Source organism: Aulostomus chinensis, chromosome 1 (genome assembly GCF_037954235.1).
Source record: "Aulostomus chinensis isolate RoL2024-O1b breed Wild chromosome 1, RoL_Achi_v1.0, whole genome shotgun sequence".
NCBI classification, from domain to species: Eukaryota; Metazoa; Chordata; class Actinopteri; order Syngnathiformes; family Aulostomidae; genus Aulostomus; species Aulostomus chinensis.
Window position 1 is genome coordinate 32,214,223 of NC_141320.1, and position 72,089 is coordinate 32,286,311.

Consider the following 72,089-nt stretch of genomic DNA (forward strand, 5'->3'; position numbering starts at 1 on the left):
ATAATGCGACAGTAATGTAGTAAAAGTTGCTACGAACCTCACACGATTGCGACAGTGATGTCGGAAGAACTGCTAATGAACTCAAGATGATGCTAACAGTAATGGAGTGAAACTTTCGAATAACCTCAAAGTGATGCTGACAGTCAGGTAGTAAGTGTTGCTACGAACCTCAAAATAATGCGACAGTAATGTAGTAAAAATTGCTACGAACCTCAAAATATTGCGTCAGGGATGTCGGAAGAATTGCGAATGAACTCAAGATGATGCTAACAGTAATGTAGTGATAGTTGCTAATCAACTCAGTGATGCTTACAGTAATGTAGTAAGTGTTTCGAATAACCTCAAAGTGATGGTGACAGTCATGTAGGAAGAGTTGCTACGAACCTCAAAATAATGCGACAGTGATGTCGGAAGAATTGCTGATGATCTCAAAATGATGCGACAGTGATGTCGGAAGAATTGCTAATGAACTCAAGATGATGCTAACAGTAATGGAGTTAAACTTTCGAATAACCTCAAAGTGATGCTGACAGTCATGTAGTAAGTGTTGCTACGAACCTCAAAATAATGCGACAGTAATGTAGTAAAAGTTGCTACGAACCTCAAAATATTGCAACAGTGATGTCGGAAGAATTGCTAATGAACTTAAAATGATGCTAACAGTAATGTAGTGGTAGTTGCTAATCAAGTCAGTGATGCTTACAGTAATGTAGTAAGTGTTTCGAACAACCTCAAAGTGATGCTGACAGTCATGTAGTAAGAGTTGCTACGAACCTCAAAATAATGCGACAGTGATGTCGGAAGAATTGCTAATAAACTTAAAATGATGCTAACAGTAATGTAGTGATAGTTGCTAAGAAACTCAGTGATGCTTACAGTAATGTAGTAAGAGTTTTTAATAACCTCAAAGTTATGCTGACAGTCATTTAGTAAGAGTTGCTAATGAACTCAATTCAATGCAACAGTGATGTCGTGAGAATTGCTCATAAACTCAAAATGATGCTAACAGTAATGTAGTGATAGTTGCTAATGAACTCAAAGTAATGCTGACAGTAATGTATTAAGAGTTGCTACGAACCTCAAAAAAATGCAACAATAATGTAGTAAGAGTTGCTACAAACCTCAAAATAATGTGACAGTGATGTCAGAAGAATTGCGAAAGATCTCAAAATGATGCGACAGTGATGTCAGAAGAATTGCTAATGAACTCAAGATGATGCTAACAGTAATGGAGTTAAACTTTCGAATAACCTCAAAGTGATGCTGACAGTCATGTAGTAAGTGTTGCTACGAACCTCAAAATAATGCGACAGTAATGTAGTAAAAGTTGCTACGAACCTCAAATTATTGCAACAGTGATGTCGGAAGAATTGCTAATGAACTTAAAATGATGCTAACAGTAATGTAGTGATAGTTGCTAATCAAGTCAGTGATGCTTACAGTAATGTAGTAAGTGTTTCGAACAACCTCAAAGTGATGCTGACAGTCATGTCGTAAGAGTTGCTACGAACCTCAAAATAATGCGACAGTGATGTCGGAAGAATTGCTAATAAACTCAAAATGATGCTAACAGTAATGTAGTGATAGTTGCTAAGAAACTCAGTGATGCTTAAAGTAATGTAGTAAGAGTTTCGAATAACCTCAAAGTTATGCTGACAGTCATTTAGTAAGAGTTGCAAATGAACTCAATTCAATGCTACAGTGATGTCGTGAGAATTGCTCATAAACTCAAAATGATGCTAACAGTAATGTAGTGATAGTTGCTAATGAACTCAAAGTAATGCTGACAGTAATGTATTAAGAGTTGCTACAAACCTCAAAAAAATGCAACAATAATGTAGTAAGAGTTGCTACAAACCTCAAAATAATGTGACAGTGATGTCAGAAGAATTGCTAAAGATCTCAAAATGATGCGACAGTGATGTCAGAAGAATTGCTAATGAACTCAAGATGATGCTAACAGTAATGCAGTGAAACTTTCAAATAACCTCAAAGTGATTCTTACAGTCATGTAGTAAGAGTTGCTACGAACCTCAAAATAATGCGAAAGTAATGCAGTAAAAGTTGCTACGAACCTCAAAATATTGCGACAGTAATGTCGGAAGAATTGCTAATGAACTCAAGATGATGCTAACAGTAATGTAGTGGTAGTTGCTAATCAAGTCAGTGATGCTTACAGTAATGTAGTAAGAGTTTCGAACAACCTCAAAATGATGCTGACAGTCATGTAGTAAGAGTTGCTACGAACCTCAAAATAATGGGACAGTGATGTCGGAAGAATTGCTAATAAACTCAAAATGATGCTAACAGTAATGTAGTGATAGTTGCTAAGAAACTAAGTGATGCTTACAGTAATGTAGTAAGAGTTTCGAACAACCTCAAAGTGATGCTGACAGTCATTTAGTAAGAGTTGCAAATGAACTCAATTCAATGCAACAGTGATGTCGTGAGAATTGCTCATAAACTCAAAATAATGCGAACAGTAATGTAGTGATAGTTGCTAATTAACTCAAAGTGATGCTGACAGTAATGTAGTAAGAGTTTCTACGAACCTTAAAATAATGCAAAAATAATGTAGTAAGAGTTGCTACGAACCTCAAAATAATGTGACAGTGATGTCAGAAGAATTGCTAATGATCTCAAAATGATGCGACAGTGATTTAGTAAGAATTGCGAATGAACTCAAAATGATGCTAAAAGTAATGGAGTGAACGTTTCGAATAACCTCAAAGTGATGCTGACAGTCATGTACTAAGAGTTGCTACGAACCTCAAAATAATGTGACAGTGATGTCAGAAGAATTGCTAATGATCTCAAAATGATGCGACAGTGATTTAGTAAGAATTGCGAATGAACTCAAAATGATGCTAACAGTAATGGAGTGAACGTTTCGAATAACCTCAAAGTGATGCTGACAGTCATGTAGTAAGTGTTGCTACGAACCTCAAAATAATGCGACAGTAATGGAGTAAAAGTTGCTACGAACCTCAAAATATTGTGACAGTGATGTCGGAAGAGTTGCTAATGAACTCAAGATGATGCTAACAGTAATGTAGTGATAGTTGCTAAGAAACTCAGTGATGCTTACAGTAATGTAGTAAGTGTTTCGAACAACCTCAAAGTGATGCTGACAGTCATTTAGTAAGAGTTGCTAATGAACTCAATTCAATGCTACAGTGATGTCGTGAGAATTGCTGATGAACTCAAAATGATGCTAACAGTAATGGAGTGAACGTTTCGAATAACCTCAAAGTGATGCTGACAGTAATGTAGTAAGAGTTGCTACGAACCTTAAAATAATGCAACAATAATGTACTAAGAGTTGCTACGAACCTCAAAATAATGTGACAGTGATGTCAGAAGAATTGCTAATGATCTCCAAATGATGCAACAGTGATGTAGTAAGAATTGTTAATGAACTCAAAATGATGCTAACAGTAATGGAGTGAACGTTTCGAATAACCTCAAAGTGATGCTGACAGTCATGTAGTAAGTGTTGCTACGAACCTCAAAATAATGCAACAGTAATGTAGTAAAAGTTGCTACGAACCTCAAAATATTGCGACAGTGATGTCGGAAGAATTGCTAATGAACTCAAAATTTTGCTAACAGTAATGTAGTGATAGTTGCTAATTAACTCAGTGATGCTTACAGTAATGTAGTAAGTGTTTCGAACAACCTCAAAGTGATGCTGACAGTCTTGTACTAAGAGTTGCTACGAACCTCAAAATATTGCACGGGAATGTAGTAAAAGTTGCTACGAACCTCAAAATATTGCGACAGTGATGTCGGAAGAATTGCTAATGAACTCAAGATGATGCTAACAGTAATGGAGTGAAACTTTCGAATAACCTCAAAGTGATGCTGACAGTAATGTAGTAAAACTTGCTACGAACCTCAAAATATTGCGACAGTGATGTCGGAAGAACTGCTAATGAACTCAAGATGATGCTAACAGTAATGTAGTGATAGTTGCAAAGAAACTCAGTGATGCTTACAGTAATGTAGTAAGAGTTTCGAACAACTTCAAAGTGATGCTTACAGTAATGTAGTAAGAGTTGCAAATGAACTCAATTTAATGCTACAGTGATGTCGTGAGAATTGCTCAAAAACTCAAAATGATGCTAACAGTAATGTAGTGATAGTTGCTAATAAACTCAAAGTGATGCTAACAGTAATGTAGTAAGAGTTGCTATGAACCTTAAAATAATGCAAATATAATGTAGTAAGAGTTGCTACGAACCTCAAAATATTGCGACAGTGATGTCGGAAGAATTGCTAATGAACTCAAAATGATGCTATAAGTAATGTAGTAAGAGTTGCTATGAACCTTAAAATAATGCAACAATAATGTAGTAAGAGTTGCTACGAACCTCAAAATATTGCGACAGTGATGTCGGAAGAATTGCTAATGAACTCAAAATGATGCTAACAGTAATGTAGTGATAGTTGCTAATTAACTCAAAGTGATGCTAACAGTAATGCAGTAAGAGTTGCTATGAACCTTAAAATAATGCAACAATAATGTAGTAAGAGTTGCTATGAACCTCAAAATAATGCGACAGTAATATAGTAAAAGTTGCTACGAACCTCAAAATATTGCGACAGTGATGTCGGAAGAATTGCTAATGAACTTAAAATGATGCTAACAGTAATGTAGTGATAGTTGCTAATCAACTCAGTGATGCTTACAGTAATGTAGTAAGTGTTTCGAATAACCTCAAAGTGATGCTGACAGTCATGTAGTAAGAGTAGCTACTAACCTCAATTTAATGCTACAGTGATGTCTATGAATTGCTAATAAACTCAAAATGACGCTAACAGTAATGAAGTGACAGTTGCTAATACACTCAAAATGATGCTAAAAGTAATGTAGTGATAGTTGCTAATCAACTCAGTGATGCTTACAGTAATGTAGTAAGTGTTTCAAACAAACTCAAAGTGATGCTGACAGTCATGTAGGAAGAGTTGCTTCGAACCTCAAAATAATGTGAAAGTGATGTCAGAAGAATTGCAAATGATCTCAAAATGATGCGACAGTGATGTAGTAAGAATTGCGAATGAACTCAAAATGATGCTCACAGTAATGGAGTGAAAGCATCGAATAACCTCAAAGTGATGCTGACAGTCATGTAGTAAGAGTTGCTACGAACCTTAAAATAATGCAACAATAATGTTGTAAGAGTTGCAACGAACCTCAAAATATTGCGACAGTGATGTCGGAAGAATTGCTAATGAACTCAAAATGATGCTAAAAGTAATGTAGTGATAGTTGCTAATCAAGTCAGAGATGCTTACAGTAATGTAGTAAGTGTTTCGAATAACCTCAAAGTGATGCTGACAGTCATGTAGTAAGAGTTGCTGCGAACCTCAATATAATGCGACAGTAATGTAGTAAAAGTTGCTACGAACCTCAAAATATTGCGACAGTGATGTCGGAAGAATTGCTAATGAACTCAAAATGATGCTAACAGTAATGTAGAGAGTGTTTAGAACAACCTCAAAGTGATGCTGACAGTCATGTCGTAATAGTTGCTACGAACCTCAAAATAATGCGACAGTGATGTAGGAAGAATTGGTAATGATCTCAAACTGATGGGACAGTGATGTCGTAAGAATTGCTAATGAACTCAAAATGATGCTAACAGTAATGTAGTGATAGTTGCTCATAAACTCAGTGATGCTTACAGTAATGTCGTAAGAGTTTCGAAGAACCTCAAAGTGATGCTGACAGTCATGTAGTAAGTGTTTTGAACAACTTCAAAGTGATCCTGGCAGTCATGTAGTAAGAGTTGCTACTAACCTAAATTTAATGCTACAGTGATGTCTTAAGAATTGCTCATAAACTCAAAATGATGCTAACAGTAATGTAGTGATATTTGCTAATAAACTCAAAGTGATGCTGACAGTAATGTAGTAAGAGTTGCTATGAACCTTTAAATAATGCAACAGTAATGTAGTAAGAGTTGCTACGAACATCAAAATAATGCCACAGTGATGTCAGAAGAATTGCTAATAAACTCAAAATGATGCTAACTGTAATTTAGTGATAGTTTCTAATAAACTCAAAGTGATGCTGACAGCAATGTAGTAAGAGTTGCTACGAACCTTTAAATAATGCAACGGTAATGTAGTAAAAGTTGCTACGAACATCAAAATAATGCCACAGTGATGTCAGAAGAATTGCTAATGATCTCAAACTGATGGGACAGTGATGTCGTAAGAATTGCTATTGAACTCAACACGATGCTAACAGTAATGTAGTGATAGTTTCTAATCAACTCAGTGATGCTGACAGTCATGTAGTAAGAGTTGCTACGAACCTCAAAATAATGCAACAGTGATGTCAGACGAATTGCTAAAGATCTCAAAATGATGCAACAGTGATTAAGTAAGAATTGCTAATGAACTCAAAATGATGCTAACAGTAATGGAGGGAACGTTTCGAATAACCTCAAAGTGATGCTGACAGTCATATAGTAAGAGTTGCTACGAACCTAAAAAAAAAATGCGAAAGTGATGTCGGAAGAATTGCTAATGATCTCAAAATGATGTGACAGTGATGTAGTAAGTAATCTACTAATCTAATCTACTAGTAATCTAGTAAGAATTGCTAATGAACTCAAAATTATGCTAACAGTAATGGAATGAAAGTTTCGAATAACCTCAAAGTGATGCTGACAGTCATGTTGTAAGTGTTGCTACGAACCTCAAAATAATGCGACACTAATGGAGTAAAAGTTGCTACGGACCTCAAAATATTGCGACAGTGATGTCGGAAGAATTGCTAATGAACTCAAAATGATGCTAACAGTAATGTAGTGATAGTTGCTAATCAAGTCAGTGATGCTTACAGTAATGTAGTAAGTGTTTCGCATAACCTCAAAGTGATGCTGACAGTAATGTAGTAAGAGTTGCTACGAACCTCAAAATAATGCGACAGTGATGTAGGAAGAATTGCTAATGAACTCGAAATGATGCTAACAGTAATGGAGTGAAAGTTTCGAATAACCTCAAAATAATGCTGACAGTCATGTGGTTTGATTTGGGATCAAATTAAAAATCATTCATGTAGTAAGAGTTGCTACTAACCTCAAAATGATGCTAACCGTAATGTAGTGATAGTTACGAATGAACTCAAAGTGATGCTGACAGTAATTTAGTAAGAGTTGCTATGAACCTCAAAATAATGCGACAGTAATGTAGTAAAAGTTGCTACGAACCTAAAAATATTGAGACAGTTATGTCAGAAGAATTGCTAAAGATCTCAAAATGATGCGACAGTGATTTAGTAAGAATTGCTAATGAACTCAAAATGATGCTAACAGTAATGGAGTGAACGTTTCGAATAACCTCAAAGTGATGCTGAAAGTCATGTACTAAGAGTTGCTACGAAACTCAAAATAATGCAACAGTAATGTATTAAAAGTTGCTACGAACCTCAAAATATTGCGACAGTGATGTCGGAAGAATTGCTAATAAACTCAAAATGATGCTAACAGTAATGTAGTGAGAGTTGCTACGAACCTTTAAATAATGCAAAAATAATGTAGTAAGAGTTGCTACGAACATCAAAATAATGCGAAAGTGATGTCGGAAGAATTGCTAATGATCTCAAAATGATGCGACACTGATGTAGTAAGAATTGCTAATGAACTCAAAATGATGCAAACAACAAAGGAGTGAAAGTTTCGAATAACCTCAAAGTGATGCTGACAGTCATGTAGTAAGAGTTGCTACTAACCTCAATTTAATGGTACAGTGATGTGGTGAGAGTTGATAGTAATTTCAAAATCACGCTAAAGTGATGTCATGAGAGTTGCTATGATCCTCAAAATGATGCTAAAGTGATGTAATGAGAGTTGCTCCGAATCTCAAAATGATTCTAGAGTGATGTATTGAGAGTTGCTACTTACCTAAGAAATGATGCTGCAGTGATGTGGTGAGAGTTGCCACGAATCTTAAAATGATGCTACAGTAATGTCATGAGAGTTGCGACTATCCTCAAAATGATGCGACAGTGATGTAGTGAGAGTTGCTACGATCCTCAAAATGATGTTAAGTGATGTCGTGAGAGTTGCGACAAACCTAAGAAGTGATGCTACAGTGATGTGGTGAGAGTTGATACTAATTTCAAAATGATGGTACAGTGATGTAATGACAGTTGCTAGGAATCTCAAAATGATGCTCCAGTAATGTAATGAGAGTTGCTACTTACCTAAGAAATGATGCTACAGTGATGTGGTGAGAGTTGCGACTATCCTCAAAATGATGCTTAAGTGATGTAATGAGAGTTGCTACAAATGTCCAAATGATGCTTAAGTGATGTAATGAGAGTGGCTACAAACCTAAGAAATGATGCTACAGTGATGTGGTTAGAGTTGCTACGATCCTCAAAATGATGCTACAGTGATGTTATGACAGTTGCTACTAACCTAAGAAATTATACTGACAGTGTTGTGGTGACAGTTGATAGTAATTTCAAAATAAAGCGAAAGTGGTGTAATGACAGTTGATACTTCCCTAAGAAATGATGCTACAATGATGTAGTGAGGTTTGCTACGAACCGCAAAATGATGTTACAGTGATGTAATGAGAGTTGCTACGGATCTCAAAATGATGCTAGAGTGATGTAATGAGATTTGCTACAAACCTAAGAAATTATGCTACAGTAATGTCGTGAGAGTTGCGACTATCCTCAAAATGATGCGACAATGCTGTATTGAGAGTTGCTACGATCCTCAAAATGATGCTACAGTGATGTAGTGAGGTTTGCTACGATCCTCAAAATGATGCTACAGTGATGTAATGAGAGTTGCTACGAATGTCAAAATGATGCTAGAGTGATGTAACGAGATTTGCTACAAACCTAAGAAATGATGCTACAGTAATGTCGTGAGAGTTGCGACTATCCTCAAAATGATGCGACAATGATGTATTGAGAGTTGCTACGATCCTCAAAATGATTCTGACAGTGATGTGGTGAGAGTTGCTACGATCCTCAAAATGATGCTACAGTGATTTTATGACAGTTGCTACTAACCTAAGAAATTATACTGACAGTGTTGTGGTGAGAGTTGATAGTAATTTCAAAATCATGCAAAAGTGATGTCATGAGAGTTGCTTTGAACCAAAGAAATGATACTACAGTGATGTAGGCAGAGTTGGTACGATGCTCAAACTGATGCTTCCAGTAATGTAGTGAGAGTTGCTACAAACCTCAAAATGATGCTACAGTGATGTCATGGGAGATGCTACTAACCTAAGAAATGATGCTACAGTGATGTAGTGAGAGTTGCTACGAACCGCAAAATGATGCTACAGTGATGTCATGGGAGATGCTACTAACCTCAGAAATGATGCTACAGTGATGTAATGAGGGTTGCTATTTACCTAAGAAATGATGCTCCAGTAATGTAGTGAGAGTTGCTACAAACCTCAAAATGATGCTACAGTGATGTCATGGGAGATGCTACTAACCTAAGAAATGATGCTACAGTGATGTAATGAGGGTTGCTATTTACCGAAGAAATGATGCTCCAGTGATGTGGTGAGAGTTGCTACTAACCTAAGAAATGATGCGACAGTGATGTAGTGAGAGTTGCTACTAACCTAAGAAATGATGCGACAGTGATGTAGTGAGAGTTGCGACTATCCTCAAAATGATGCGACAGTGATGTAGTGAGAGTTGCTACGATCCTCAAAATGATGTTAAGTGATGTAATGAGAGTTGCGACAAACCTAAGAAGTGATGCTACAGTGATGTGGTGAGAGTTGATACTAATTTCAAAATAATGCTAAAGTGGTGTCGTGAGAGTTGCTACGAACCGCAAAATGATGCTACAGTGATGTAATGAGAGTTGCTACTTACCTAAGAAATGATGCTACAGTGATGTGGTGAGAGTTGCTACGAACCTCAAAATGATGCTACAGTGATGTAATGAGAGTTCCTACGAATCTCAAAATGATGCTGCAGTAATGTCGCGAGAGTTGCGACTATCCTCAAAATGAGGTGGCAATGATGTAGTGAGAGTTGATACAAATCTCAAAATGATGCTGACAGTGATGTAGTGAGAGTTGATACTAATCTCAAAATGATGCTAAAGTGATGTAATGAGAGTTGCTACAAACCGAAGAAATGATGCTACAGTGATGTGGTGAGAGTTGATAGTAATTTCAAAATCATGCTAAAGTGATGTAATGAGAGTTGCTACTTACCTAAGAAATGATGCTACAGTGATGTCATGGGAGTTGCTACTGACCTAAGAAATGATGCTACAGTGATGAATTGAGAGTTGCTACAAATGTCAAAATGATGCGACAGATGTAGTGAGAGTTGCTACGATCCTCAAAATGATGCTACATTCATGTGGTGAGAGTTGATAGTAATTTCAAAATCATGCTAAAGTGATGGAATGAAAGTTGCTACATACCTAAGAAATGATGCTACAGTGATGTGTTGAGAGTTGATACGAACCTCAAAATTATGCTACAGTGATATAATGAGAGTTGCTGCGAATCTCAAAATGATGCTACAGTGATGTGGTGAGAGTTGCTACGAACCTCAAAATGATTCAACAGTGATGTAATGAGAGTTGCGACTAACCGAAGAAATGATGCTACAGTGATGTAGTGAGAGTTGCTACGAATCTCAAAATGATGCTACAGTAATGACGTGAGAGTTGCCACTATCCTAAAAATGATGCGACAGTGATGTGATAATTACGATGAAGCTCATCATGAAATTACAGTGATGTAGTGAGAGTTGCTACTAACCTCAAAATGATGTTGAAAGTGATGTAGTGAGAGTGGCTAAAAACCTCAAAAACGATGCTATAGTGATGTCTTAAGAATTGCTACTAACCAAAGAAATGATGCTACAGTAATGTCGTGAGAGTTGCTACTATCCTAAAAATGATGCGACAGTGATGCGATAATTGCGATGAAGCTCATAATGAAACTACAGTGATGTATTAAGAGTTGCTTAAAACCTCAAAATGATGCTACAGTCATGTCGTGAGAGTTGCTACAAACCTCAAAATGATGTTGAAAGTGATGTAGTGAGAATTGCTACGATCCTCAAAATGATGCAAAAGTGATGTAATGAGAGTTGCTACTAACCTAAGAAATGATGCTACAGTGATGTAGTGAGAGTTGCTACTAACCTAAGAAATGATGCTACAGTGATGTCGTGAGAGTTGCTAGAAACCTCAAAATGATGCAGGGTGACTTTGTGGAAAGTCTTGCACTCCCAACACATTCATTCTCACTAATGCAGTGACAGGTCAGAGCCAAGGGAGCCTCCATGTCCACAGATGTCCACATGGCAGCTGGACTTCCTTTTTCACTCCTTCCCGTTCCTCCAGGTACTTTTTGGCCACCGTTTGTTTGATGGTCTGAAAATGACACCCAGAGTAAATCAATACATTGAAATTCAAGATGAAATAAACTGGAGATATCAACGACTGCTTTAGATCATTTCCACACAAACCTTTCTGGTTGGCAAACATATGAGGCTCAAGGACCTGAACCAGTTCCCTGAACCCTTCCCTCTCAACAGTGCTGAGGGGCTGGCAGTCCTTCAGGATCAAATTCAGCAGAGCCTCATCCAGCATCTGCTTCCTGGAAGCTGGATGGTTAAAGATGAAGGAGAGAAGAAATGAATAGGAATTAATGATCAATGAAGCAACTGTGAGTCAGTTGGAGAGTGGCTGTATACCTGAGTTCATCCTGGTGGATCTGGGACTTCATTCTCATGCCTGGCCCCATCATGCCTCAGCACTGAAGAGGTGCTTTTGTTGAGATGAGACGCTTCTGTCCAACAAATGCCACATTCAACCTGCAGAAAAGAACATGAGTACTCAGCTAAAAGTTCCTTTCTTCATGGTGACTGGTGTTTCTTAGTCTTAGACCACCAGGTTTCCAATGAGGTGTATCGGATACGTTGTTGTGTGCCGCTGAAATCCGTCCAATTCCGGCGTTGTTTCCTCATGAAATATGTTTGCCTTAAAGCTCATTAAAGTGTTGAACCACAATATCGTTCACCATAACTGAGTCAACTTCAAGATAACCTACTTCTACATTCCAGTCCCGGCTGCTCCTGTTCTGCTGCAGTCCAGAAAACAACAACCCGATACAATTGGCGCTCCTTCCCACAGCTCCGGCCCGGATCCGCATGGTTCCGCTGACTGACTGTGAGACGCGCTCCCTCCAGAGTGGCACAGCCCGATGGGGGTCCTTATCTGGCACGGGGGCGTAAAACAGGTGCGACTGGAAAGCCTGGTTTATTCTGCGTCGAGGGAACGCGTTGCTCTGCAATTCACCGCCAAGCCGCTAGGGGGTGTGGCTTTGTCTTTGTATTGTTTACGGGGCTCTTGTCGGATTCCTTGGTTTTCTTCCGGTCACAGACAACAATTGTTGGCCATTTGTCAGTCTTTGTAGTGCCGCGAAGAGGAGTTGTAGAGGTGGTCGTACTTGAGCACCTCCTCGATAATCCTTTCTTCAGCTTGGTCCATTTTTTCTTGGAGCCTTCACCACAGAAACTTTGAAAATGGCGGTGTTGTGCTGCGACTGAACCGGAAATGACGTTTTGGGCGGACCAATCACAGTCCTCGACGTTGACGTCACCACGCGTCGACGCGATGCGTAAGCAGGATTTTTTGGAGGCGCGTGTCAGGCTGCGGCGTCTTTCGGGGTCTGCGTCGACGGCGGAGGTACGAATACTACGCGACACAGAAGCATAAATCAGGCTGAAATTAGGCTTGAAAGTCGAAAAGGAAGTTAGCATGTCAGGGATGAGACACGCTTATCGTCCAACAGGTAGTTAGCATGTCAGGGATGAGACACGCTTATCGTCCAACAGGAAGTTAGCATGTCAGGGATGAGACACGCTTATCGTCCAACAGGAAGTTAGCATGTCAGGGATGAGACACGCTTATCGTCCAACAGGAAGTTAGCATGTCAGGGATGAGACACGCTTATCGTCCAACAGGAAGTTAGCATGTCAGGGATGAGACACCCTGATAGTCCAACAGGAAGTTAGCATGTCAGGAATGAGACACCCTGATAGTCCAACAGGAAGTTAGCATCTCCATGGTTCCCTTGACCAGAAGCCAGTGGGATCGTTCCATTCTGACATCTTGATTGACATTTGTCCTTCTCTTAGCTAAATAGCTGGCAATCATTTGAAGAAAAACCTTGATTTACTTTTTTGTATTTTGATCTTCAGCTCATTTGCATACTTTTGTTAAAATTCTCCCCTTTTTGTCTTTTTTTCTGCTGTTTTTGGCACAAAGTCCACCTGGTGCCTAAAGACCAGTTCAGCATGGACTACGTTGAACCTTCAGTCCGCTGCATCAGCACCCATGGACGGTTCCCCCCTGACAGGTGGATTCTGGTGAGGAACATTAGTGGGACAGCGCTCTTGTTAGAAGGGTTCTGATCCACCTTCCCTCCCCCTGTAGCTCCTCCTGTGTCCCCTCAGCGCTCTTGTTAGAACGGTTCTGATCCACCTTCCCTCCCCCTGTAGCTCCTCCTGTGTCCCCTCAGCGCTCTTGTTAGAAAGGTTCTGATCCACCTTCCCTCCCCCTGTAGCTCCTCCTGTGTCCCCTCAGCGCTCTTGTTAGAACGGTTCTGATCCAACTTCCCTCCCCCTGTAGCTCCTCCTGTGTCCCCTCAGTGCTCTTGTTAGAAGGGTTCTGATCCACCTTCCCTCCCCCTGTAGCTCCTCCTGTGTCCCCTCAGCGCTCTTGTTAGAAGGGTTCTGATCCACCTTCCCTCCCCCTGTAGCTCCTCCTGTGTCCCCTCAGCGCTCTTGTTAGAACGGTTCTGATCCACCTTCCCTCCCCCTGTAGCTCCTCCTGTGTCCCCTCAGCGCTCTCTTTAGAAGGGTTCTGATCCACCTTCCCTCCCCCTGTAGCTCCTCCTGTGTCCCCTCAGCGCTCTTGTTAGAACGGTTCTGATCCACCTTCCCTCCCCCTGTAGCTCCTCCTGTGTCCCCTCAGCGCTCTTGTTAGAACGGTTCTGATCCACCTTCCCTCCCCCTGTAGCTCCTCCTGTGTCCCCTCAGCACTCTTGTTAGAACGGTTCTGATCCACCTTCCCTCCCCCTGTAGCTCCTCCTGTGTCCCCTCAGCGCTCTTGTTAGAATGGTTCTGATCCACCTTCCCTGCCCCTGTAGCTCCTCCTGTGTCCCCTCAGCGCTCTTGTTAGAATGGTTCTGATCCACCTTCCCTCCCCCTGTAGCTCCTCCTGTGTCCCCTCAGCGCTCTTGTTAGAAGGGTTCTGATCCACCTTCCCTCCCCCTGTAGCTCCTCCTGTGTCCCCTCAGCGCTCTTGTTAGAACGGTTCTGATCCACCTTCCCTCCCCCTGTAGCTCCTCCTGTGTCCCCTCAGCGCTCTTGTTAGAACGGTTCTGATCCACCTTCCCTCCCCCTGTAGCTCCTCCTGTGTCCCCTCAGCGCTCTTGTTAGAAGGGTTCTGATCCACCTTCCCTCCCCCTGTAGCTCCTCCTGTGTCCCCTCAGCGCTCTTGTTAGAAGGGTTCTGATCCACCTTCCTTCCCCCTGTAGCTCCTCCTGTGTCCCCTCAGAGCTTTTGTTAGAACGGTTCTGATCCACCTTCCCTCCCCCTGTAGCTCCTCCTTTGTCCCCCCACGTTTCCAAACTCCCTCCCACTGGCTGGTGCTGAAGGAGGGCCAGAGCTCCTCCTACAGGAGCCCATCCTGGCCTCCCCCGCTGCAGCTCCTCCACTGACCTCCCACCAGAGAGATGAGCCCCCTGGTTCAGAGGTGACAGACCACCTCTGGGAGCAGACAACAGAGACCACATCAGGCTGGACTCCGTGCAGGTACGGAGGCTGACGGCTGCTGAGTGAGTGAGTTTACGACGCTCCCACCACTGCTGCTGGATTGATTTAACACATCTGGAATATTTAGATTCATTCTGGGTCAACATCTGCATCTGTTGAAGTCCTCAGTCTCCATGCAGTTGGTGTTGTTCCAGATAAAAGGTCTCAATAACAGCATCACTCCAGATGAAACCATTCCAAAGAAGGCTAAGTGGAGCTGGCATATCAGCCCCCAATGGAAGCCTGCTGCTGCTGCCAAGCTCTCCATGTCATCATGGAAAAGTTGATTGTTCAACTCAATGTTTTTCCCATTGGGAGGAGATTTGTTGTTCCACCATGAAGTCTTTTCTTGTGATGAGTTTGTGTGTTGTAGTAGCATGAAGATATCTTGTTATCATGATCAACTCATCTGGCCTGGTGGAAGAACGCTGCTGTGTTTGGATTCAGACGAGTCAAATCTGAACCAGGGACTTGTAGTTTTTTCCTCGGTCTCTGGACTCATAAAATGGAGACCGGCCCAGTTTGACACTTTTGAACTCCTTCATGATGTTCAAATCTCATGACTGAGATTCGTGATTGGAAACATCGGCGGTTCAGGAAAGAAAACATGTACCATTGAACATCGCTCTCATCCTTCTACTCAGAACGCTGCGGTGGACTCCACCGTGTCCAGGCTTTGGGCAGATACGTCTTCATCCTCCACCACCACCAGCCGCTCCACCCCACCCACCCTGTGCAGGTCTACGTTACCAGGGTCGGATCTGGCAGGGTGGAGGATCTTTGATTCATCTTAGCTTTCCTGATCCGGCTGTTTGAGAAACATTAAAATGGAGATGGTTGTTTGTGTCTTTCAGGCCACGCCAACGCCTCCTTCTGTCTCCACGCTTACGGCTGCCGAAACGTGCCGGTGTCTGAAAACCAGATCATTCTGGATGTGCCGGACCACCAGGTCCTCCTCACCTGCAGGTTCCTGCAGGCAGAGCACTGTGGTGGTAGGTTTCCTGCTCCTCTGCTGGACTGATACCCTCTCCCTTTCCCCACACGTATCTGCTGTTTCTACTCTGTGCCTCCTTCTCCTCTGTCAGGCCTGGACTTCTTCCTTCTGTCTCTCCAGGATTACGTCCTGGTGGTGCCAGAGAGCAGCTCCAGCTCCAGCTCCCTGAACCAAGAACCACTGGAGAAATCTGACCACTTCATCAGCAACTGTGGCCTCAACAGCTTTCATGTCAAGTCGGTGTCTCTCAGCCTGAGTTGGTCCATGTTCTGTATCCCTGAATGTTCTAGAGGAACTAAACTGGGCCTGACTGGGACGCTTCTGTCTGCTCAGATTTGGGTTGTGAATGCATTCATATGTCATTTACAAGCATTGGAACTAAAGACCTGAGCCTCAAGAATATTTAGTTCTTGATTTACTTTCTCTTGCAGGGTTTCATTTTGTGCTAATTTTCTTGTTAAGATCTTTGTTTTTTGTTGTCCTTCCATTTAGCACGTTTGGCTAAGAACCGTTTCCCCACTAAACTAATTTTCCTAAAATGTCTCGCTAACGTTTCCTTTTTCTCTGTCGTCCCTCCTGTCCTTCGTCTCCATTCTGTCTCAGCTCAGCTGTGTCTCTTGGGCTCTCTTCACCAACGGCGCCCTGCCTTGTGCCTGCCATGAGGTTGGAGCTGAGAGTGACACCTGCGAGTCATTTGGTGGTCGGTGCCGCTGCAGGCCCCACGTGATTGGCCGAGACTGCTCCATGTGGGCCGCGGGTTGCTGGGGATTCCCCACTGCAGACGTCAGTGTCAGATTGGATGAATGATGAGTAATAAGGGCTTTTAATGATGAGTGAGAGGACGGACCAAACCAACCTGTCCAACCATCAGAGGACAGTTTGTTGTTCTAGTTTCAACTCTTACTACATTACTGTAAGCATCACTGAGTTTTATTAGGAACGATCACTCCATTACTGTAGCATCATTTTGAGATCATTAGCAATTCTTCCCACATCACTGTCGCATTATTTTGAGGTTCGTAGCAACTTTTACTACATTACTGTTGCATTATTTTGAGGTTAGAAGCAACTGTTACTACATGACTGTTGCATTATTTTGAGTTTATTAGCACCTATCACTACATTACTGTTAGCATCATTTTGAGATCATTACCAATTCATCTGACATCACTGTCGCATTATTTTGAGGTTCGTAGCAACTCTTACGACATGACTGTCAGCATCACTTTGAGGTAATTCGAAACTTTCACTCCATTACTGTTAGCATCATTTTATGTTCATTAGCAATTCTTACTACATCACTGTCGCATCATTTTGAGTTCATTAGGAATTCTTCCGACATCACTGTCGCATTATTTTGAGGTTCGTAGCAACTCTTACTACATGACTGTCAGCATCACTTTGAGGTCATTCGAAACGTTCACTCCATCACTGTCGCATCATTTTGAGATCTTTAGCAATTCTTCTGAAATCACTGTCGCATAATTTTGAGGTTTGTAGCAACTCTTAGTACATGACTGTCAGCATCACTTTGAGGTTATTCGAAACGTTCACTCCATTACTTTTAGCATCATTTTGAGTTCATTAGCAATTCTTACTAAATCACTGTCGCATCATTTTAAGTTCATTAGCAATTCTTACGACATCACTGTAGCATTATTTTGAGGTCATTAGCAACTCTGACTACATTACTGTCAGCATCATTTTGAGGTCATTAGCAACTCTGACTACATTACTGTCAGCATCATTTTTAGGTTACTCGCAACTCTAACCACATGACTGTCAGCATCACTTTGAAGTTATTCGAAACTTTCACTACATTACTGTTAACATTATTTTGAGTTCATTAGCAATTCTTACTCCATCACTGTCGCATCATTTTTAGATCATTAGCAATTCTTCCGACATCACTGTCGCATTTTTTTGAGGTTCGTAGCAACTCTTAGTACATGACTGTCAGCATCACTTTGAGGTTATTCGAAACGTTCACTCCATTACTGTTAGCATCATTTTGAGTTCGTTAGCAATTCTTGCGAAATCACTGTAGCATTATTTTGAAGTTATTAGCAACTCTTACTACATTATTGTCAGCATCATTTTTAGGTTACTCGAAACTTTAACCACATGACTGTCAGCATCACTTTGAGGTTAATCGAAACTTTCACTACATTCCTGTTAGCATCATTTTGAGTTCATTAGCAATTCTTACTCCATCACTGTCGCATCATTTTGAGATCATTAGCAATTCTTACGACATCACTGTAGCATTATTTTGAGGTCATTAGCAACTCTGACTACATTACTGTCAGCATCATTTTGAAGTTATTCGAAACTTTCACTACATTACTGTTAACATTATTTTGAGTTCATTAGCAATTCTTACTCCATCACTGTCGCATCATTTTGAGATCATTAGCAATTCTTCCGACATCACTGTCGCATTTTTTTGAGGTTCGTAGCAACTCTTAGTACATGACTGTCAGCACCACTTTGAGGTTATTCGAAACGTTCACTCCATTACTGTTAGCATCATTTTGAGGTTCGTAGCAATTCTTACAACATGACTTTAAGCATCACTTTGAGGTTGTTCGAAACACTTACTACATTACTGTAAGCATCACTGAGTTTATTAGCAACTATCACTACATTACTGTTAGCATCATTTTGAGGTTAGAAGCAACTGTTACTACATGACTGTCAGCATCACTTTGAGGTTGTTCGAAACTCTTACTGCATTACTGTAAGCATCACTGAGTTAATTAGCAACTATCACTACATTACTGTAGATTCATTTTGAGTTCATTAGCAATTCTTACTAAATCACTGTCGCATCATTTTGAGTTCATTAGCAATTCTTCCGACATCACTGTCGCATTATTTTGAGGTTCGTAGCAATTCTTACTACATTACTGTTGCATTATTTAAAGGTTCGTAGCATCTCTTACTAAATTACTGTCAGCATCACTGTGAGTTTATTAGCATCTATCACTACATTACTGTTAGCATCATTTTGAGTTCATTAGCAATTCTTACGACATCACTGTAGCATTAAATTGAGGTTAGTAGCAACTCTGACTACATGACTGTCAGCCTCACTTTGAGGTTGTTCGAAACTCTTACTACATTACTGTAAGCATCCCTGAGTTTATTAGCAACTATCACTACATAACTGTTAGCATCATTTTGAGTTCATTAGCAATTCTTACGACATCACTGTCCCATCAGTTTGAGATCATTACCAATTCTTCTGACATCACTGTCGCATTATTTTGAGGTTCGAAGCAACTCTTACTACATGACTGTCAGCATCACTTTGAGGTTATTCGAAATTTTCACTACATTACTGTTAGCATCATTTTGAGTTCATTAGCAATTATTACAACATCACTGTCATATCAATTTAGATCATTACCAATTCTTCTGACATCACTGTAGCATTAAATTGAGGTTAGTAGCAACTCTTACTACATGACTGTCAGCATCACTTTGAGGTTATTCGAAACTCTTCCTAGATGAGTGTCAGTATCAGTTTGAGGTTATTCGAAACTTTCACTCCATTACTGTTAGCATCATTTTGAGTTCATTGATGAGTTCATTAACAATTCTTAAGACATCAGTGTCGCATTATTTTGAGTTCATTCGCAGCTCTTACTACATTACTGTCAGCCTCATTTTTAGGTTACTCGCATCTTTCACTACATTACTGTTAGCATCATTTTGAGTTCATTAGCAATTCTTACTACATCACTGTCCCATCATTTCAGATCATTAGCCATTCGTTCTACATCACTGTCACATTATTTTGAGGTTCATAGTAACTCTTACTACATCACTAGCATTATTTTAAGGTTATTACCAGACTTACTACATTCCTGTCAACATCATTTTGAGGTTATTAGTAGCTCTTACTAGATTACCGTCAACATCATTTTGAGTTCATTAGCAATTCTTACGACATCACTGTAGCATTATTTTGACGTTAGTCGCAACTCTTACTACATTACTGTCAGCATCACTTTGAGGTTGTTCAAAACACTTACTACATTACTGCAAGCATCATGTAGTTTATTTGCAACTATCACTACATTACTGTGAGCATCATTTTGAGTTTATTAGCAATTCTTCCGACATCACTGTAGCATTATTTTGAGGTCATTAGCAACTCTGACTACATTACTGTCAGCATCATTTTTAGGTTACTCGCAACTCTAACCACATGACTGTCAGCATCACTTTGAAGTTATTCGAAACTTTCACTACATTACTGTTAGCATTATTTTGAGTTCATTAGCAATTCTTACTCCATCACTGTCGCATCATTTTGAGATCATTAGCAATTCTTCCGACATCACTGTCGCATTTTTTTGAGGTTCGTAGCAACTCTTAGTACATGACTGTCAGCATCACTTTGAGGTTATTCGAAACGTTCACTCCATTACTGTTTGCATCATTTTGAGTTCATTAGCAATTCTTACTAAATCACTGTCGCATCATTTTAAGTTCATCAGCAATTCTTCCGACATCACTGTCGCAATATTTTTAGGTTCGTAGCAACTTTTACTACATTACTGTTGCATTATTTTGAGGTTCGTAGCAACTGTTACTACATGACTGTCAGCATCACTTTGAGGTTATTCGAAACTCTTACTACATTACTGTAAGCATCACTGAGTTGATTAGCAACTATCACTACATTACTGTGAGCATCATTTTGAGTTCATTAGGAATTCTTCCGACATCACTGTCGCAATATTTTGAGGTTCGTAGCGACTTTTACTACATTACTGTCGCATTATTTTGAGGTTCGTAGCAACTCTTAGTACATGACTGTCAGCATCACTTTGAGGTTATTCAAAGTTTCACTCCATTACTGTTAGCATCATTTTGAGTTCTTTAGCAATTCTTACTACATCACTGTCGCATCATTTTGAGATTATTAGCAATTCTTCCGACATCACTGTCGCAATATTTTGAGGTTCGTAGCAACTCTTACTACATTATTGTTGCATTATTTTAAGGTTCGTAGCAACTCTTACTACATTACTGACAACATCACTTTGACTTTATTAGCAACTATCACTACATAACTGTGAGCATCATTTTGAGATTATTAGCAATTCTTCCGACATCACTGTCGCAATATTTTGAGGTTCGTATCAACTTTTACTACATTACTGTCGCATTATTTTGAGGTTCGTAGCAACTCTTAGTATATGACTTTCAGCATCACTTTGAGGTTATTCGAAACGTTCACTCCATTACTGTTAGCATCATTTTGAGATCATTACAAATTCTTCTGAAATCACTGTCGCAATATTTTGAGGTTCGTAGCAACTTTTACTACATCACTGTCGCATTATTTTGAGGTTCGTAGCAATTCTGACTACATTTTTGTTGCATTATTTAAAGGTTCGTAGCAACTCTTACTACATTACTCTCAGCATCACTTTGAGGTTATTCGAAACTTTCACTTCGTTACTGTTAGCATCACTGATTTTATTAGCAACTATCACTACATTATTGTTAGCATCATCTTGAGTTCATTAGCAATTCTTACGACATCACTGTCCCATCAGTTTGAGATCATTACCAATTCTTCTGACATCACTGTCGCATTATTTTGAGGTTCGAAGCAACTCTTACTTCTTTACTGCTGCATTTTTTAAGGTTCATAGCAACCCTTACTACATGACTGTCAGAATCACTTTGAGGTTGTTCGAAACACTACATCACTGTCGCATCATTTTGAGATCATTAGCAATTCTTCTGACATCACTGTCACATTATTTTGAGGTTCATAGCAACTCTTACTTCATTATTGTTGCATTATTTAAAGGTTCGTAGCAACTCTTACTACATTACTGTCAGCATCACTTTGAGTTCATTAGCAACTATCACGACATTACTGTTATCATCATTTTGAGTTTATTAGCAATTCTTACGACATCACTGTAGCATTAAATTGAGTTCATTTGCAACTCTTACTACATGACTGTCAGCATCACTTTGAAGTTGTTCGAAACACTTACTACATGACTGTCAGCATCACTTTGAGGTTGTTCGAAACTCTTACTACATTACTGTAAGCATCACTGAGTTCATTAGCAACTATCACTACATTATTGTTAGCATCATCTTGAGTTCATTAGCAATTCTTAAGACATCACCTTCCCATCAGTTTGAGATCATTACCAATTCTTCTGACATCACTGTCGCATTATTTTGAGGTTCGTAGCAACTCTTACTACATGACTGTCAGCATCACTTTGAGGTTATTCGAAACACTTACTACATTACTGTAAGCATCACTGAGTTGATTAGCAACTATCACTACATTACTGTTAGCATCATTTTAAGTTCATTAGCAATTTTTCCGACATCACTGTCGCAATATTTTGAGGTACGTAGCAACTTTTACGACATTACTGTCGCATTATGATGAGGTTCATAGCAACTCTTACTACATGACTGTCAGCATCACTTTGAGGTTATTCGAAACTTTCACTCCATTACTGTTAGCATCATCTTGAGTTCATTAGCAATTCTTCTGACATCACTGTCGCAATATTTTGAGGTTCGTAGCAACTTTTACTACATTACTGTCGCATTATTTTGAGGTTCGTAGCAACTTTTTTTACATGACTGTCAGCATCACTTTGAGGTTATTCGAAACGTTCACTCCATTACTGTTAGCGTCATTTTGAGTTCATTCGCAATTCTTTCTAAATCACTGTCGCATCTTTTTGAGATCTTTAGCAATTCTACTGACATCACTGTCGCATTATTTTGAGGTTCGTAGCAACTTTTACTACATTACTGTTGCATTATTTAAAGGTTCGTAGCAACTCTGACTACATTACTGTCAGCATCACTTTGAGTTTATTAGCAACTATCACTACATTACTGTTAGCATCATTTTGAGTTTTTGAGCAATTCTCACGACATCACTGTAGCATTAAATTGAGTTCATTAGCAACTCTTCCTAAATGACTGTCAGCATCACTTTGAGGTTGTTCGAAACTCTTTCTACATTACTGTAAGCATCACTGAGTTTCTTAGCAACTATCACTACATTACTGTTAGCATCATCTTGAGTTCATTAGCAGTTCTTCCGACATCACTTTCGCAATATTTTGAGGTTCGTAGCAACTTTTACTACATTACTGTCGCATTATTTTGAGGTTCGTAGCAACATTTACTACATGACTGTCAGCATCACTTTGAGGTTATTCGAAAGTTTCACTCCATTACTGTTCGCATCATCTTGAGTTCATGAGCAATTCTTTCGACATCACTGTCGCAATATTTTGAGGTTCATAGCAACTCTTACTACATTATTGTTGCATTATTTTAAGGTTCGTAGAAACTCTTACTACATTACTGTCAGCATCACTTTGAGTTTATTAGCAACTGTCACTACATTACTGTTAGCATCATTTTGAGTTGTTGAGCAATTCTCACGACATCACTGTAGCATTGAATTGAGTTCATTAGCAACTCTTACTAAATGACTGTCAGCATCACTTTGAGGTTGTTCGAAACTCTTACTACATTACTGTAAGCATCACTGAGTTTCTTAGCAACTATCACTACATTACTGTTAGCATCATCTTGAGTTCATTAGCAATTCTTCCGACATCACTTTCGCAATATTTTGAGGTTCGTAGCAACTTTTACTACATTACTGTCGCATTATTTTGAGGTTCGTAGCAACACTTACTACATGACTGTCAGCATAACTTTGAGGTTATTCGAAACGTTCACTCCATTACTTTTAGCATCATCTTGAGTTCATGAGCAATTCTTCCGACATCACTGTCGCATTATTTTGAGGTTCGTAGCAACTCTTAGTACATGACTGTCAGCATCACTTTGAGGTTATTCGAAACGTTCACTCCATTACTGTTAGTATCATTTTGAGTTCATTAGCAATTCTTACTAAATCACTGTCGCAATATTTTGAGGTTCGTAGCAACTTTTACTACATTACTGTCGCATTATTTTGAGGTTTCGTAGCAACTCTTACTACATTACTGTAAGCATCACTGAGTTGATTAGCAACTATCACTACATTACTGTTAGCATCATTTTAAGTTCATTAGCAATTCTTCCGACATCACTGTCGCAATATTTTAAGGATCGTAGCGACTTTTACTACATTACTGTCGCATTATATTGTGGTTCGTAGCAACTATCACTACATTACTGTTAGCATCATTTTGAGTTCAGGAGCAATTCTTCCAACATCACTGTCGCAATATTTTGAGGTTCGTAGCAACTTTTACTACATTACTGTCGCATGATATCAAGGTTCGTAGCAACTCTTACTACATGACTGTCAGCATCACTTTGAGGTTATTTGAAAGTTTCACTCCATTACTGTTAGCATCATTTTGAGTTCATTAGCAATTCTTACTACATCACTGTCGCATCATTTTGAGATCATTAGCAATTCTTCCGACATCACTGTCGCAATATTTTGAGGTTCGTAGCAACTCTTACTAAATGCATGTTAGCATCACTTTGAGGTTATTCGAAACACTTTCTACATTACTGTAAGCATCACTGAGTTTCTTAGCAACTATCACTACATTACTGTTAGCATCATCTTGAGTTCATTAGCAGTTCTTCCGACATCACTTTCGCAATATTTTGAGGTTCGTAGCAACTTTTACTACATTACTGTCGCATTATTTTGAGGTTCGTAGCAACATTTACTACATGATTGTCAGCATCACTTTGAGGTTATTCGAATGTTTCACTCCATTACTGTTCGCATCATCTTGAGTTCATGAGCAATTCTTTCGACATCACTGTCGCAATATTTTGAGGTTCATAGCAACTCTTACTACATTATTGTTGCATTATTTTAAGGTTCGTAGAAACTCTTACTACATTACTGTCAGCATCACTTTGAGTTTATTAGCAACTGTCACTACATTACTGTTAGCATCATTTTGAGTTGTTGAGCAATTCTCACGACATCACTGTAGCATTGAATTGAGTTCATTAGCAACTCTTACTAAATGACTGTCAGCATCACTTTGAGGTTGTTCGAAACTCTTACTACATTACTGTAAGCATCACTGAGTTTCTTAGCAACTATCACTACATTACTGTTAGCATCATCTTGAGTTCATTAGCAATTCTTCCGACATCACTTTCGCAATATTTTGAGGTTCGTAGCAACTTTTACTACATTACTGTCGCATTATTTTGAGGTTCGTAGCAACACTTACTACATGACTGTCAGCATAACTTTGAGGTTATTCGAAACGTTCACTCCATTACTTTTAGCATCATCTTGAGTTCATGAGCAATTCTTCCGACATCACTGTCGCATTATTTTGAGGTTCGTAGCAACTCTTAGTACATGACTGTCAGCATCACTTTGAGGTTATTCGAAACGTTCACTCCATTACTGTTAGTATCATTTTGAGTTCATTAGCAATTCTTACTAAATCACTGTCGCAATATTTTGAGGTTCGTAGCAACTTTTACTACATTACTGTCGCATTATTTTGAGGTTTCGTAGCAACTCTTACTACATTACTGTAAGCATCACTGAGTTGATTAGCAACTATCACTACATTACTGTTAGCATCATTTTAAGTTCATTAGCAATTCTTCCGACATCACTGTCGCAATATTTTAAGGATCGTAGCGACTTTTACTACATTACTGTCGCATTATATTGAGGTTCGTAGCAACTATCACTACATTACTGTTAGCATCATTTTGAGTTCAGGAGCAATTCTTCCAACATCACTGTCGCAATATTTTGAGGTTCGTAGCAACTTTTACTACATTACTGTCGCATGATATCAAGGTTCGTAGCAACTCTTACTACATGACTGTCAGCATCACTTTGAGGTTATTTGAAAGTTTCACTCCATTACTGTTAGCATCATTTTGAGTTCATTAGCAATTCTTACTACATCACTGTCGCATCATTTTGAGATCATTAGCAATTCTTCCGACATCACTGTCGCAATATTTTGAGGTTCGTAGCAACTCTTACTAAATGCATGTTAGCATCACTTTGAGGTTATTCGAAACACTTACTACATTACTGTAAGCATCACTGAGTTGATTCGCAACTATCACTACATTACTGTTAGCATCATTTTGAGTTCATTAGCAACTCTTACAATTTATAGTTTTAAAGGTTCGTTCCACCAAAATACTTTCTAATTTATAGTTTTAAAGGTTCGTTCCACCAAATACTTTATAATTTATAGTTTTAAAGGTTCATTCCAACAAAATACTTTCTAATTTATAGTTTTAAAGGTTCGTTCCACCAAAATACTGCTTTCTGTCCAACTTCTCAGTTTTAAAGGTTCCTTCAGTTGAGGGCTCCTGGTTCTGTGTGAGGGGTTGAGGGTCGATATGGGATGATGAGGAAGATTTCATGTCACGATGGTCCTGCTAAAGTAACTGAGAGTCATGACATCAAACAATGTCATCAAATTACGCTTGAACTCTTAAAATGGCAATAAAATCTACTGGAATCATTTTAGCACAAACACTTTTATTGTGATTTTGTGAGCATCATTTTTCAAACATTATAACATAAACTTTAAAAAGGGTCCATTCACTAACACTCTTACTTGAAGGTAGTCACTGATATCAGTAAATAGCTGATAAAGATTTGTGTTCATGTTTTAATTCTCTACTCTGACCTGTGCTGAGACACTGGACCAGAGAGGAAGACCTGCTCAGCCTCCTGCATGGACCAATTCTGCAGCTCAGTGATGACGACGAGGGATTCAGCATTGAGTTCATTTTAAACTTTTTGGAGGAAACAAATGAAGGCTCACAGTCACACTGACGCAGCTACAAATACTTTGATATGCAACAGACTGGTTTCTCTTCTGGTAGTTTGTTATCAACTGTTGTCACATTTATGGATCAATTTAGCTGATAAGATGAAGGCTCCAAAGGACCAGCTGGAGATGCCAGGGATTGAACCCAGGGCCTCATACATGCAAAGCATGCGCTCTACCACTGAGCTACATCCCCTCTGTCAGAGTCACTGTTTAACTGATGCAGCAACACAAACACAGACACAACATTTTTTAAATTATTATTCTTCATTTTAGGGAAAAAAGGAAGTCAGCCTGTGATCTCAAAGGCTCTGTGATCTAGGTAGTTTCACTGTGATGTCAGCCCACACAGCCTTAGACCACAGAGGCAAGTCAGGCTCCAGGAAGCTGAGGCTGCTCCGTTCTCAGTCCAGTCCAGAGTGAAGGTTTCCCTCTCTGAAGCTTTACAATCCAGCCCAGATCCTCTCTGACTAGCAGGAGTCTTTGACCAGGAAATGAGAATTATATTGAACGTCTGCTCATCCTCAGAATGAAGTAAAAGTATTTGTGTTCCTAAAATAATCTCCAGATGCTAAGATCAATTATTAATATTGATTGACAGCTCTAAACTGAGCCATCATCACAATACAGTTGCAAACTGAGGACTGGAATATTTAGAAATCCACAGTTGCTCATAACAACTGGTAGTACAAGTACACAGTAGAGACGACTGCAGGAAGTAGCAGTTGTGAGCCTTGAAGAAAATGCAGTAAAGACAGGAAGCCCCCATCACATTGTCAGTGTTTCAGTGACTGGCATTGAGAAGCGACTGAGACAAAGTCAGTTATGAATGGAGGGCTGAGTTGGAGCAGAGGGGGACAGGATCCTTGGGGTGGACTGTCTTTAGGGGGCTGAGGTGTCTGGTGGTCTTGGTGGACCCTCTGCATCTCAAGCTGAGACAACAGAGTCCTGTGTTCTTGAGTCATTGTCTATAGTCTCTGTTGTTGGAGAGGTCAATGTGGTCCCTGATGGTCTAGTGGCTAGGATTCGGCGCTCTCACCGCCGCGGCCCGGGTTCGATTCCCGGTCAGGGAATGAGTTATTCAGAGGTTGAGGGAGAGGTGATCAGGTGGTCCACATGATGGTGGAGGTGATGAACTGTGAATCCATCATGGCTCCACTCTCACCCCCATTGTAGAGTTCTTGGTTCACTCTGCCATGGCCCCATGTTGAAGGGTGACTGTCTCATTCAGGTTCAACCCTTTGTTAGACTCTATTAAGTCACTGACTCCCAAACTCTGTAATCCTCCTTAGTAGCTTTGGATCCTTGCAGCACAGAAAGTCTGTTCACTGATGTAGGAATTGAAAAACTTAGAGCTCCGGTCTTTCGTTCCTTCCTACACTGAGCAGAACAAACAGAGAACAGAGAGCAGTTCCTCCTACAGTTCTCAGAAAGTCTGAGGGCACCAAAGAAAGGAGGGAAATGCAATCAATGTTGAATTATTTTACATTTCTTATATTTGATCAAAGATAGAACTTAATAAGCGTCCATCAACCTGCAGGACAAACTCCTTCACTGTGTGGGAGGTTCAGAGTCCCTGGTTTGATTGCAGCTTTGACCTGAGCAGGTGTTCATCCTCATCTCAGTAACAGGGGACACTTTATCACAGCAGTGGACAAACATCAGCATTCATCACCCAGCAGCTCCTCTGATCAACAGAACAAGCTGAAGTAATCTGGAGAATGAGGGCATGGATCCCTCTACCTCTCACATGCTAAGCTAGCACTCTACCATTGGAGCTAAGTCCCCTTTTGAGCTTCCATTTGAGTTTTCTGTTCCCATCTCTATGGTAACGGTCAGTTTTGACCCACATCTTCAATCAGCTGTAAAATTCACTAAAAACAATTTTCTATCCTCCAAGTTGTTTCCATCTCTTGGTTTCCTTGTTAGGCTTCCTTATCCATGGAAATATTGATTTGAATATTTTGTTGTGGGCCTCTGGACCTTTTTTTAGTCAGTAAACCCTCGATTTCAATTAAAAAAATGATAAAATGAACCTTTGGGTTTGGCATAAAAGTCTTTTTTTCAGCAACAGAACTTTAATATAAACACTAAATGAAAAGCAGAACAGGCCAGAACACAAACTCTGCTCTGCCGTCCTTCCTGGTTACTGGGCATGGACTGCTGGAAGGGGCATTTTCCTCAGAAAGGGACAAGACGTTCATCCACTCTCACCTCTGGCCCTGGGTTGAATGTTGGTGCAAGGAGCTGCACCCATCTTTCCCAGACATCCCCAATGGGGGCAAGCTTGTCAGTTCTTGCTCCGGTGTCTCTGTCGTCAAATCTGAGGACTCTTGATGTTCGTTGAAAGTTCTGAAGTGGCCTTGTGGCCCGGAAAATATTTCTGCCTGTCAATGCGTCCCAGAGACGATCAGTGGCCTCACTGCAGGATCTGAACACTCCAGGAAGAAGAAGAACACCAATAGAAGCATCCAGGTGTCCCTCATCAATGTCTTTCCATCCTTTGCATCCTGTGCTTTTATCTCTCTGTTCATGTTTCCTGCTGTGTGTGTGTGTGTGTGTGTGTGTGTGTCCCAGCTGCAGCAGTCAGTTCAGGTTCCTTCAGTGTGACTGAGGGAGGTTTCTGTCCGATGGTTTCTCCCAGTGTGAACACAGCCTGACTGCTGATGCTGTGCCGACTCTGACAGTGGTTCAGTTTTTCTCAGTGGCTTTGTTGCTGCTCTCAGATCAGAATGAAAGTTCTCTCAACTCTGAGTTCAGCCTCCACAACATGGAGTCACTTGTTTCTCCTTCCTTTGATCAAATAGCGAACGCTTTTGGACGAGGAGGGAGGAAACCACGGCGTTTCACTGCTTTACATTTAGAACCTCACGCCAAGCCGGAGAAGCAGGTCCTGAATCAGTCACGTGGTCACTGCCGGCTGGAGAGGCTTCGGACGTCACCACATACGTCATCAATACGCGCTTCACAAAACGAGAAGAAGACGCGGGAGGTTTTCAAACAACAAGGAAAGAAGGAGAAGTCCGTGAACCCCCGGCCTCGGTCTTTGTCTCTTGAAGGCTGAGTGGCGCCGGTAGAACCTCAACATGTGCGCCGCGCAGCTGCTGCGGGTGTCGGTCCAGGAGCGGATCCTCGCCGCCGCTGAAGACTTCCTGCTGCAGCTGGGAGAAGGAGACTCAGCGGCTGGAGTCCCGGTGCTGAGAGCGCTGCTCACCGAGCGGCTGGCGGCGGCCGCGGAGCAGATCGTGGCTCTGCTGGAGGAAACCGTGGCGGAGTACGAGCGGGAGAACCGCCGGCAGAGGTTGCTGCTCGATGCTGTGCTGAAGCCCCGAGTCAGGCTGGACAGAGCAGGTGAGTCCCCGCAGGGACCTGCTGCATTGTTCCCAACATAAAGGGAGGTTTTAGTAGCTCAGGAAACAAAGTCCAGGAATTCTAGCTGGAGCTTCATCAGACCAAGTGGTCCAGACCAGCTGGAAAAACCCCTGAGACAAAGTCAAAGAGCAGGCAGCACAATGTTGGTGGGACTCAGTCAGCACACACACACGTGTCAGCAGTCTCTCTGTCTCCTGCAGCAAGTCACATGATATGCAAATGAGTCCCGTCAGAATTCACTAAAGTTACAGCAGCTTTAGGGGACAAACTACAAAGGTAGAACTCCTGCAGACACCAGTGAAGCTCTGTTGATCATTTTAATGCAGTTTCAGTCCAGATCCAGAGACCAGATCCAACTTTGCTCAGCTCCAACCCAGACAGTCACTGTCAGGATTGTTGTGTCAGAAAGAGGTGGAGGAGAGGAATCAGTGATGGAGACTCAGGGATCGATGGAGAACCTCTTGATTCACAGCAGCCCTGCTAACAACACAGTCAGAGATGTCTTCCAACGAGACAGAACACAGCTTTATACTGAAGACAGGCTGTGTGTGTGCGTGTGTGTGTGTGTGTGTGTGTGTGTGTGTGTGTGTGTGTGTGTGTGTGTGTGTGTGTGTGTGTGTGTGTGTTTGGCTTGATGATCTACCAGGAAGGGATGGTCATTCCCAGATTGTTCTTATCTTGGATCTTGGCTGACTGTACGTGGGTGTGCAGGGACCTGCTGGGCCCCTAATTCAGTCCAGGAAGTTCAACTACTGAGGCCCTCAGCCGCGCGCCAGCGAGAGCATTTTAGGAGACTTGAGGTGTGAGTCACTGTCAATGGTCAATGTTAAGAACACTCCCATTGACAGGCATCAGAAGCATGTTACCACTGAACTGAACCAAGACAAGACCAAGCTGAGGGGACATTCACACTGTGTTGCTAACTCCTGCTAACTGAGTCGTGTGTGACAGGCTGGCCCAGCATGCTGTGCATGTTGGTGTCCTTGTGTCGTTCTTCTGTAGGCTGCTACGGTGCTACCTTGTTAAAAGATGATCCTGTACACTGGAAATTATATCAGCCCATTAAAAACAACCTTTTTTTCTCCACTGCCCGGTTGGCCTGGGCTGGACCGGCCATTAGGGAATCATTCCACTTCTCCCAGTGGCCAGCACCTCCCTGGCTGTGAGTGTAGGTGGGCTGACATGTTTAGCATCGGTACAGGTTCCCTCTGGTTCTAGTGACTGAACTCTCATTCTCCTACAGGGTCTCATTCTAGAAATGAACATTCTGACTAGCAGATGTGATCATGAATGGACAAAACCATTCAGCAGAGGGGACCTTTGACCTTTGACCTGGGTGACACAACGTTGATCCAAGCATCTGAAGCCAGCGTTTCTATTCCCAGTTTGCTGACTGGTCCTCAGTAGCAGGACGTCTCTTTTCATTGAGTTGAGTTCTGTTTCTGTCTGTTGCTCCGCTGTTTCAGAGTCAAATGAAGAGATTTCTGATGTTGCTGTTTGTGTCCTGCAGATGTGGAGCAGCTGCTGGTGATTAAAGAAGAGGTTCCCCCTGAGCTGCAGGACCCAGAGCCCCCCCACATTAAAGAGGAGAGGGAGGAGCTCTGGACCAATGAGGAGGGAGGGCAGCTTCAAGGACAGGAGGAGGCTGATATCACCACGTTCCCCTTCACTCTGTTCCCTGTGAAGAGTGAAGGGGACGAAGAGAAACCTCAGTTCCCACAGCTTCATCAGAGTCTAACTGAGGAGAACTTGAAAGAAGAGTCTCTGAGCAGCAGCCCAATTCATCCTCTGAAAACAGAAGCTGATGGAGAAGAGTGTGGAGGACCAGAACCAGAACCAGCCAGCAAGGTAGATCCAGATCCACTTGTACAACCCCAGACTGACGACCAGATGTCAGACTCTTCTGAAGCTGAGACTGAAGTCAGTAAGGATGATTGGGTCAGACCTGATAACACGGCCACCTCTAAGCACAAGGAACCCTTTGGCTCAAGGAGGAATTTGCTTCAGAATTTGAGCCCAGGACAGGAAGTGACTCATTGCAGTTCAAAAGAACAAAAACTAAAGACTGAAAGAGAATCAGAGATCATCAGGAACGTGACCTTTGGTCCTTCTGAATCTCAGACAGAATTCAGTGAGGATGAGCGTCCCTTTAGGTGCTCAACATGCAGTAAAGGTTTTAGAAACAGAAGGAGTTTGGATAAACACATGAGAACACACACTGGGGAGAAACCGTTCCCATGCTCAGTTTGTGGAGGAAGGTTTTCAGAAAAGGGATATCTGAAAAGACATATGAGAACACACACAGGGGAGAAACCATTCTCCTGCTCAGTTTGTGGCACAAGATTTTCAGAAAAGGGGCATCTGAAAAGACACATGAGAACGCACACTGGGGAGAAACCATTCCCATGCTCAGTTTGTGGCACAAGATTCTCAGTTAAGGAACATCTAGAATCACACATGAGAATGCACACAGGGGATAAACCATATCCCTGCTCAGTTTGTGGCACAAGATTTTCAGAAAGGGGGCATCTGAAAAGACACATGAGAACACACACTGGGGAGAAACCATATCCCTGTTCAGTTTGTTGCAAAAGATTCTCAGTTAAGGGAGATCTGAAAACACACATGAGAACACACACTGGGGAGAAACCATTTCCCTGCTCAGTTTGTGGCAGAAGGTTTTCAGAAAAGGGATATCTGAATAGACACATGAGAACACACACTGGGGAGAAACCATTCCCCTGCTCCGTTTGTGGCACAAGATTTTCAGAAAAGTGGCATCTGTAAAGACACATGAGAACTCACACTGGGGAGAAACCATATCCCTGCTCACTTTGTGGCAAAAGATTCTCAGTTCAGGGAGATCTGAAAACACACGAGAACTCATACTGGGGAGAAACCATTCCCCTGCTCAGTTTGTGGTAAAAGATTCTCAGAAAAGGGACATCTGAAAAGACACATGAGAACGCACACTGGGAAGAAACCAACTTTGCAAGACGTGGCTTTGAAGCGTGACAAGAGTGGGAGACGCAGGTTGACGGCCAAAAAATAAATTTATTTCATGAAAAAAACACTACGATGAACCAAAATTGAACTCAGACAACAATGTGATGTGAACATCAGTCCAGTTGGTGGTGTGGGTTCATGTGTGCATGTGTGTAAGGGAGGTGGAAAGAAGAGATGTGTCTGCTGAAAGTCGAAGTCACAATGGATGAGGAGGAAGAGAGGCTCCCGGCCAGCAAGGCGGGTTCTGTATGTAGAGAGCACCGGGCCCAGGAGCTTCAACTAGGAGGAACGAACGGCCCCCACCCTCCAGATACCTGCTGCAACACAAGGAACAGCATGAAAGGCACCAGCCACGGGACCTTTATACCCCCCCCCCACACACACACACACACACACACACACACACACACACACACCGTCAAGAAAGAGGTCCGGAAGCAAGTCACGGCACCTGAAAGTACCTGAAATGCATTTTTTTTAAAAGCCAAAATGATAATGAACCAAACCCCCTCAAACCATGTACATCACCCATTGTTCTGTACAGATGAGGTAAACCTATCAGGAGGTGAACCAGTGGCTGCTCCGGTGGTCCAGCATCTCTTGTCCCAAGATACCGCATTGACCGGTGCACCCAGAAAGCAATGATGTAGGAGGCTAGGAAAAGACAAGAGGAGAACCAGAGAGAGGAAAACAGTTAACTATCAATTTCCACACTGAAGGAACTCTGGACAACGCGTCCACCACCACTTTGTTGGTCCCCTTCACACAGGAACTATCCAGTGTGACTGCAGGAACAGAGACAAAGAGAGGAGAAAACACAGCAGGAAAGAGACAGGATGAAGCTGAAATCATGGACCCACCATTGGACAGGAGGGTGTGAGGGCTGATCTGATTTCTCTGAGGTCACCATCAAAGATCCACTTGGTACCAAGTACTGATCTTTATATTGATGTATTGATCCTGATCAAACACTGAATTGTCTTTGAGATGTGTGAAAATAAATGAGTGGGCGGAGTCTCTGATATCAGTGATGTCATCCAGCTGATGGAGACATATGGGATATCAGCTGGAGCCTCCAGTGAAGTACCTTTAGTAGTAGTACACATGCAGTATACGCTCAGTACTGGCTCCTACACAGACACAGCGAGTGCTGCTTTAACAAATACATGGTTCCTATGTGAGGGATTGGTTGGATTTCTGGTGTATCAGGACCAGGACTGAAGTTGGTCCCTGACCGTCCTGGAGGGGCGGCTGTAACACAGGATGAGTTTTCACAGTGAAGGTCTTCTTCTTCTACAGCTGAATTAAAGTGTAAACAGCCGTCTACACACCTTTAACTGTCTTTATAAACTTGTCTTTTAATAAACTTTCTGTCCTCTTTTAAAGTCGTCAGTGCTTTTGTTTCCATGTAGAGGCTCTACTTGATCACCACCCTTGTGTTTGACTATTTGGAGTGGATGTTCTCTACTAGGAGTGCCACGATAGGTCGTGCTAGAGCTGTAAAACTGTTTTGCGATAACTGATAGGTCATTTTTCTAGTCATACAATCAAGGGCACATTTCAATCTCTGAAAAAGCCATTCTTCTCTTCTTGACTGTAGTCATTTATTTTCAACACAAGATGGCGCTCTGAACTATGTAGTGGTCTGCACTCTGACCCGCGTCAGTCACCCCTCCCTTCCTGTTAATTTGTTGACATTTCGGAGCGAGCACATGGAAGATGGACACTAATTCAGACAACATTGAAATTGAAGATGCCCCCATTTCTTTTAAATCCCTTGTATGGCACCATTTCGGTTTCCCAGTTGAGAAGAAAAATGGAGAACGAGTTGCAGACAAAACAGCAACGATCTGCAAACTTTGCAAGACGATTTGCCGTACACCCTTTCTAACACGTCCAACATGCAGTCATATGCAGCTCCACCACAGAGAAATTAAATTAGCGCCTGCTACTGCAAACAGAGCATCACTCCCCAAAGGCCAGACGACGCTGACAACCAGATTTGCCCCTCAACTTCCACCATCAAGTCCAAGAGCGATGGCAATTACACGGGATATTGGCTACATGATCGCATATGGTAAGAGACCATTTTCTATTGTGGAAGATCCGTCGGTCAGGCGTTTCCTCAGGAGGATGGACCTGAAATACACTGTCCCATCACGTACGCATTTTAGCACTAAAGTAGTCCCTAAAATCTATGAAGAGAGGAAGGCCAGAGTCAAACAGTCCCTTCAAGAGACAGAAAGCATCGCGATTACAGCGGACGGCTGGACTTCAAGAAGCACAAAGAGCTACATCACAATCACAGCACACAATATCAACAACGACTGGGAAATGGAAAATGTTGTGCTCCAAACGCGTCCCATCTCCGAGTCCCACACAGGTAGGTCTGATGCAGTACTGCTGGGTAATGCAGATTATTCTTGTTTTGTGAAAATTGCTTTGTGAAGCACTTTGTTACTTTTTCCTTGAGAGATTTAAATAATAAACGTACGTATTTACTGATCGGCGTCAACATTGCAGACGTCCTGTGGAAAGCCCTTGCTGAATGGGAACTTCAGAGGGCAAACCATGTGATCGCAATCGTCACTGACAACGCTAGCAACATGGATGTGGCTGTGCGCGAGGCGGGCTTCGAGCTACACATCAAGTGCTTTGCACATAGCGCCAATCTGGCATCTCAGGCTGGCCTTCGTGTTGGGCCCATCAGCCGTTTACTCGGGAGAGTGAGGCGCGTGAGTACTTTTTTCCACAAGAGTCCCCCTGCTGAGGCCGTGTTGGAGTCCAAACAGAAGCAGTTACAGCTGCCATCGCGCAAGCTGATCACGGATGTACCAACTCGGTGGAACTCCAGCCTGGACATATTGGAAAGATATCTGGAGCAGCAAGCCGCCATCGGAGCAACTCTCACCAGCCCTGAGATCAAACGCAACGCCCGGGACGTCAATACCCTGGACAGAAGAGACTTCTCACTTGCCGAAGACCTGGTGAAACTCCTCAAACCCCTCAAAACTGCTACTGTGGTCATGTGTGACGAGAAGGCTCCCACCGTGTCTCTTATTGTGCCACTCAAAAGCATGATCGAACAGGTAGGCCTAATTTAAATTAATACTACCACTGCTTTTTATATTGTTCTTTACCTGTTTTCCCTGTTCTTATTTTTGCTTTGTCTGTTTCAATGCTTTGTGTTCATATTGTAAGTGCTACAACTAAAGCAAATTGTTATTTATTGTTTTTCTAACAGAGCATGGCGCCACACCCAGATGATTCCCCTGCCATAGCTGAAACAAAGAGAGAAATCCTCAACAATATCTCAGAAAGATACAGGGGGGTGTGTATGACCGTCTGCTGGAGTGCACAGCGCTGGACCCCAGGTTTCGGGGTCTACCTCAGCTAAACCACGACCAGCGTGAGGCTGTCTTCCTCAGGATCCAGGAAACAGTAAATCTGGTAGGCCCATGTCTTTCTTCTTTTCATCTTCCACAATTCCTTTGTTGGTTAATCGTGTGTGTGTGTTGTGTGTGTGTGTGTTGTGTGTGTGTGTGTGTGTGTGTGTGTGTTTCGAGACAGTTTCAGAGTAAATGTGTGTTGAGGAGGGGGGCTTTGTTGCTTGTCTAAAGGAAGGATCATGCACTGATGCCAGTCTTTCTACTCTTAGACCACAGATGAGGAGACTAATGCCAGGGGAGCAGCCGGTGAAGATCCGCCAGATGAAGGACAGGGGGCTGGGCTGCAACTGGAAGAGCCTGCTTCCAAGAAGACAGCACTTGAAGATCTACTTGGGGACTCAATTTCTGCTGTGCCAGAAGAACTGTTCAGAGAGGGAGTAGAGAGAGAGATTGGCATGTACAGAAGAGAGGCATCCATCCCACTCACCAGTTGCCCCTTGAAGTGGTGGAAAGAGAGCTGATTTCAGTGTCCTTTGCTGTCTCGTCTTGCGAAAGCTTATCTTTCCATCCCTGCTACCTCAGTTCCAAGTGAACGTGTATTTTCTACTGCAGGGGACATCGTTACTGCCCAAAGATCCCAACTGCTGCCAGAAAATGTGGACATGCTAGTATTCCTCAAGAAGAATGTGGTCCTCCCTCCTGACGAGGCTGGGGCATGTGGCTTGATACCCTTAGCTCTGTGATGAGCTTTAACAAAGCCTACTGATAATAAGTGATCATTGATCATTGATCAGCCTACTGCTAATTGATATGTTGGCATTTTGAGTTTTGGACGTTTCATAGTAACAGTTAATTTATTTTTTGTTGTACTTGTTCAATTTCTGGAAGACACACTATTCAGCTGAGTTTGTAGCAAAATAATTTTACTTTTAAGGAAAGAAGAAACTGATGATGCATGCTTTTAGTTAAGTTTGTGAACTACTTGTGTCAAGTTTATTCATAATGGTTGGCCAGGCTTGCCTGTTACATAAAGTGTAACTAAATTGAAAAATATGGCAAAAGCACTTTTGTTTAATATTTTGTATCTTTTAAATAAAATATATTCCAAAAAATTACCTTAAAAAAACATTTCTTTAATATCGTATCGTATCGTTATCGTGACCTCCATATCGTGTATCGTACCGTACCGTGAAATTAGTGTATCGTGGCACCCCTATGAGTTACTAAAATGAAATTATACTGCAGAATAAACAACAAATCCTGATGAATCTCTGGTGGAAGTTATGACCTGGTTCTCTCTGTGTTAGAAATTCATGGTACCTGCTAAAAATCCTACACTTGTACTTTAATGCCACTGATCGCTCATGGAAACCCTTAGATGGCAGCTCAACACTGGGAATGGGAAAAGATTTGCTTTCAAAGCAACTTGTGATGTGTTTGAGTTCTGGAGCATCTCAACATTTCAGAAATGAAGGTGGAGATTAGTAGTCAGTATGAAGTACTTTGGGTATTTTTGCAGTAACTCAACATTTGAACATCTTTAAACCTTTATTTTGAAAAACGGGTTCATTCCTTTTTAAAATGTCTGATTGTGTTCCTATGAAGAAATGTATCTTTGAATGTAGCCTCTCATTAAAGGAACAGTTTGGTGTTTGGACAATGACGTGGTCTTTGTCACGATCGCTGTTAGCAGGAACTAGAATTTTGCTGGCTCCCTGCTCCGCCCGTCCAGTCCCACGGGAGGAGGAGGGCGTATGCATGGCCACATGACCGTCTCTGAAACCTCTGATGAATGTTGTTGTAGATGCAACGCTCAGTGGAACCACACTGATGCCTGGAGGTCAGCTCGGAAAAGACTTCAAAACAAAAGCAACCTTTTTGTTGTCAGTTATTTCTGGATTCTTCAGGTTCCTGTGGACCAAATAGCAGCTAAGAAGGTAGTGTTGGTGTCTCTGTTCCTCTCCAGAAGCACACAACTGTTGACAGAAAGCTTGGCTTTCCAAGAGAACACACTGACACTGGTGTGGTAGCCCTGAGTGTCGTGATTGAGAAAACCTTTGTCGTAGTTTTCAAAGACCTTCTGCCCTTGGAGGAGAGTTTTAGGCCTTCCTGGTGTTGCTGGACAGGCGTAGCAGGGACCGAGCAAAGCTGTGGTTTCTCATCATGGAGAAAGTCACTGACAACATGACGCTTGGGCCCAGAGTTCAAATACTGAGCCTTTCCTTCAAGTATTTCTACATCAGTTCCTTTTCTCCACATCAAAACCACTATTTTGACAGTCAAACACTTCATCGGACAGTTGTATAAAATAATGGCTGCATTCCTACTTTGCCAGGTTGCCTTGAATGTGGCGTCACTTCATGTTCTGACACTCTGCTGGTTTTTCCACTGTAAAGTGAACATTTTTAACAAGAAATATTTGTTCACAATTCACTGAAATGACTGTTCAATGCCACACATTTACAGACCTTTGTGTTTCATTGAAGGTTCATGTTTGAACATTGAACGTAGTAAAACCTGTACTTTAATGGGAAATCCCTGTAGATGAAATGAAACATTCCAGAACTTCACTTTAACACACTACAATTACAGAGCTTCTGTTTAAATGGAGCTGTTGTTCATGGATTTTGATGTACGATGCTGAGTTTTCCAATGTCCAATGATTTTTTTACCATTCCAATCCTCTAAAGTGATGGACTGATACTGTCAATATGCAGAAATTCTCTATTGTTCAAAGTACAGATTCTGTGTTTATACATTGTTGTAGTTTTTATACTTGGAGAAACCAGAATCTAACAGGAAATCACTGTAGAAAGTTGGCTCAGTTTCATAAACAACTAAATAGCTTCAATTGACAGCGATTGACCTTAAACTGGGCTATTTTGATGGACTATGCTTGCTTTTCCACTGTCAAATGAACTTTTTTAATGGGAAATTCCTGCTCATAGACTGGTTTGTTTCATAAATGAACCAGTAAGAGCCCTGAACTTAGAGAAGAACCTGAAAGGTCCTTGTTCTTCGTGTGTTTTTCCATGATGGGCCTGTTTTCCTGCAGTTGAATGCACATTTATCAACACTAAATGGACTGTAATTTCATCAGTTTGGACTGTGAAAGCTGCTGTGTATTTCTACAGTTTCTTCCATGTAATTTTGAGGAACAGTTCATTACTGTAATTTTACGGTACCGTCTGGAATCTCTGCTGCCAGACTTTTTACCATTTTTTTTTTACAGTGCAGGCATCGATTCAACCTTCTTCCTCAAGTAAAGTACAGGCACTTCAGTGTACTTGTACATCTTCAGTATTGTCTTTTGTTCCTTTGCAGTGTTTGCTGCTTCAGTTTCATCCATGGTTCAACGTTCACATGGCAGATTAAATCAGAAAATCCAGCCACATGAGACACTTGACAGGTGTTGATGTGGACTGAAGTGTCAGCAGACCTCTGGTCAGGGCGGCCACCTGCTGGTTTGGTGCCATGAAAAGAGGCCAGGCAGGGTTATGAGTATGATTTATGTATGACACATATAGGAGGACAGAGAGGAGGAGAGAGAAGCCCAGTGCACCATGGGAGATCCCCCAGCAGCCTAAGCCTATAGCAGCATATCTAAGGGCCAGCCCAAGCAGCCCAACTATAAGCCTGATCAAAAGGGAAGGTCTTTCGTCTGCTCTTATAGGTCAAGAGGGTGTCTGCATCCTGGACTGAAACTGGGAGACGGCTCCACAGGAGGGGAGCCTGATAGCTGAAGGCTCTGGCTCCCAGTCTACTTTTAGAACTCTAGGAACCACCAGTAACCCTGCATCCTGGGAGCGAAGGGTTCTAGCTGGATAATAGGGGACTAGGAGCTCTGTCAGGTAGGAAGGAGCCTGACTGTTGAGGACTTTGATGGTAGAAGGAGAATTTAGAATTCTCTTCTAAATTTGATAGGGAGCCATGCAGAGAAGCCAGTACAGGACAGACATGGTCTCTTCTACTAGTTCTAGTCAGGCAGCAGTGTTCTGGACCAGCTGGAGAGTCTTTAGGGACCTCCTGGTGCAGCCTGATAGGAGGGAATTGCAGTAATCCAGCCTGGAAGTGACAAAGGCATGGACTAGTTTTTCTGCATCTTTTTGAGACAGGATGTGTCTGATCTCAGCAATGTTTCACAAATGAAAGAAAGCAGTCCTAGAAATTTGCTGAATGTGGGCATGAAAGGACAGATCCTGATCAAAGAGAACTCCTAGGTTCCTGACGGTGGTGCTGGGGGCCAAGGTGATACCTTCCAGGGTACCTGTCTCATTAGATAAACTTGTAAAGTGTCATGAGATAACTTCTGTTGTGATTTGGTTCTATATAAATTAAATTGACTTGACTTGACTTTTGGGTTAGAATTAAATTTAAATTAGAAAAATCTTCCCTCTTCAATCCTGTCACTCAGTGTTGTAAACTGTTTCAAACAAATTCTACTGTTCAACAGTTCAAGTGTTTCTAATGAAGCTGAATGTTCTCCTCTACTTTCCTCAATTGGGTTTCTTTCATGTCCTCCTGAGATCAAAGACAGAATTCTAGCTACTGTCAAAGCCCTGATGACATCATCAGGAATTCTGACCTGTCCAGGGTTCACCCTGAACCCACGCCTCCTCAGAGACTGGAGATCTGCTGACCCTGCCTCTTGCCCAATGTCACCTGGGATCACCCCCCCCCCCTCCATGACCCTTAAAGGATAAGAACAGAAAGTGGATGGAGGGATGGACTCAACACTGAAATCAGCTGATCTGATCCACATTCTAATGTTTCCTGTCCCTCTTTAGGAGTCAATGAGAATAGTAGTGTATATAATAATGTATATCCAACCTTGTAGTATCTTTCCAAAGCTTTGAGTATTTCTTCTTGTTTCTACTTGTAGTTTTAGTGTCTGGATCTTTTCTTTTGATATCCTGCTGTCTGCTCTTTGCTTTTGGAGCTTCCTTCAACAACTACCAGGCCTCCTGGGTACTGTAGGAAACATGGTCAAGTTCTTCTGACTTCTCCAGGAACGTCCTGCTCACATTGGTCTGTCTTCATTTTGGCTCCTCCCACTGCCACAATGACCAGCCTTTATACTCTTGGTGACTGGGGCCCTGGTTGCTGCAGGCCTCAACACCAGCCTGTGGTTGTGAGCAGGGCAGAACAGAACTGACAGTATCTCCCATGCAGGACCTGGGTCAGCGCCTGGTGCCAGCTGGGGCACCGCTTTAACTTGGACCCCTAGAAGATCTTCTCCAGGAACTGGCCTTTTTCAATCGAAACAGCATGAAACTACAAGTAAAGAATTAAAATTATTTAATTCACAATGAAGCCTCTGTCAAAAAACAAAGGAACAACTGACTACCTCACCATTGACTTCACCCTGATAACCAGGAGGTAACCTGGCAGTCAGAGCAGTGATGCTCAGGTCTGTGGACTCAGAGGAGGGTTCTTCTTTTGGTCACAGGTTTGAAGACCTCAGTGGAAGAGAGAGGAGAGGCAGTAAGAGACCTGCCACACCTCTCCAGTGACCTGGGACATGATGGCAGTGGTGGGATTTGAACCCACGCCTCCTCAGAGACTGGATCCTTAATCCAGCACCTTAGACCGCTCAGCCACACTACCTCACTGTGCTGCTCTCTGAGTTGGTCTGCTAAAGCCATGTTGAAGAGGAAGTAACAATGATATCAAACTTATTCTGAAGGGGGACCCCTTCCCTCCACGGTCACAGGAAGTGACGACAGCGCTGCTAGAAGCAGGAAAGAAATGGTAAAAGGACTCAGTTTGTACAGAGCCTTTCTACCTCAGCAGCACTCAAGGAGCTGAACAATGTCCTCTCATTCACACACACTCACACACTGATGCTGAAGGCTGCCATGCAAGGAGCCAACCTACTCATCAGAAGTATTTAGGGGTTCAGTCTCTTACTCAAGGACACTTTGACATGGTCACTGGAGAAAGTGAGGATCAAACCAGCCACCCTTTGGTTGCCAGACGGCCACGCTACTCCTGAGTCATGTGACCTGGATAAGATGGTGAACTACAGCTGATCGCCATGCTAGCAAACCCTCTTTTGTTTGGTTTGGTTGTTGCTGAGTGACTGTGGATGAACACACAGGAGAAGTTGAGCATAAATTTGTGTTCCCTGTTCACTTGAATATATGCAGGAGTGTGAGGTGGAAATAATACTTGGAGGAGAATGAGAGTTCAGTCTCAGCGCTATGACCTGTGCTGACACTAAAACATGTCAGCCCACAGAACAAAGATGGCAGTCCTCTGGGAAAGCAGGTACACCACACATACATGAAGAAACCCTACAGGAAACAAATATGTTGCCAGAGACTTTTACTCTGTTTTTGTTGTTTACCCAAGTACAGGATTGGAGGGAGACTGATGGTCGCTGTTTGGGTTTTTTGAAAACAAGGAGGCTGTGGGTTCAAGCTGGATTCTCAGAGACGATTTCCCCAACCTCTACATTGGCATCTACGCTGTCATCCAGTCATGTGACTGAAGTCATCCAGTCACGTGACTGAAGTCATCCAGTCATGTCAGTGATGTCACTTGGCAGGACTGTCATTGCCGTCTCATTCTAGAAAAGAATCCAGACTCCACCTGTGGCTCCATGATAACTGATGGACCTCTGGTTGGAGGCTGGACGATGATGTTTGGACTGGAAGGAAAACTCCTTGTCCAAATTCCATTGTGTTCAAGTTTAAAGTCCCACAATAAGAAGTAGCTGAATCTGACAGGTGGAGGTTTGGAACTACAAGATGGTGATGTTTCCTTGACTTGATGCTCTGACTGTCAGAGTGGATGACAGCTTCTTCTGCTGCTGCATCTGAGTGGCTATGATTGGAGCTTTTACCCTCCAAGGTTGTTTGGTTCCAGGGGAAATTTTAAAATTCCAGTCCCCAACCTTGGCTGTTCTGAAACTCTTCTCCTGAATCACTCCTGAGCTGCAGCAAGAACAAATACCAGTGCCAACCAGATCAACTTCATGGCTGCTAACAGCCTCAGACACTTGATTTCCATCAATCTGGAGCCAAGAAGGCCCTCACCTGTGGTTCTCCTCCAGGAGGGTCCAGGTTCTGCCATTGTGGCTCCTGGTGCCACTGCCAGAGAGCCTCAGCTGCACACTGCAACATTTCAACAGGAGATTGACATTCCTTCAAATGTCCTGACATCTGATTCCAATGGTTCTGTTCCATCTTTATATTTTAAAATCAATCACACAATGAAAGCTGCCTCAGCTGCTTTAAGAGAGAGAACAAGCTAAGAGATCTGAAACCAGTAAAATATGCTTTTCTGTGTGCAAACTAGTGAGGGGCATGGAAGGATATTTTACCACCAATACAGAACCCAGACTTTAGTCATGTGATGAGATGGTGACTCTGATTATGAAGTTAATGGACAAAATGTGAATTGAAAGAAAACACATTCCTTCAGCAGACTTTGATCCAACATTGAAGTTAGAGTTTGGTGGCTGCTCCATGTTGGAGGAAACCAGGAGATGTTGGGACGTCACAGGGAAGCTCCTTTGCCTCCTCTGCTGCCAGTTCAACCACTCACTCCCATCAGTGGAGAGCAGCTTCAACTGGGTTTGGAATTTACCACTGTGGATGCATAGGAATGTGGAGAAAATGTCCTTTGTCAGATTCGAACCCACGCCTCCAGGAGCGACTGCGACCTGAACGCAGCGCCTTAGACCGCTCGGCCATCCTGACAGACACTTAGATGCAGACTGAATTAATTCACTGACAAAGTAGAATTTTTTTCCACAGGAGCTACTGGCTCCTTAGTTGTTGCATTTATTGTTAATATTAAACACACAGTCTGAGTTCATGGCAGTGAGAAATGATTTTCATTTTTCTAAAGGACAAGAAATGAACCAGAACATTAGAACCACATTGCATCTCTTGATCAGTTTGTTCCATGGGACACATTCCAGACAGGAAGGTCCTTCTGAGACTTGAACTGGGATCACTGGATCCAGAGTCCACAGGGATCACCATTCCACCCTGGAACCAAACACGAAGAGGTGGTTCCTCAAAATACCACTTGACATCACCTGCAATCAACCTGTTGATATTTGGAGGTTCATCTTGCTCTTGTTCCAGACTACATTGGCAAAAGGATCATGAACCACAAGGAAATCATGGAACTCCAGATTTATTCAGGACTTTCTAACTCCATCGTATGACCTGGGAGCAAAGACTGGCCAGGCCTTCCTTAATTTATCAGTTAATTACTGCTTCAACAAACATGCCACTTAATTAAGTTACCAGAATTTCTCTCATTGAAAAACCCACCAGCCTGATTTCTTGACATGACATGAAAAATTCTCCAAGAACCCACAGTTGGGTGGAAAGATACCAGGTTAACCAGGAGGAGTCCTGTTCCTGAACCATGGATGGAACAAAGTCCACTGGAAAACTCAGCAGTTCCTGAGTGCCAGATCCATCCGGGAGCTTGGGTCTCCCCTTGACTGTGGTGATCCATGAGATCAAGGAGGACAGAGGAAAGAAGGATCCTGTTGGAGATCTCCTCCCTTCTTCCTCCACTTCACTACTACTTGGATGTCAGGAATATGAGGTACTTTACTCAAATGACGTATTAGGAGTTTCCTGTTTGACAAGAAGGAAGTCAGAGGTTCATACCTCACTTGTTGGTGGTGCCCTCAACCTGCTGAGAGCATCACTTAGTTCTCTACAGAGAAACATGACAGCTCTGCTGAAGGCTGCAGGAAACCTGCTGGAACGGAGACTTGGACTCAGGTCACTGGATTCAAAGTCCAGGGTGCCAACAGGTCCACCAGGGCATCTGTGCCTTACTTACCGTGTAAAAAGGACCACAGTGGTCATCTGGTTTTAATTTAACAAACAAATACGGTTGAAAACTTTGAGACAGAGACACAGGGCTCTTTTTTGAAGGGCCATGGGATGGGAAATATCCCAGACCTCTGAGATCAGAGCGCTCACTTTGATCTCAGGGTCCTGACTTTGGGGGTTCTTCCTTTGGTCTTCAAATACTCGTGGTTTTTATTGGCAGAACTTTCAACTTGCATGCAAAAAGAGAATCACAGTCAATGTAAACCCAGCAGACAGTGTTTATTTCTAATAAATCAGACAATCGCACAAATGAGAATGAAAGGAAAAAACAATGAAAGGTTTTAAAATCCTTCTCCACTCTAAAGCTTTTTAAAGTTCATTTGAAGGTTCAAAGGTGGAGGTGAGGAGGTCACCCTGATCCTCCCTGTCGTCACTGCCAGGATTCTTTCTTCTGGTGCTGTGGTTCTTCTGATGAAGGGGGCGTGATGTTTGCTGTCTCAGGCTCCACCAAATGTCCTCTTTAGGACGCCACAATGTGGCCTCTTCACTGCTCCATCTTCCCTGCATCGGAGACACCAGGGTTCCTCCTGGTGCCGACCCCATCGTCCTTCTACCCAATGGTGCGGCCATGGATCCTCAGAGGACGCTGGGATCCTTCTTCTCATCAGAGCCACAGTTTTTCCTGGAGGGAACAACAGGAGCTTTGTTGTTATGTTTTGCCCGGTGTTTCCTGCTCAGAGCATCAGGATCTGTGACGCCATCTTGTGGTAGGGGGTCATCATCTTGTTGTGTGGTAGTGGATTCATTGATCTGCTGTTTCAACACATTCATGTTCATTATCCTACAAGTCAAAGTACATTTGGTGTGGAGTTTTAGTTTCTGGCCTCAATCATAACGTGTGCCTTTCTTCTTCATGAACATTTCTCAGCTTTGTAAGTTTATTCTAGTTTTTCTTCCTCACTTTTCTATTCCATTGTTGTTGAAGATTCTACTGCAGGTTGGAGTTCCCTGTTGACTGAAGCAGAAACAGGAACAACAAGCTGGAGGCTGTCAGAGCTCCAAGTTGGGGGCTGATATTAAAATAGGAGATGAACACATCCAGGTTAGCATCCCTCTCAGAAGCTGCTACTTTAGCTCTTCAGAATACAGCAGCCTAGCATAGCTTCATCTGGCCAGTTAGTGGCCCACTTTGATGTCTGGGATATCAGGTTAAAGGTTCTTCACAGCTCTGAATGAAGGCTTTCGAAAGAGTTAACCAGTACTCCAGTTGTAAAAAACAATCAGGGGGATGGTAGATTTTGATGTTTAGGAACAGATCATTTGTGCTGATGACAGCGCATCAGGTGAGAGACCAACAGTGTACCCTTACTCCTCTAAAACAACAAGCATGCTATGGATATTACCTGTCTGCTACTCCTGTCATTGATCTTGACCAAGCCCCCAGGCTGACACTGCTACCACTGCTCCTACATAGTTAGAGTCAAATGCAGAGGACATTTTCCCACCGGGTGCAAGTGCAACTTCATACTCATGCAACCTATAAATCTGGGAATTCATCTATATTTTGAAACAAAACATTCTCAAGTCAAGTCCATTTTAATTAAAGTGCAAGAGCAAAAGAATGAAACAAATGTACTGTGGCAGGATAGCGCTACACTCCCCACCATGAGGGGCAGTGTGGCAGACGATAGTGAGTGGTCACCTAGAAATAGACCTGGTCCGACCCTTCTCCGTCCTTTCCACTTCCTCTCCCTCCTTTACGGAGCCGACAGCCGTGCGTGGTGGCGTCTCGCTGGTCAGCAGATCGGTTACAAACAAAGGTACCTCAAAACCTCAAAAAAATGCTACAGTGATGTCGGAAGAATTGCTAATGATCTCATAATGATGCAACAGTGATGTCGAAGGAATTGCTAATGAACGCAAAATAATGCGAAAGTAATGTCGGAAGAATTGCTAATGAACTCAAAATGATGCTAACAGTAATGTAGTGATAGTTGTTAATAAACTCAGTGATGCTTAAAGTAATGTAGTAAGTGTTTCGAACAACCTCAAAGTGATGCTGACAGTCATGAAGTAAGAGTTGCTACTAAGCTCAATTTAATGGTATAGTGATGTCGTAAGAATTGCGAATAAACTCAAAATGATGCTAACAGTAATGTAGTGATAGTTGCGAATGAACTCAAAGTGGTGGTAACAGTAATGTAGTAAGAGTTGCTACGAACCTTTAAATAATGCAACAGTAATGTAGTAAGAGTTGCTACGAACCTCAAAATAATGCGACAGTGATGTCGGAAGAATTGCTAATGATCTCAAAATGATGCTAACAGTAATGTAGTGATAGTTGTTAATAAACTCAGTGATGCTTAAAGTAATGTAGTAAGAGTTTCGAACAACCTCAAAGTGATGCTGACAGTCATGAAGTAAGAGTTGCTACTAACCTCAATTTAATGCTACAGTGATGTCGTAAGAATTGCGAATAAACTCAAAATGATGCTAACAGTAATGTAGTGATAGTTGCGAATGAACTCAAAGTGGTGGTAACAGTAATGTAGTAAGAGTTGCTACGAACCTTTAAATAATGCAACAGTAATGTAGTAAGAGTTGCTACGAACCTCAAAATAATGCGACAGTGATGTCGGAAGAATTGCTAATGATCTCAAAATGATGCGACAGTGATGTAGTGATAGTTGCTAATAAACTCAGTGATGCTGACAGTAATGTAGTAAGAGTTTCGAACAACCTCAAAGTGATGCTGAAAGTCATGTAGTAAGAGTTGCTACGAACCTCAAAATATTGCGAAAGTGATGTTGGAAGAATTGCTAATGATCTCAAAATGATGCGACAGTGATGTAGTAAGAATTGCTAATGAAGTCAAAATGACGCTAACAGTGATGTACTTAAAGTTGCTAATCAACTCGGTGATGCTTACAGTAATGCAGTACGTGTTTCGAACAACCTCAAAGTGATGCTGACAGTCATGCAGTAAGAGTTGCTCCGAACCTCAAATAATGCGACAGTGATGTCAGAAGAATTTCTAAAGATCTCAAAATGATGCGTAAGTGATTTAGTAAGAATTGCTAATGAACTCAAAATGATGCTAACCGTAATGGAGTGAATGTTTCGAATAACCTCAAAGTGATGCTGACAATCATGCAGTAAGAGTATCTTCGAACCTCAAAATAATGCGACAGTGATGTCAGAAGAATTGCTAATGATCTCAAACTGATGGGACAGTGATGTCCTCAGAATTGCTAATGAACTCAAAATGATGCTAACAGTAATGTAGTGATAGTTGCTAATAAACTCAGTGATGCTTACAGTAATGTAGTAAGAGTTGCTACAAACATTTAAATAATGCAAAAGTAATGTAGTAAGAGTTGCTCCGAACGTCAAAATAATGCGACAGTGATGTCAGAAGAATTGGTAATGATCTCAAAATGATGCGACAGTGATGTCGGAAGAATTGCTAATGAACTATAAATGATGCTAACAGTAATGGAGTGATAGTTGGTAATAAACTCAGTGATGCTTACAGTAATGTAGTAAGAGTTTCGAACAACCTCAAAGTGATGCTGACAGTCATGTGGTAAGAGTTGCTACTAACCTCATAATGATGCTAACAGTAATGTAGTGATAGTTGCTAATGAACTCAAAGTGATGCTGACAGTAATGTAGTAAGTGTTTCGAACAACTTCAAAGTGATCCTGACAGTCATGTAGTAAGAGTTGCTACAAGCTTTAAATAATGCAACAGTAATGTCGTAAGAGTTGCTACGAACCTCAAAATAATGCGACAGTGATGTCAGAAGAATTGCTACTGATCTAAAAATGATGCAACAGTGATGTAGTAAGAATTGCGAATGAACCAAAAATGATGCAAACAGTAATGGAGTGAAAGTTTTGAATAACCTCAAAGTGATGCTGACAGTCATGTAGTAAGTGTTGCTACGAACCTCAAAATATTGCGACAGTAATGTAGTAAAAGTTGCTACGAACCTCAAAATAATGCGACAGTGATGTCGTAAGAATTGCGAATAAACTCAAAATGATGCTAACAGTAATGTAGTGATAGTTGCGAATGAACTCAAAGTGATGCTAACAGTAATGTAGTAAGAGTTGCTACGAACCTTTAAATAATGCAACAGTAATGTAGTAAGAGTTGCTACGAACCTCAAAATAATGCGACAGTGATGTCGGAAGAATTGCTAATGATCTAAAAATGATGCGTAAGTGATTTAGTAAGAATTGCTAATGAACTCAAAATGATGCTAACCGTAATGGAGTGAATGTTTCGAATAACCTCAAAGTGATGCTGACAATCATGCAGTAAGAGTATCTTCGAACCTCAAAATAATGCGACAGTGATGTCAGAAGAATTGCTAATGATCTCAAACTGATGGGACAGTGATGTCCTCAGAATTGCTAATGAACTCAAAATGATGCGAACAGTAATGTAGTGATAGTTGCTAATAAACTCAGTGATGCTTACAGTAATGTAGTAAGAGTTGCTACAAACATTTAAATAATGCAAAAGTAATGTAGTAAGAGTTGCTCCGAACGTCAAAATAATGCGACAGTGATGTCAGAAGAATTGGTAATGATCTCAAAATGATGCGACAGTGATGTCGGAAGAATTGCTAATGAACTATAAATGATGCTAACAGTAATGTAGTGATAGTTGGTAATAAACTCAGTGATGCTTTCAGTAATGTAGTAAGAGTTTCGAACAACCTCAAAGTGATGCTGACAGTCATGTGGTAAGAGTTGCTACTAACCTCATAATGATGCTAACAGTAATGTAGTGATAGTTGCTAATGAACTCAAAGTGATGCTGACAGTAATGTAGTAAGTGTTTCGAACAACTTCAAAGTGATCCTGACAGTCATGTAGTAAGAGTTGCTACAAGCTTTAAATAATGCAACAGTAATGTAGTAAGAGTTGCTACGAACCTCAAAATAATGCGACAGTGATGTCAGAAGAATTGCTACTGATCTAAAAATGATGCAACAGTGATGTAGTAAGAATTGCGAATGAACCAAAAATGATGCAAACAGTAATGGAGTGAAAGTTTTGAATAACCTCAAAGTGATGCTGACAGTCATGTAGTAAGTGTTGCTACGAACCTCAAAATATTGCGACAGTGATGTCGGAAGAATTGCTAATGAAATGAAAATGATGCTAACAGCAATGTAGTGATAGTTGCTAATAAACTCAGTGATGCTTACAGTAATGTAGTAAGAGTTTCGAACAACCTCAAAGTTATGCTGACAGTCATGAAGTAAGAGTTGCTACTAACCTCAATTTAATGCTACAGTGATGTCGTAAGAATTGCGAATAAACTCAAAATGATGCTAACAGTAATGTAGTGATAGTTGCGAATGAACTCAAAGTGATGCTAACAGTAATGTAGTAAGAGTTGCTACGAACCTTTAAATAATGCAACAGTAATGTAGTAAGAGTTGCTACGAACCTCAAAATAATGCGACAGTGATGTCGGAAGAATTGCTAATGATCTAAAAATGATGCGACAGTGATGTAGTAAGAATTGCTAATGAAGTCAAAATGATGCTAACAGCAATGTAGTGATAGTTGCTAATAAACTTATTGATGCTTACAGTAATGTAGTAAGAGTTTCGAACAACCTCAAAGTGATGCTGACAGTCATGTGGTAAGAGTTGCTACTAACCTCATATTGATGCTAACAGTAATGTAGTGATAGTTGCTAATGAACTCAAAGTGATGCTGACAGTAATGTAGTAAGTGTTTCGAACAACTTCAAAGTGATCCTGACAGTCATGTAGTAAGAGTTGCTACGAACCTTTAAATAATGCAACAGTAATGTAGTAAGAGTTGCTACGAACCTCAAAATAATGCGACAGTGATGTCAGAAGAATTGCTACTGATCTAAAAATGATGCAACAGTGATGTAGTAAGAATTGCTAATGAACCAAAAATGATGCAAACAGTAATGGAGTGAAAGTTTCGAATAACCTCAAAGTGATGCTGACAGTCATGTCGTAAGTGTTGCTACGAACCTCTAAATAATGCAACAGTAATGTAGTAAAAGTTGCTACGAACCTCAAAATATTGCGACAGTGATGTCGAAAGAATTGCTAATGAACTGAAAATGATGCTAACAGCAATGTAGTGATAGTTGCTAATAAACTTAGTGATGCTTACAGTAATGTAGTAAGAGTTTCGAACAACCTCAAAGTGATGCTGACAGTCATGTGGTAAGAGTTGCTACTAACCTCATAATGATGCTAACAGTAATGTAGTGATAATTGCTAATGAACTCAAAGTGATGCTGACAGTAATGTAGTAAGTGTTTCGAACAACTTCAAAGTGATCCTGACAGTCATGTAGTAAGAGTTGCTACGAACCTTTAAATAATGCAACAGTAATGTAGTAAGAGTTGCTACGAACCTCAAAATAATGCGACAGTGATGTCAGAAGAATTGCTACTGATCTAAAAATGATGCAACAGTGATGTAGTAAGAATTGCTAATGAACCAAAAATGATGCAAACAGTAATGGAGTGAAAGTTTCGAATAACCTCAAAGTGATGCTGACAGTCATGTCGTAAGTGTTGCTACGAACCTCTAAATAATGCAACAGTAATGTAGTAAAAGTTGCTACGAACCTCAAAATATTGCGACAGTGATGTCGAAAGAATTGCTAATGAACTGAAAATGATGCTAACAGCAATGTAGTGATAGTTGCTAATAAACTTAGTGATGCTTACAGTAATGTAGTAAGAGTTTCGAACAACCTCAAAGTGATGCTGACAGTCATGAAGTAAGAGTTGCTACTAACCTCAATTTAATGCTACAGTGATGTCGTAAGAATTGCGAATAAACTCAAAATGATGCTAACAGTAATGTAGTGATAGTTGCGAATGAACTCAAAGTGATGCTAACAGTAATGTAGTAAGAGTTGCTACGAACCTTTAAATAATGCAACAGTAATGTAGTAAGAGTTGCTACGAACCTCAAAATAATGCGACAGTGATGTCGGAAGAATTGCTAATGATCTAAAAATGATGCGACAGTGATGTAGTAAGAATTGCTAATGAAGTCAAAACGACGCTAACAGTGATGTACTTAAAGTTGCTAATCAACTCAGTGATGCTTAAAGTAATGCAGTACGTTTTTCGAACAACCTCAAAGTGATAATGACAGTCATGTAGTAAGAGTTTCTACGAACCTCAAATAATGCGACAGTGATGTCAGAAGAATTTCTAAAAATCTCAAAATGATGCATAAGTGATTTAGTAAGAATTACTAATGAATTCAAAATGATGCTCACCGTAATGGAGTGAAAGTTTCGAATAACCTCAAAGTGATGCTGACAATCATGTAGAAAGAGTTGCTACGAACCTCAAAATAATGCGACAGTGATGTCGGAAGAATTGCTAATGAACTCAAAAGGGTGCTAAAAGTAATGGAGTGAAAGTTTCGAATAACCTCAAAGTGATGCTGACAATCATGTAGTAAGTGTTGCTACGAACCTCAAAATTTTGCGACAGTGATGTCGGAGGAATTGCTAATGAACTCAAAATGATGCTAACAGTAATGTAGTGATAGTTGCTAATTAACTCAGTGATGCTTACAGTAATGTAGTAAGTGTTTGGAACAACCTCAAAGTGATGCTGACAGTCATGTGGTAAGAGTTGCTACTAACCTCATAATGATGCTAACAGTAATGTAGTGATAGTTGCTAATGAACTCAAAGTGATGCTGACAGTAATGTAGTAAGTGTATCGAACAACTTCAAAGTGATCCTGACAGTCATGTAGTAAGAGTTGCTACGAACCTTTAAATAATGCAACAGTAATGTAGTAAGAGTTGCTACGAACCTCAACATAATGCGACAGTGATGTCAGAAGAATTGCTACTGATCTAAAAATGATGCAACAGTGATGTAGTAAGAATTGCGAATGAACCAAAAATGATGAAAACAGTAATGGAGTGAAAGTTTCGAATAACCTCAAAGTGATGCTGACAGTCATGTAGTAAGTGCTGCTACGAACCTCTAAATAATGCAACAGTAATGTAGTAAAAGTTGCTACGAACCTCAAAATATTGCGACAGTGATGTCGGAAGAATTGCTAATGAACTGAAAATGATGCTAACAGCAATGTAGTGATAGTTGCTAATAAACTTAGTGATGCTTACAGTAATGTAGTAAGAGTTTCGAACAACCTCAAAGTGATGCTGACAGTCATGAAGTAAGAGTTGCTACTAACCTCAATTTAATGCTACAGTGATGTCGTAAGAATTGCGAATAAACTCAAAATGATGCTAACAGTAATGTAGTGATAGTTGCGAATGAACTCAAAGTGATGCTAACAGTAATGTAGTAAGAGTTGCTACGAACCTTTAAATAATGCAACAGTAATGTAGTAAGAGTTGCTACGAACCTCAAAATAATGCGACAGTGATGTCGGAAGAATTGCTAATGATCTAAAAATGATGCGACAGTGATGTAGTAAGAATTGCTAATGAACTCAAAAGGGTGCTAAAAGTAATGGAGTGAAAGTTTCGAATAACCTCAAAGTGATGCTGACAATCATGTAGTAAGTGTTGCTACGAACCTCAAAATTTTGCGACAGTGATGTCGGAGGAATTGCTAATGAACTCAAAATGATGCTAACAGTAATGTAGTGATAGTTGCTAATTAACTCAGTGACGCTTACAGTAATGTAGTAAGTGTTTGGAACAACCTCAAAGTGATGCTGACAGTCATGTGGTAAGAGTTGCTACTAACCTCATAATGATGCTAATAGTAATGTAGTGATAGTTGCTAATGAACTCAAAGTGATGCTGACAGTAATGTAGTGTTTCGAACAACTTCAAAGTGATCCTGACAGTCTTGTAGTAAGAGTTGCTACTAACCTCAATTTAATGCGACAGTGATTTCGTGAGAATTGGTAATAAACTCAAAATGATGCTAACAGTAATGTAATGATAGTTGCTAATAAACTCAAAGTGATGCTGACAGTAATGTAGTAAGAGTTGCTACGAACCTTTAAATAATGCAACAGTAATGTAGTAAGAGTTTCTTCTAACCTCAAAATGATGCTAACAGTGATGTAGTGATTGTTGCTAAGAAACTCAGTGATGCTTACAGTAATGTAGTAAGAGTTTCGAACAACCTCAAAGTGATGCTGACAGTCTTGTAGTAAGAGTTGCTACGAACCTCAAAATAATGCGACAGTGATGTCGAAAGAATTGCTAATGATCTCAAAATGATGCGACAGTGATGTAGTAAGAATTGCTAATGAAGTCAAAACGACGCTAACAGTGATGTACTTAAAGTTGCTAATCAACTCAGTGATGCTTACAGTAATGCAGTACGTTTTTCGAACAACCTCAAAGTGATACTGACAGTCATGTAGTAAGAGTTGCTACGAACCTCAAATAATGCGACAGTGATGTCAGAAGAATTTCTAAAGATCTCAAAATGATGCATAAGTGATTTAGTAAGAATTACTAATGAACTCAAAATGATGCTAAAAGTAATGGAGTGAACGTTTCGAATAACCTCAAAGTGATGCTGACAATCATGTAGAAAGAGTTGCTACGAACCTCAAAATAATGCGACAGTGATGTCGGAGGAATTGCTAATGAACTCAAAAGGGTGCTAACAGTAATGGAGTGATAGTTGCTAATAAAGTCAAAGTGATGCTGAAAGTCATGTATTAAGTGTTGCAACGAACCTCAAAATAATGCGACAGTAATGTTGTAAAAGTTGCTACAAACCTCAAAATATTGCGACAGTGATGTCGGAAGAATTGCTAATGAACTCAAAATGATGCTAACAGTAATGTAGTGATAGTTGCTAATTAACTCAGTGATGCTTACAGTAATGTAGTAAGAGTTTCGAACAACCTCAAAGTAATGCTGACATTAGTGCAGTAAGAGTTGCTACTAACCTCAAAATAATGCTACAGTGATGTCGTATGAATTGCTAATGAACTACAAATAATGCGAAAGTAATGTCAGAAGAATTCCAAATGATCTCAAAATGATGCGACAGTGATGTCAAAAGAATTGCTAATGAACTCAAAATGATGCTAACAGTAATGTAGTGATAGTTGCTAATAAAGTCAAAGAGATGCTGACAGTCATGTATTAAGTGTTGCAACGAACCTCAAAATAATGCGACAGCAATGTAGTAAAAGTTGCTACGAACCTCAAAATATTGCGACAGTGATGTCGTAAGAATTGCTAATGAACACAAAATGATGCTAACAGTAATGTAGTGATAGTTGCTAATAAACTCAGTGATGCTGACAGTAATGTAGTAAGAGTTTCAAACAACCTCAAAGTGATGCTGACAGTCATGTAGTAAGAGTTGCTACGAACCTCAAAATGATGCGACAGTGATGTAGTAAGAATTGCTAATGATCTCAAAATGATGCGACAGTGATGTAGTAAGAATTGCTAATGAAGTCAATATGAAGCTAACAGTGATGTACTTAAAGTTGCTAATCAACTCGGTGATGCTTACAGTAATGCAGTACGTGTTTCGAACAACCTGAAAGTGATGCTGACAGTCATGCAGTAAGAGTTGCTACGAACCTCAAATAATGCGACAGTGATGTCAGAAGAATTTCTAAAGATCTCAAAATGATGCGTAAGTGATTTAGTAAGAATTGCTAATGAACTCAAAATGATGCTAACAGTAATGTAGTGATAGTTGCTAATAAACTCAGTGATGCTGACAGTAATGTAGTAAGAGTTGCTACAAACATTTAAATAATGACACAGTAATGTAGTAAGAGTTGCTCCGAACGTCAAAATAATGCGACAGTGATGTCGGAAGAATTGCTAATGAACTATAAATGATGCTAACAGTAATGTAGTGATAGTTGGTAATAAACTCAGTGATGCTTACAGTAATGTAGTAAGAGTTTCGAACAACCTCAAAGTGATGCTGACAGTCATGTGGTAAGAGTTGCTACTAACCTCATAATGATGCTAACAGTAATGTAGTGATAGTTGCTAATGAACTCAAAGTGATGCTGACAGTAATGTAGTAAGTGTTTCGAACAACTTCAAAGTGATCCTGACAGTCATGTAGTAAGAGTTGCTACGAACCTTTAAATAATGCAACAGTAATGTAGTAAGAGTTGCTACGAACCTCAAAATAATGCGACAGTGATGTCAGAAGAATTGCTACTGATCTAAAAATGATGCAACAGTGATGTAGTAAGAATTGCTAATGAACCAAAAATGATGCAAACAGTAATGGAGTGAAAGTTTCGAATAACCTCAAAGTGATGCTGACAGTCATGTCGTAAGTGTTGCTACGAACCTCTAAATAATGCAACAGTAATGTAGTAAAAGTTGCTACGAACCTCAAAATATTGCGACAGTGATGTCGAAAGAATTGCTAATGAACTGAAAATGATGCTAACAGCAATGTAGTGATAGTTGCTAATAAACTTATTGATGCTTACAGTAATGTAGTAAGAGTTTCGAACAACCTCAAAGTGATGCTGACAGTCATGTGGTAAGAGTTGCTACTAACCTCATATTGATGCTAACAGTAATGTAGTGATAGTTGCTAATGAACTCAAAGTGATGCTGACAGTAATGTAGTAAGTGTTTCGAACAACTTCAAAGTGATCCTGACAGTCATGTAGTAAGAGTTGCTACGAACCTTTAAATAATGCAACAGTAATGTAGTAAGAGTTGCTACGAACCTCAAAATAATGCGACAGTGATGTCAGAAGAATTGCTACTGATCTAAAAATGATGCAACAGTGATGTAGTAAGAATTGCTAATGAACCAAAAATGATGCAAACAGTAATGGAGTGAAAGTTTCGAATAACCTCAAAGTGATGCTGACAGTCATGTCGTAAGTGTTGCTACGAACCTCTAAATAATGCAACAGTAATGTAGTAAAAGTTGCTACGAACCTCAAAATATTGCGACAGTGATGTCGAAAGAATTGCTAATGAACTGAAAATGATGCTAACAGCAATGTAGTGATAGTTGCTAATAAACTTAGTGATGCTTACAGTAATGTAGTAAGAGTTTCGAACAACCTCAAAGTGATGCTGACAGTCATGTGGTAAGAGTTGCTACTAACCTCATAATGATGCTAACAGTAATGTAGTGATAATTGCGAATGAACTCAAAGTGATGCTGACAGTAATGTAGTAAGTGTTTCGAACAACTTCAAAGTGATCCTGACAGTCATGTAGTAAGAGTTGCTACGAACCTTTAAATAATGCAACAGTAATGTAGTAAGAGTTGCTACGAACCTCAAAATAATGCGACAGTGATGTCAGAAGAATTGCTACTGATCTAAAAATGATGCAACAGTGATGTAGTAAGAATTGCTAATGAACCAAAAATGATGCAAACAGTAATGGAGTGAAAGTTTCGAATAACCTCAAAGTGATGCTGACAGTCATGTCGTAAGTGTTGCTACGAACCTCTAAATAATGCAACAGTAATGTAGTAAAAGTTGCTACGAACCTCAAAATATTGCGACAGTGATGTCGAAAGAATTGCTAATGAACTGAAAATGATGCTAACAGCAATGTAGTGATAGTTGCTAATAAACTTAGTGATGCTTACAGTAATGTAGTAAGAGTTTCGAACAACCTCAAAGTGATGCTGACAGTCATGAAGTAAGAGTTGCTACTAACCTCAATTTAATGCTACAGTGATGTCGTAAGAATTGCGAATAAACTCAAAATGATGCTAACAGTAATGTAGTGATAGTTGCGAATGAACTCAAAGTGATGCTAACAGTAATGTAGTAAGAGTTGCTACGAACCTTTAAATAATGCAACAGTAATGTAGTAAGAGTTGCTACGAACCTCAAAATAATGCGACAGTGATGTAGTAAGAATTGCTCATGAAGTCAAAACGACGCTAACAGTGATGTACTTAAAGTTGCTAATCAACTCAGTGATGCTTACAGTAATGCAGTACGTTTTTCGAACAACCTCAAAGTGATACTGACAGTCATGTAGTAAGAATTGCTACGAACCTCAAAAAATGCGACAGTGATGTCAGAAGAATTTCTAAAGATCTCAAAATGATACATAAGTGATTTAGTTAGAATTACTAATGAACTCAAAATGATGCTAACAGTAATGGAGTGAACGTTTCGAATAACCTCAAAGTGATGCTGACAATCATGTAGAAAGAGTTGCTACGAACCTCAAAATAATGCGACAGTGATGTCGGAAGAATTGCTAATGAACTCAAAAGGGTGCTAAAAGTAATGGAGTGAAAGTTTCGAATAACCTCAAAGTGATGCTGACAATCATGTAGTAAGTGTTGCTACGAACCTCAAAATATTGCGACAGTGATGTCGGAAGAATTGCTAATGAACTCAAAATGATGCTAACAGTAATGTAGTGATAGTTGCTAATTAACTCAGTGATGCTTACAGTAATGTAGTAAGTGTTTGGAACAACCTCAAAGTGATGCTGACAGTCATGTGGTAAGAGTTGCTACTAACCTCATAATGATGCTAACAGTAATGTAGTGATAGTTGCTAATGAACTCAAAAGGGTGCTAACAGTAATGGAGTGATAGTTGCTAATAAAGTCAAAGTGATGCTGAAAGTCATGTATTAAGTGTTGCAACGAACCTCAAAATAATGCGACAGTAATGTTGTAAAAGTTGCTACAAACCTCAAAATATTGCGACAGTGATGTCGGAAGAATTGCTAATGAACTCAAAATGATGCTAACAGTAATGTAGTGATAGTTGCTAATTAACTCAGTGATGCTTACAGTAATGTAGTAAGAGTTTCGAACAACCTCAAAGTAATGCTGACATTAGTGCAGTAAGAGTTGCTACTAACCTCAAAATAATGCTACAGTGATGTCGTATGAATTGCTAATGAACTACAAATAATGCGAAAGTAATGTCAGAAGAATTCCAAATGATCTCAAAATGATGCGACAGTGATGTCAAAAGAATTGCTAATGAACTCAAAATGATGCTAACAGTAATGTAGTGATAGTTGCTAATAAAGTCAAAGAGATGCTGACAGTCATGTATTAAGTGTTGCAACGAACCTCAAAATAATGCGACAGCAATGTAGTAAAAGTTGCTACGAACCTCAAAATATTGCGACAGTGATGTCGTAAGAATTGCTAATGAACACAAAATGATGCTAACAGTAATGTAGTGATAGTTGCTAATAAACTCAGTGATGCTGACAGTAATGTAGTAAGAGTTTCAAACAACCTCAAAGTGATGCTGACAGTCATGTAGTAAGAGTTGCTACGAACCTCAAAATGATGCGACAGTGATGTAGTAAGAATTGCTAATGATCTCAAAATGATGCGCCAGTGATGTAGTAAGAATTGCTAATGAAGTCAATATGAAGCTAACAGTGATGTACTTAAAGTTGCTAATCAACTCGGTGATGCTTACAGTAATGCAGTACGTGTTTCGAACAACCTGAAAGTGATGCTGACAGTCATGCAGTAAGAGTTGCTACGAACCTCAAATAATGCGACAGTGATGTCAGAAGAATTTCTAAAGATCTCAAAATGATGCGTAAGTGATTTAGTAAGAATTGCTAATGAACTCAAAATGATGCTAACAGTAATGGAGTGAACGTTTCGAATAACCTCAAAGTGATGCTGACAATCATGCAGTAAGAGTATCTTCGAACCTCAAAATAATGCGACAGTGATGTCAGAAGAATTGCTAATGATCTCAAACTGATGGGACAGTGATGTCCTCAGAATTGCTAATGAACTCAAAATGATGCTAACAGTAATGTAGTGATAGTTGCTAATAAACTCAGTGATGCTGACAGTAATGTAGTAAGAGTTGCTACAAACATTTAAATAATGACACAGTAATGTAGTAAGAGTTGCTCCGAACGTCAAAATAATGCGACAGTGATGTCGGAAGAATTGCTAATGAACTATAAATGATGCTAACAGTAATGTAGTGATAGTTGGTAATAAACTCAGTGATGCTTACAGTAATGTAGTAAGAGTTTCGAACAACCTCAAAGTGATGCTGACAGTCATGTGGTAAGAGTTGCTACTAACCTCATAATGATGCTAACAGTAATGTAGTGATAGTTGCTAATGAACTCAAAGTGATGCTGACAGTAATGTAGTACGTGTTTCGAACAACTTCAAAGTGATCCTGACAGTCATGTAGTAAGAGTTGCTACGAACCTTTAAATAATGCAACAGTAATGTAGTAAGAGTTGCTACGAACCTCAAAATAATGCGACAGTGATGTCAGAAGAATTGCTACTGATCTAAAAATGATGCAACAGTGATGTAGTAAGAATTGCTAATGAACCAAAAATGATGCAAACAGTAATGGAGTGAAAGTTTCGAATAACCTCAAAGTGATGCTGACAGTCATGTCGTAAGTGTTGCTACGAACCTCTAAATAATGCAACAGTAATGTAGTAAAAGTTGCTACGAACCTCAAAATATTGCGACAGTGATGTCGAAAGAATTGCTAATGAACTGAAAATGATGCTAACAGCAATGTAGTGATAGTTGCTAATAAACTTATTGATGCTTACAGTAATGTAGTAAGAGTTTCGAACAACCTCAAAGTGATGCTGACAGTCATGTGGTAAGAGTTGCTACTAACCTCATATTGATGCTAACAGTAATGTAGTGATAGTTGCTAATGAACTCAAAGTGATGCTGACAGTAATGTAGTAAGTGTTTCGAACAACTTCAAAGTGATCCTGACAGTCATGTAGTAAGAGTTGCTACGAACCTTTAAATAATGCAACAGTAATGTAGTAAGAGTTGCTACGAACCTCAAAATAATGCGACAGTGATGTCAGAAGAATTGCTACTGATCTAAAAATGATGCAACAGTGATGTAGTAAGAATTGCTAATGAACCAAAAATGATGCAAACAGTAATGGAGTGAAAGTTTCGAATAACCTCAAAGTGATGCTGACAGTCATGTCGTAAGTGTTGCTACGAACCTCTAAATAATGCAACAGTAATGTAGTAAAAGTTGCTACGAACCTCAAAATATTGCGACAGTGATGTCGAAAGAATTGCTAATGAACTGAAAATGATGCTAACAGCAATGTAGTGATAGTTGCTAATAAACTTAGTGATGCTTACAGTAATGTAGTAAGAGTTTCGAACAACCTCAAAGTGATGCTGACAGTCATGTGGTAAGAGTTGCTACTAACCTCATAATGATGCTAACAGTAATGTAGTGATAATTGCTAATGAACTCAAAGTGATGCTGACAGTAATGTAGTAAGTGTTTCGAACAACTTCAAAGTGATCCTGACAGTCATGTAGTAAGAGTTGCTACGAACCTTTAAATAATGCAACAGTAATGTAGTAAGAGTTGCTACGAACCTCAAAATAATGCGACAGTGATGTCAGAAGAATTGCTACTGATCTAAAAATGATGCAACAGTGATGTAGTAAGAATTGCTAATGAACCAAAAATGATGCAAACAGTAATGGAGTGAAAGTTTCGAATAACCTCAAAGTGATGCTGACAGTCATGTCGTAAGTGTTGCTACGAACCTCTAAATAATGCAACAGTAATGTAGTAAAAGTTGCTACGAACCTCAAAATATTGCGACAGTGATGTCGAAAGAATTGCTAATGAACTGAAAATGATGCTAACAGCAATGTAGTGATAGTTGCTAATAAACTTAGTGATGCTTACAGTAATGTAGTAAGAGTTTCGAACAACCTCAAAGTGATGCTGACAGTCATGAAGTAAGAGTTGCTACTAACCTCAATTTAATGCTACAGTGATGTCGTAAGAATTGCGAATAAACTCAAAATGATGCTAACAGTAATGTAGTGATAGTTGCGAATGAACTCAAAGTGATGCTAACAGTAATGTAGTAAGAGTTGCTACGAACCTTTAAATAATGCAACAGTAATGTAGTAAGAGTTGCTACGAACCTCAAAATAATGCGACAGTGATGTAGTAAGAATTGCTCATGAAGTCAAAACGACGCTAACAGTGATGTACTTAAAGTTGCTAATCAACTCAGTGATGCTTACAGTAATGCAGTACGTTTTTCGAACAACCTCAAAGTGATACTGACAGTCATGTAGTAAGAATTGCTACGAACCTCAAAAAATGCGACAGTGATGTCAGAAGAATTTCTAAAGATCTCAAAATGATACATAAGTGATTTAGTTAGAATTACTAATGAACTCAAAATGATGCTAACAGTAATGGAGTGAACGTTTCGAATAACCTCAAAGTGATGCTGACAATCATGTAGAAAGAGTTGCTACGAACCTCAAAATAATGCGACAGTGATGTCGGAAGAATTGCTAATGAACTCAAAAGGGTGCTAAAAGTAATGGAGTGAAAGTTTCGAATAACCTCAAAGTGATGCTGACAATCATGTAGTAAGTGTTGCTACGAACCTCAAAATATTGCGACAGTGATGTCGGAAGAATTGCTAATGAACTCAAAATGATGCTAACAGTAATGTAGTGATAGTTGCTAATAAACTTATTGATGCTTACAGTAATGTAGTAAGAGTTTCGAACAACCTCAAAGTGATGCTGACAGTCATGTGGTAAGAGTTGCTACTAACCTCATATTGATGCTAACAGTAATGTAGTGATAGTTGCTAATGAACTCAAAGTGATGCTGACAGTAATGTAGTAAGTGTTTCGAACAACTTCAAAGTGATCCTGACAGTCATGTAGTAAGAGTTGCTACGAACCTTTAAATAATGCAACAGTAATGTAGTAAGAGTTGCTACGAACCTCAAAATAATGCGACAGTGATGTCAGAAGAATTGCTACTGATCTAAAAATGATGCAACAGTGATGTAGTAAGAATTGCTAATGAACCAAAAATGATGCAAACAGTAATGGAGTGAAAGTTTCGAATAACCTCAAAGTGATGCTGACAGTCATGTCGTAAGTGTTGCTACGAACCTCTAAATAATGCAACAGTAATGTAGTAAAAGTTGCTACGAACCTCAAAATATTGCGACAGTGATGTCGAAAGAATTGCTAATGAACTGAAAATGATGCTAACAGCAATGTAGTGATAGTTGCTAATAAACTTAGTGATGCTTACAGTAATGTAGTAAGAGTTTCGAACAACCTCAAAGTGATGCTGACAGTCATGTGGTAAGAGTTGCTACTAACCTCATATTGATGCTAACAGTAATGTAGTGATAGTTGCTAATGAACTCAAAGTGATGCTGACAGTAATGTAGTAAGTGTTTCGAACAACTTCAAAGTGATCCTGACAGTCATGTAGTAAGAGTTGCTACGAACCTTTAAATAATGCAACAGTAATGTAGTAAGAGTTGCTACGAACCTCAAAATAATGCGACAGTGATGTCAGAAGAATTGCTACTGATCTAAAAATGATGCAACAGTGATGTAGTAAGAATTGCTAATGAACCAAAAATGATGCAAACAGTAATGGAGTGAAAGTTTCGAATAACCTCAAAGTGATGCTGACAGTCATGTCGTAAGTGTTGCTACGAACCTCTAAATAATGCAACAGTAATGTAGTAAAAGTTGCTACGAACCTCAAAATATTGCGACAGTGATGTCGAAAGAATTGCTAATGAACTGAAAATGATGCTAACAGCAATGTAGTGATAGTTGCTAATAAACTTAGTGATGCTTACAGTAATGTAGTAAGAGTTTCGAACAACCTCAAAGTGATGCTGACAGTCATGTGGTAAGAGTTGCTACTAACCTCATAATGATGCTAACAGTAATGTAGTGATAATTGCTAATGAACTCAAAGTGATGCTGACAGTAATGTAGTAAGTGTTTCGAACAACTTCAAAGTGATCCTGACAGTCATGTAGTAAGAGTTGCTACGAACCTTTAAATAATGCAACAGTAATGTAGTAAGAGTTGCTACGAACCTCAAAATAATGCGACAGTGATGTCAGAAGAATTGCTACTGATCTAAAAATGATGCAACAGTGATGTAGTAAGAATTGCTAATGAACCAAAAATGATGCAAACAGTAATGGAGTGAAAGTTTCGAATAACCTCAAAGTGATGCTGACAGTCATGTCGTAAGTGTTGCTACGAACCTCTAAATAATGCAACAGTAATGTAGTAAAAGTTGCTACGAACCTCAAAATATTGCGACAGTGATGTCGAAAGAATTGCTAATGAACTGAAAATGATGCTAACAGCAATGTAGTGATAGTTGCTAATAAACTTAGTGATGCTTACAGTAATGTAGTAAGAGTTTCGAACAACCTCAAAGTGATGCTGACAGTCATGAAGTAAGAGTTGCTACTAACCTCAATTTAATGCTACAGTGATGTCGTAAGAATTGCGAATAAACTCAAAATGATGCTAACAGTAATGTAGTGATAGTTGCGAATGAACTCAAAGTGATGCTAACAGTAATGTAGTAAGAGTTGCTACGAACCTTTAAATAATGCAACAGTAATGTAGTAAGAGTTGCTACGAACCTCAAAATAATGCGACAGTGATGTAGTAAGAATTGCTCATGAAGTCAAAACGACGCTAACAGTGATGTACTTAAAGTTGCTAATCAACTCAGTGATGCTTACAGTAATGCAGTACGTTTTTCGAACAACCTCAAAGTGATACTGACAGTCATGTAGTAAGAATTGCTACGAACCTCAAAAAATGCGACAGTGATGTCAGAAGAATTTCTAAAGATCTCAAAATGATACATAAGTGATTTAGTAAGAATTACTAATGAACTCAAAATGATGCTAACAGTAATGGAGTGAACGTTTCGAATAACCTCAAAGTGATGCTGACAATCATGTAGAAAGAGTTGCTACGAACCTCAAAATAATGCGACAGTGATGTCGGAAGAATTGCTAATGAACTCAAAAGGGTGCTAAAAGTAATGGAGTGAAAGTTTCGAATAACCTCAAAGTGATGCTGACAATCATGTAGTAAGTGTTGCTACGAACCTCAAAATATTGCGACAGTGATGTCGGAAGAATTGCTAATGAACTCAAAATGATGCTAACAGTAATGTAGTGATAGTTGCTAATTAACTCAGTGATGCTTACAGTAATGTAGTAAGTGTTTGGAACAACCTCAAAGTGATGCTGACAGTCATGTGGTAAGAGTTGCTACTAACCTCATAATGATGCTAACAGTAATGTAGTGATAGTTGCTAATGAACTCAAAGTGATGCTGACAGTAATGTAGTAAGTGTTTGGAACAACCTCAAAGTGATGCTGACAGTCATGTAGTAAAAGTTGCTACTAACCTCAATTTAATGCGACAGTGATGTCGTGAGAATTGGTAATAAACTCAAAATGATGCTAACAGTAATGTAATGATAGTTGCTAATAAACTCAAAGTGATGCTGACAGTAATGTAGTAAGAGTTGCTACGAACCTTTAAATAATGCAACAGTAATGTAGTAAGAGTTGCTTCTAACCTCAAAATGATGCTAACAGTAATGTAGTGATAGTTGCTAAGAAACTCAGTGATGCTTACAGTAATGTAGTAAGAGTTTCGAACAACCTCAAAGTGATGCTGATAGTCTTGTAGTAAGAGTTGCTACGAACCTCAAAATAATGCGACAGTGATGTAGTCAGAATTGCTAATGAAGTCAAAACGACGCTAACAGTGATGTACTTAAAGTTGCTAATCAACTCGGTGATGCTTACAGTAATGCAGTACGTTTTTCGAACAACCTCAAAGTGATACTGACAGTCATGTAGTAAGAGTTGCTACGAACCTCAAATAATGCGACAGTGATGTCAGAAGAATTTCTAAAGAACTCAAAATGATGCATAATTTATTTAGTAAGAATTACTAATGAACTCAAAATGATGCTAACAGTAATGGAGTGAACGTTTCGAATAACCTCAAAGTGATGCTGACAATCATGTAGAAAGAGTTGCTACGAACCTCAAAATAATGCGACAGTGATGTCGGAAGAATTGCTAATGAACTCAAAAGGGTGCTAACAGTAATGGAGTGATAGTTGCTAATAAAGTCAAAGTGATGTTGACAGTCATGTGGTAAGAGTTGCTACTAACCTCATAATGATGCTAACAGTAATGTAGTGATAGTTGCTCATGAACTCAAAGTGATGCTGACAGTAATGTAGTAAGTGTTTCGAACAACTTCAAAGTGATCCTGACAGTCATGTAGTAAGAGTTGCTACGAACCTTTAAATAATGCAACAGTAATGTAGTAAGAGTTGCTACGAACCTCAAAATAATGCGACAGTGATGTCAGAAGAATTGCTACTGATCTAAAAATGATGCAACAGTGATGTAGTAAGAATTGCGAATGAACCAAAAATGATGCAAACAGTAATGGAGTGAAAGTTTCGAATAACCTCAAAGTGATGCTGACAGTCATGTAGTAAGAGTTGCTACGAACCTCAAAATATTGCGACAGTGATGTCGGAAGAATTGCTAATGAACTGAAAATGATGCTAACAGCAATGTAGTGATAGTTGCTAATAAACTTAGTGATGCTTACAGTAATGTAGTAAGAGTTTCGAACAACCTCAAAGTGATGCTGACAGTCATGAAGTAAGAGTTGCTACTAACCTCAATTTAATGCTACAGTGATGTCGTAAGAATTGCGAATAAACTCAAAATGATGCTAACAGTAATGTAGTGATAGTTGCGAATGAACTCAAAGTGATGCTAACAGTAATGTAGTAAGAGTTGCTACGAACCTTTAAATAATGCAACAGTAATGTAGTAAGAGTTGCTACGAACCTCAAAATAATGCGACAGTGATGTCGGAAGAATTGCTAATGATCTAAAAATGATGCGACAGTGATGTCGTAAGAATTGCTAATGAAGTCAAAACGACGCTAACAGTGATGTACTTAAAGTTGCTAATCAACTCAGTGATGCTTAAAGTAATGCAGTACGTTTTTCGAACAACCTGAAAGTGATGCTGACAGTCATGCAGTAAGAGTTGCTACGAACCTCAAATAATGCGACAGTGATGTCAGAAGAATTTCTAAAGATCTCAAAATGATGCGTAAGTGATTTAGTAAGAATTGCTAATGAACTCAAAATGATGCTAACAGTAATGGAGTGAACGTTTCGAATAACCTCAAAGTGATGCTGACAATCATGCAGTAAGAGTATCTTCGAACCTCAAAATAATGCGACAGTGATGTCAGAAAAATTGCTAATGATCTCAAACTGATGGGACAGTGATGTCCTCAGAATTGCTAATGAACTCAAAATGATGCTAACAGTAATGTAGTGATAGTTGCTAATAAACTCAGTGATGCTTACAGTAATGTAGTAAGAGTTGCTACAAACATTTAAATAATGACACAGTAATGTAGTAAGAGTTGCTCCGAACGTCAAAATAATGCGACAGTGATGTCAGAAGAATTGGTAATGATCTCAAAATGATGCGACAGTGATGTCGGAAGAATTGCTAATGAACTCAAAATGATGCTAACAGTAATGTAGTGATAGTTGGTAATAAACTCAGTGATGCTTACAGTAATGTAGTAAGTGTTTCGAACAACTTCAAAGTGATCCTGACAGTCATGTAGTAAGAGTTGCTACGAACCTTTAAATAATGCAACAGTAATGTAGTAAGAGTTGCTACGAACCTCAAAATAATGCGACAGTGATGTCAGAAGAATTGCTACTGATCTAAAAATGATGCAACAGTGATGTAGTGAGAATTGCTAATGAACCAAAAATGATGAAAACAGTAATGGAGTGAAAGTTTCGAATAACCTCAAAGTGATGCTGACAGTCATGTCGTAAGTGTTGCTACGAACCTCTAAATAATGCAACAGTAATGTAGTAAAAGTTGCTACGAACCTCAAAATATTGCGACAGTGATGTCGGAAGAATTGCTAATGAACTGAAAATGATGCTAAAAGCAATGTAGTGATAGTTGCTAATAAACTTAGTGATGCTTACAGTAATGTAGTAAGAGTTTCGAACAACCTCAAAGTGATGCTGACAGTCATGAAGTAAGAGTTGCTACTAACCTCAATTTAATGCTACAGTGATGTCGTAAGAATTGCGAATAAACTCAAAATGATGCTAACAGTAATGTAGTGATAGTTGCGAATGAACTCAAAGTGATGCTAACAGTAATGTAGTAAGAGTTGCTACGAACCTTTAAATAATGCAACAGTAATGTAGTAAGAGTTGCTACGAACCTCAAAATAATGCGACAGTGATGTAGTAAGAAATGCTCATGAAGTCAAAACGACGCTAACAGTGATGTACTTAAAGTTGCAAATCAACTCAGTGATGCTTACAGTAATGCAGTACGTTTTTCGAACAACCTCAAAGTGATACTGACAGTCATGTAGTAAGAATTGCTACGAACCTCAAAAAATGCGACAGTGATGTCAGAAGAATTTCTAAAGATCTCAAAATGATGCATAAGTGATTTAGTAAGAATTACTAATGAACTCAAAATGATGCTAACAGTAATGGAGTGAACGTTTCGAATAACCTCAAAGTGATGCTGACAATCATGTAGAAAGAGTTGCTACGAACCTCAAAATAATGCGACAGTGATGTCGGAAGAATTGCTAATGAACTCAAAAAGGTGCTAAAAGTAATGGAGTGAAAGTTTCGAATAACCTCAAAGTGATGCTGACAATCATGTAGTAAGTGTTGCTACGAATCTCAAAATATTGCGACAGTGATGTCGGAAGAATTGCTAATGAACTGAAAATGATGCTAACAGCAATGTAGTGATAGTTGCTAATAAACTTAGTGATGCTTACAGTAATGTAGTAAGAGTTTCGAACAACCTCAAAGTGATGCTGACAGTCATGAAGTAAGAGTTGCTACTAACCTCAATTTAATGCTACAGTGATGTCGTAAGAATTGCGAATAAACTCAAAATGATGCTAACAGTAATGTAGTGATAGTTGCGAATGAACTCAAAGTGATGCTAACAGTAATGTAGTAAGAGTTGCTACAAACCTTTAAATAATGCAACAGTAATGTAGTAAGAGTTGCTACGAACCTCAAAATAATGCGACAGTGATGTCGGAAGAATTGCTAATGATCTAAAAATGATGCGACAGTGATGTAGTAAGAATTGCTAATGAAGTCAAAACGACGCTAACAGTGATGTACTTAAAGTTGCTAATCAACTCAGTGATGCTTAAAGTAATGTAGTACGTTTTTCGAACAACCTCAAAGTGATAATGACAGTCATGTAGTAAGAGTTTCTACGAACCTCAAATAATGCGACAGTGATGTCAGAAGAATTTCTAAAGATCTCAAAATGATGCATAAGTGATTTAGTAAGAATTACTAATGAATTCAAAATGATGCTAACCGTAATGGAGTGAACGTTTCGAATAACCTCAAAGTGATGCTGACAATCATGTAGAAAGAGTTGCTACGAACCTCAAAATAATGCGACAGTGATGTCGGAAGAATTGCTAATGAACTCAAAAGGGTGCTAAAAGTAATGGAGTGAAAGTTTCGAATAACCTCAAAGTGATGCTGACAATCATGTAGTAAGTGTTGCTACGAACCTCAAAATTTTGCGACAGTGATGTCGGAGGAATTGCTAATGAACTCAAAATGATGCTAACAGTAATGTAGTGATAGTTGCTAATTAACTCAGTGATGCTTACAGTAATGTAGTAAGTGTTTGGAACAACCTCAAAGTGATGCTGACAGTCATGTGGTAAGAGTTGCTACTAACCTCATAATGATGCTAACAGTAATGTAGTGATAGTTGCTAATGAACTCAAAGTGATGCTGACAGTAATGTAGTAAGTGTTTCGAACAACTTCAAAGTGATCCTGACAGTCATGTAGTAAGAGTTGCTACGAACCTTTAAATAATGCAACAGTAATGTAGTAAGAGTTGCTACGAACCTCAAATAATGCGACAGTGATGTCAGAAGAATTTCTAAAGAACTCAAAATGATGCATAAGTGATTTAGTAAGAATTACTAATGAACTCAAAATGATGCTAACAGTAATGGAGTGAACGTTTCGAATAACCTCAAAGTGATGCTGACAATCATGTAGAAAGAGTTGCTACGAACCTCAAAATAATGCGACAGTGATGTCGGAAGAATTGCTCATGAACTCAAAAGGGTGCTAACAGTAATGGAGTGATAGTTGCTAATAAAGTCAAAGTGATGCTGACAGTCATGTATTAAGTGTTGCAACGAACCTCAAAATAATGCGACAGTAATGTAGTAAAAGTTGCTACGAACCTCAAAATATTGCGACAGTGATGTCGTAAGAATTGCTAATGAACACAAAATGATGCTAAAAGTAATGTAGTGATAGTTGCTAATAAACTCAGTGATGCTGACAGTAATGTAGTAAGAGTTTCGAACAACCTCAAAGTGATGCTGAAAGTCATGTAGTAAGAGTTGCTACTAACCTTTAAATAATGCAAAAGTAATGTAGTAAGAGTTGCTACGAACCTCAAAATATTGCGAAAGTGATGTTGGAAGAATTGCTAATGATCTCAAAATGATGCGACAGTGATGTAGTAAGAATTGCTAATGAAGTCAAAATGACGCTAACAGTGATGTACTTAAAGTTGCTAATCAACTCGGTGATGCTTACAGTAATGCAGTACGTGTTTCGAAAAACCTCAAAGTGATGCTGACAGTCATGCAGTAAGAGTTGCTACGAACCTCAAATAATGCGACAATGATGTCAGAAGAATTTCTAAAGATCTCAAAATGATGCGTAAGTGATTTAGTAAGAATTGCTAATGAACTCAAAATGATGCTAACCGTAATGGAGTGAATGTTTCGAATAATCTCAAAGTGATGCTGACAATCATGCAGTAAGAGTATCTTCGAACCTCAAAATAATGCGACAGTGATGTCAGAAGAATTGCTAATGATCTCAAACTGATGGGACAGTGATGTCCTCAGAATTGCTAATGATCTCAAACTGATGGGACAGTGATGTCCTCAGAATTGCTAATGAACTCAAAATGATGCTAACAGTAATGTAGTGATAGTTGCTAATAAACTCAGTGATGCTTACAGTAATGTAGTAAGAGTTGCTACGAACCTCAAAATAATGCGACAGTAATGTAGTAAAAGTTGCTACGAACCTCAAAATATTGCGACAGTGATGTCGGAAGAATTGCTAATGAACTCAAAATGATGCTAACAGTAATGTAGTGATAGTTGCTAATCAAGTCAGTGATGCTTACAGTAATGTAGTAAGAGTTTCGAACAACCTCAAAGTGATGCTGAGAGTCATGTGGTAAGAGTTGCGACTAACCTCATAATGATGCTAAGAGTAATGTAGTGATAGTTGCTAATGAACTCAAAGTGATGCTGACAGTAATGTAGTAAGTGTTTCGAACAACTTCAAAGTGATCCTGACAGTCATGTAGTAAGAGTTGCTACGAACCTTTAAATAATGCAACAGTAATGTTGTAAGAGTTGCTACGAACCTCAAAAAAATGCGACAGTGATGTCAGAAGAATTGCTACTGATCTAAAAATGATGCGACAGTGATGTCGTAAGAATTGCTAATGAACACAAAATGATGCAAACAGTAATGGAGTGATAGTTGCTAATAAACTTAGTGATGCTTACAGTAATGTAGTAAGAGTTTCGAACAACCTCAAAGTGATGCTGACAGTCATGAAGTAAGAGTTGCTACTAACCTCAATTTAATGCTACAGTGATGTCGTAAGAATTGCGAATAAACTCAAAATGATGCTAACAGTAATGTAGTGATAGTTGCTAATAAACTCAAAGTGATGCTGACAGTAATGTAGTAAGAGTTGCTACGAACCTCAAAATAATGTGACAGTGATGTCAGAAGAATTGCTAATGATCTCAAAATGATGCGACAGTGATTTAGTAAGAATTGCTAATGAACTCAAAATGATGCTAACAGTAATGGAGTGAACGTTTCGAAT

The 72,089-nt window shown here is 40.0% G+C and overlaps 1 protein-coding gene and 2 non-coding genes across 3 annotated transcripts; 2 read left to right on the forward strand and 1 right to left on the reverse strand.

Moving 5' to 3' along the window:
• Positions 1-26,789: 26,789 nt before the first annotated feature.
• trnaa-ugc (transfer RNA alanine (anticodon UGC)) lies at positions 26,790-26,861 on the reverse strand. Its single transcript has one exon. It is a non-coding gene; the product is annotated as a tRNA-Ala (tRNA).
• Positions 26,862-27,666: 805 nt separating this feature from the next.
• On the forward strand, positions 27,667-27,738 carry trnae-cuc (transfer RNA glutamic acid (anticodon CUC)). Its single transcript has one exon. It is a non-coding gene; the product is annotated as a tRNA-Glu (tRNA).
• Positions 27,739-35,080: 7,342 nt separating this feature from the next.
• Positions 35,081-36,873, forward strand: LOC147271272 (E3 SUMO-protein ligase ZBED1-like). The gene is made up of 3 exons (XM_086205822.1): positions 35,081-35,426; positions 35,567-36,132; positions 36,709-36,873. Exons 1-3 carry the CDS (start codon positions 35,081-35,083, stop codon positions 36,871-36,873), a joined length of 1,077 nt encoding a protein of 358 aa, XP_086061948.1.
• Positions 36,874-72,089: the final 35,216 nt, after the last annotated feature.

Coding starts and splice junctions, on each gene's coding strand:
- LOC147271272 (XM_086205822.1), top strand. CDS start 35,081: ATGGCAATTACACGGGATATTGGCTACATGATCGCATATGGTAAGAGA. Junction 35,427..35,566: donor CATCTCCGAGTCCCACACAG/GTAGGTCTGATG, acceptor TCAACATTGCAG/ACGTCCTGTGGAAAGCCCTT. Junction 36,133..36,708: donor TCAAAAGCATGATCGAACAG/GTAGGCCTAATT, acceptor CTTAGACCACAG/ATGAGGAGACTAATGCCAGG.